A 72,089-nucleotide genomic window follows, 5' to 3' on the forward strand; every position below is an offset into this window, starting at 1 on the left:
GGTTGTTGTGGATCAACTTCTAATGGTGTGCTCCCACTAGGTTGTGAGTAGCTCCTGTTGTCTCTAGGAGTTTTAGGAATTTCTTTCTTGTCCTCTACTAGTCTACCTGGGGCGCCTCCTTCTTGATCCATCATTTCATAAAGAGTCAAGTTCTTTTCATCCTCACCTATGTGAAGGAATTCACTTTCAATGAAATCAACATCACGTGACTTCAATTCAGTCACACTTCCATCAGGTTGTTCACCTATCAACACATAGCCTTTGGAATGCTCAGAATATCTTATAAAGATACACTTCTTTCCTCTAGGCCCTAACTTTCTATATCTATGTGAGGGAATTCACTTTCAATGAAATCAACATCACGTGACTCCAATTCAGTCACACTTCTATCAGGTTGTTCACCTATCAACACATAGCCTTTGGAATGCTCAGAATATCTTATAAAGATACACTTCTTTCCTCTAGGCCCTAACTTCCTATATCTATGAGAAGTATTGTGAACATAACTCACTGAACCCCATGGTTGCAAGTTATTCAAGTCAGGTTTCTTGCCAGTCCATAGTTCATAAGGGGTGGAAGATACTGATTTAGAGCTTATAACATATAGATTCATAATATGAAATCATATTTTGTAAAAATAAATTATATAAGAGCAGTTTTGTTCTTAAAGTTTCGATGTTCTAAGCTTTGTGACACTATATCTCATAGCACACTTAGAGATTTGCTAGAAAACTTAAGATAGATATTAATACATGTAATATAAACAACATATATGAATTTCAAGGCACGAAATGCTCAGAATCAAAACTTGCCATTGAAGGTCATGTAAGGTGCATAGAAATTCATAACATACCACAGAAGCATTAAACACATTAAGAACTAATCATATATGCATATGACATCGAGAACAACTTATATAAGCTCTGATACCAATGTAAGAAATAGAAACTAGCAGCGGAATATAACTAATCGGTTTTTCAGCATACCTCTCTTGGCCTAAACCGATAATCACACAGGAGTTTTGAGATTGTTCTACGCTGTCTAGAGCCAACCTCCACGCAGACCAGCTGTTCAAACACGTTCTAAATTCCAATTTGTATAATCCACAAACCAAAACGTTTTTCCGACGGTGTTGCACACTACTAGAGTGATGCAAACATAACCCACGACTTAAGAGCTTCACAACACTCTGCAAACACTATAAGAAAATGTAGAATTCATTCTTCTGTCCAATGGGTATCATTCTTGGTGTTTATATACACACCACTTCATTAAGATTGAGTGGGATAGTGGACTTAATGGGATAGTGTAACAGTCTAATACCATTACTCCATAACTCCTAGATGTTACAATCTGAGGCAAATAGAGGGACATGTTCACATTGGGTGACTGTCCATATTCTTTCAATTTCTAACAGTCTCGTTAAAGTAAAATTCTTGACTCTACCTCTGTTTAGGCTTAGTCCTCATAGCAGGGTTTCTTCCTCTCTTCTGGCTTTCATCCAGTTTGATACACAAGTCTACCTCATACTCATATTATTAGATGCTGGGGACAATTTCTAGTTCAATAACTTGATCGTGCAATAATAAACTCCTTAAGGAAATAGGTCCTGTAGATAAAGCATGCAGTTGCTGCCACTCATGTACCACACTTCGTTAGATTTGCACATTATTTAAACCATATTTTGGCATCATCTTGGTAATGGATAATGAAAACATTGGGTTTTTGTTTTTAGAGTGGACCGGCCGCTTTTGGGCAACAATTTTATATGCTATATGTAATGTATACATCAACATTTTGAAAGATGGCTACAATGAATTAATAATAATAATAATAATACATTTTTTTTTTTGTTGGTAATGTACACACATGATATGGGAGTCTTTTGGCTAAATATTGCTATATTTAAAATATATTTGCGTTATAGGTATTGTTCCAAGTTATTTAGGGGAATGAGGAGAGAGATTGAATTTCGGCAACATTGTTGCCGAAATTCAACAAAAAGTAGGAGAGAGAATGAGAAAAAGGAGGAAAGAGAAAATCTTAATTTCGGCAATAGTAAACCTTGAATTTCGGCAACAGTGTTGCCGAAATTCATCTGACCAATTTTCCTATGCTTGCCCGGATGTGTGAGTGTGAGAAGTGCAATAATGAGTGAGTGCCCAAAAAAAAAGAAGTAATTGTGGCAATGGTATTGCCAAAAATGGTAGGGAAAAAAAAGTGAATGCCAAAATCTGGGGAAGAATTAAAGAAAAATATAATGTGCTACGTACACAATATTTTTATAATATTTTCACAATAAATCACAGGTAATTAGTTATTATTAGTTCAAATTTAAATTTAATATTGAGATTACTATTTTAATCTAACAATAACAATAAGTAAAAACCTGATACTTAGAATTTGTTGTAAAAATTGTGTGCACTTAATTGAAAATAATTAAAAAAAAAATTTCCCAATTGTGGCAATGACATTGTCAAAATTGTGGGGAAAATTTTCCCCACAATTTCGGCAATACCATTGGCACAATTGAAAAAAAAAAAAAAAATTTTCCCAATTTCGGCAATGTCATTGCCACAATTGGGAAAAAAAGTTTTTTATTTATTTATTTTTATTTTCAATTAAGTGCACACAATTTTTACAACATTTTTACAACAAATTCTAAGTATCAGATTGTTGCTTATTGCTATTGTTAGATTAAAATAGTAATCTCAATGTTAAATTTAAATTTGAACTAATAATAACTAATTACCTGTGATTTATTGTGAAAATATTGTAAAAATATTGTGTACGTAGCACATTATATTTTTCTTTAATTCTTCCCCAGATTTTGGCATTCACTTTTTTTTTCCCTACCATTTTCGACAATACCATTGCCACAATTACTTTTTTTTTTTTTGGGCACTCACTCATTATTGCACTTTTCACACTCACACATCCGAGCAGGCATAGAAAAATTGGGCAGATGAATTTCGGCAACACTGTTGCCGAAATTCAAGGTTCATTGTTGCCGAAATTAAGATTTTCTTTTTCCTCATTTTTCTCATTCTCTCCCCTACTTTTTGTTGAATTTCGGCAACAGTGTTGCCGAAATTCAATCTCTCTCCTCATTCCTCTAAATAACTTAGAACAGTACCTATAACGCAAATATGTTTTAAATTTAGCAATATTTAGCCAAAAAACTCCATGATATGGTACATCTTAAATTCCTCTCATATTATTATATCTATATTATTATTTTAAGAGAAGAATGTATTAAGTGAACTATAAATCATTTGCAGGGCACTATAAGAGTACTATTGTTATAAATTGAATATTTTTTTTCTTATACTATTCCTAAATAATTTTATTTACTTTCCATTCATTTCCTTTCAAAAGATAAAATGTTTGATAATTTGCTTATTCTATCACATTATGTTCATTTCCTTTAACAACTCATTGAAGGATTATTTACACTATGTTTGGTTGCAGTTGGGTGAGGGAAAAGAAAAGAAAAGAATAAAGAAAAGTAAAAGGAAAGATTAAAGAAAAGGAAAAGAAAACATTTCTCTCATGTATGTTTGAAAATGGGGAAGGAAAAAAATAAATAAATAAAAATAATATGCTTATCCAACCTTTGTTTGGTTTGAAGGGGGAAGAGAAATGAAAAGAAAATTTTATACCATGACAAAATAGAGAAATGGATGAAAGAGTTAATGAGTAAAAATTGAATTTTCAGAGCCAACTAAAATTTTAAAAAGCAGCTAGAGTTTTTTATTACTGATTTCTCTCCAATTCTACCCAAATTGGGCGGATTGTAAAAGTTTTCCTAGTGGATTGATTTTTCTTCACTTTTTTGCTTTCTTTTCTTTTCTCTCATACAAACCAAATAGCAGGAACTCTATCTTTTCCTAATTTCTCTTCCTTTCCTTCTTTTTGCTGTTCCAAATGCAGCGTGTCATTATCAACTGACATGCAGGCTGCACATTGGTTTGTTTTCTAGTATTCATGGTGAACTATCAATTCTAGGACAACATCTTTTTCTTTTCTTTTCTTTTCTTTTTTTTTTTTTTTTTTTTTTTGGTGATGAACTGGAAATTTCATTTGAGAGAGAACAAACAAAACAGGCAAACAAGCTTCACCCGAATAACAGAAACAAAAGAAAGGGGCTGTTACCAATATTAAAAGAATAAAAAAAAAAAAAAATACAAACTAAAGAGAACTTTGCCAGAGAATGAGAAGCCCCATTGCACAACTTGAGCACCCAACACACATAAACCTTAGGTGAAGATGCCAACGGAGCTCGAGAGTCAGCACAAATAGATTTGATTCTCCAATGAGGGGCAAATTTCAAATCAGAAAGAAGATTGGAACAAAATTATATGTATCAGGTATATGTGACACCCCTCTCATATTGGGTAGACTTCACAAGCATGAGACCAACCTCTACATAAGAGAGACATTACATATACTCAATACAGATATCTTCTCAGTTTCCAAACTAGTAGCATTGTAATAGGCCTAAAACTCGACACAATAAATTCACCTTTCTTGGCATTACCTAGGATATATGCAATAGGCGCTGTAGACAATAAAAAAGATTGGTGAATATAGTTGTTGGATTGAGATCCTATTGCACCATACAATGAACATCTCATGTGAAATATAAAAGTTGATAGGGTAAATTTTTAACTTTTAATTTTTATCCTATTCATTTTTACATCTTATATAAATAAAGTAATTATATGGTGTAATAGCCCTAATTATTGTACCGAATCCAATTCATAGCTGTTTCCCAAGGGAGCCTAGTGATATTAAGTAATTAACCGGGATAAACATTCATGTTTTCTATGCACAAAAAAGAATAGATTTCCGTTTAGTTGAGCTGTTTGAATCATTCAACAAAAAAACAAAACAAATTGTTTGCATCAAAATATTTTGTTTTGTTATTTTTATAATGCCTTTTTGTCCTTTTTTGTTTAAAATAATAAATAAAAAACGGAAAACAAGAAGACATGTGGAACTGACCTCACTCATGACGAAAATGCATTTTTCTACTTTCCTTAACAGCTCTTAGCCTCTTAGCCAAGTACCATGTTCCTTCAGCTATCATGTCTCTCTAATCTACTGACAGCAATGCCTCCCTCGTCAGTTGTACATAGTATTGCCTTTTTTTTTCATTGGATTCTATTAATTCGTGCTCTTAGAAAATTAATGTATGCCCTTTTTTTTTTTTTTTTTTAGATCACATATTAACAAATTTATTTTTGAAAAAATTTTATTAGAAATTGAAATTTTTTTTAATTTTCGATAAACCTTTTTCAAAATTAATTTATTATTATGTGTCTTTAGGACACACATTAGTAAAATCATTCTTATTTTTTATATTCTCACTTCAAAAAATCAATAGTATATTTACAAAACCTAAGAAGCACAAGCATTGGTATGAATACAATATGGCAACATGAATTGTTTTAAAAAAATTATAATATAAAATGACTAATATAACACCCATATAATAGAGAAATTATAGAGTGTTTTGGTGGATAAGTGATGTGATCCACCATTCTATTAAAAAACTTTCACTTGCTTAAAATTGCTGAATCAGTAATTAATTTCTGTTTAAAAAATTTTTTTAACTAATAATTTTAAACAGGTAAAATTTTTTTAGTAGAATAGTATATCATACTTAAATCTTATAATTTCACCATATAATATTAATAAGACACAAATGGCTGATCTTCTACAATTTTACTAGGCCTCAACTGGGATTGGCTGGTTGTCCATTCCTTCCCAGTGGAATCCACATGTCAAATGCATAAGGAAACACCTAGGACTTGGAAAAGTAAACAAAAGCACCATTAATTGACATTGTTGTATAGTAAACTCACGCACAAAAATATCAATCAATGCGACGCCGTCCTTGATCTCATCAGTCACACCACCACCGAAGTTTCCTCCTATGGCCCTCTCACCATACCCAAATAGACATTTAACGTTGACTCAGCGTTCACATTGATATTGATCAAAACGTTTTGGTTTGGCCCTTCTTTTATCCCAAAATATCACTCAAAAAAGTCATTTTTTATTTATTTATAGAGAAACATCCTTTTGCTTAAGTGGCAACACAGTATTGGGTTCTGAAAACTTTGAGATATGGATTGGTGCCTTTCACAGTAGTTAGGCACAACCATGAAAAGAAAAAGATCATAATTTAAATATTAAACAGGCACTGTCTTATCTCTGTCAATACCTGTTTTTTGCAAGGATTATTTATATCAAAATACGCTACTAGTCTTTACCCACCTCAAACAGACCCAAATTTGTTCTGAAATCCGATGATGTATTCTTTGTTACTAAGTTTAAATAAAATATTATATATATAATCAATTAAATAAAAACTATTTGATTCTGCTATAGATTAAGACCAATATGGGAATTGTTTATTTTTTTTATTTGATAAAAAGACCAACATGGGAATGAAGGTGTGAGTGTGACTATATTTTAGGCCTTAGTATTTAATATTTACATGTAAATTGTCAGAGCAAAGTTTGGGTGCTTAAGGAATAGGTGCTTAGTTCCTTAAGGTCATACTTTATGTTCCCCAATTGAATTCAATTTATACAATTGTATTGACCAATACAGTAAAAATAGTGTTGTCTTCTTTATATAGGGTAATTAAATTCAATCATATAGTTGCTCAACTAGGTTGTTCATTAGTTAATGCAACCACATTGTTCAATTTGATTGAGGAACAGCACTGCATTTTTGGGTCACCTGAAATGCTCATGCAGTAGATGATTTCAAGAGCAAACTTGGCCTCCACTAGTGAACTTCCTAGCTGAAAATACTCAAGCTAGGCATGATATTTTGGATGGATCTGTGCTTGCGCATTGTTTGTTCACATACAATAAATACCAATAATGGCAAGTCATCTTCCCCAAGAGAAAGATATGTAATGAGAGACTGGAAAATGGAAGTGATTTAACGGCAGGCAAGATGAACAAGTAACAAAGCACTTGGCCGCAAGTTTTGTTTTTATTGGAGATGCTAGACTACGTCTACACGTAAGAAAGTACCATACGGAAACCACAGCAAATTAAATCAGAAAGAAATTATTGATGTCAACATACAAGCTATCACAGCAAAGTCCCTCGGGACACCTCATATCCAAACTTTATAAGCTATCAATAAAAGGTGCGAGAGTGAGACAGAAATTTACAGATGAAAACATATCCAAGCCATGAAAGGTGATTCAACTGAAGATATAATGACTTTATAAATAACTTAATTCCAATATAGGTTGAAAAGAATCATTACAGTCAAAAGCTGAACAGATTCATGGGCACAAATACCATAACAGTTAGTGAGAAAAATTTGCAAAGACAAATGTGAGATGCACAATTTGTTTCATAGAATACACTGTATGGTACAAAGTTAGTAAAACAATGAAGCACCAACCATGGCAACAATGCCTACAAATTTTAATAAACGCCTATCTCAAGTCAACATAAGATCATTGCCTCCCAGGTGAGGGCGAAGGCAAACACGAACCTCATGTTCTTCCGGCCCCACACGAAGTTTTGGCACTATAATCTCAAGCACAGATCCTGGCCCATCATAATAAGCTTCTATGTTAGCGTCTTCGGGAATCCGGGTTGAAAGTGAGATTTCTCTAACAAATTCCCCTGGAGGGCAGTGTTCAGAAGATGGATCTGTAAGCTTGAAAGTCCTATCATGTCTCTTGATAAATGGCATGCGAGATGTACTCACACAAGATACCTTTATGATACCACGAGTGAGAGTATTCCTCCAGGAAACTTTCACCTTCTGAAGATCCACAAAGGGCAAACTGACAATGATCAAATAGCCTTCTTCATCCTCATAGATTGTTTTTGCAGCTGTAACAGGCCCATATACATTCTTCATTACCCCACTAAAGTCATTCAACCAGAGTGGCTCATTAGGGTGAATTTCAATATCCGGAATTTTAACAGCCAAGTAGCAATCATCATCATTCACATTCACATGTGGGAAGAAGTCCTTCTTCCTCTTGCTGCTGGGTGATAGGTCCATCGCATCACCATTGCTATGATTAGACAGCTGAGTAGACAAATTCAGGCCAGAACCATTAAGCAATTTTTTTGAGTTGGAATTTGAGGCAGTCTTTATTGGAGGAGCTGGCCTCTCAAGCTCAAAGTCTGTGTTAGGCAGGTTTCTCCATGAACTAAAATCACTTGCTTCTGTAGGGATTGTGAAGTTCAAGTCCCTGCCCGTGAGTTCCATCCACCTCTTCCGCTCTTCCTCATCAAGACCCATAAGATTGGGCGCTGGAACAACCTCAATCCCATGCACACACTGGGGATTCGACAGACCCCTATAATGCTTCCGTTGCATCCTGTGAGATCGGACAAAACCCCTATCAACGCTGAATGGAAATGGACGCTCGCCTTGACGAGAATGTCCATTCATGTAACTCCTCAGCTGCATCTTGCCCAATGCATTCTCTGGCCTCTCCTTGAATACCCACATGTACATATTCTCCATGTCATGCTGAACCATGAAGACATCGAGCTTGAGATCAGATTTGTCAAACCCAGACACTCCATTGCTGTCCCGGACAATCTTGGCTTTCGATTTCTCATTTAATGAGGGTTTAAAGTAAAAGCTAAAGAAAAACCAAGCACCCCAAATACTATCAATCCGCTTGGCACATTTCCTTCCAGCCTTGGGGATATTAAGGAAAGTCTCAGTCTCATAGACTTGTGGAGCAAGCCCAACATCTAAAATATCACAGGGCTCCGAATTCCACGATGGCGGAGGCGGGCTGCGTTCGGCTGACAAGGGCAAATTGATGTCGGGTGGACGGGACAGTATGATTTGCCGATTCATCTCCAAATCTAAATCGTCGTGGGAGGAGGCGCTGGAATCCATGGACAAAATGGTGGATGGATGATGATTCTCCATTGAAAGGGCAGTGATGAGAGAATCTACCATTTCTCAGCTCATCATCTCCTTGGTTGTGGTGTCTGGTGGTGAAGTTGAAATTTTTGCCATCCCCAATACAAACAATTCAAGAAAAACAACCTTTTTATAAAGACCTTCAATCAAATCACTCAATCCCCAGTATATCTCCCCTCCATCAAAACCCTAGATTTATCAAATCAGATAACAAATTCCTCACAAACCCACATCAACAATAACATAATTATTCAATTACCCCAACTCAAAAAACAACAACAACAAGAACAAAATAAATTTTTTTTCTTAAGTATATAAGCAGTATCTAAACTAAAAACAAAAACCCAAAAAATACAAAGAAGAAAAAAAAGGTTGCAGTTTTCTCTTCAATCTCTACCTATGGAGAGAGAGAAGGAGACTCAGAAAACGCTAAAGAAAGACTATATCCAACCCTAGCCCAAGAATCTCCCGAAATCCTCCAAACACAGGTGGGAAACACTGAATCAAAACCATCAAATCCATCCAAAAAAAAAAAAAAAACACTTAAAAGACTACTTTTTTATTCTTTTACTTAACTACTACTACTACTACTACACACACACACACACTAAAACTATATATAAAAAAAAAAAAAAAGCTTAAATATCCAACCCAAGAAGAAGATTGGGGATCTTCAAAGAGTACCTTTTGGGATAAGCATCAGAGAATTGAGAGGAAGAAGAGGGAGCTCCAGAAGCGAACATGATAATTCTCATCTCCACCATATCATCATCATCATCTACAACGACCATTTCCTTTCTCTTTCTCTTTCCCTTTCCCTTTCCCTTTCTTTCCTTTTCTTTTCTCTCTTTTATTTTGGGGTTTTTTTTTTGTTTTTTTTTTTTTTCCGTCAAAAGAAACAGATGAAGAGAAGAGTGAGAGTGGAGAGAAAATAAAAGCTGTGACACAGCGTCTCGTTATAAAGACAACAACCTTGAACCTTCGTTTAGTAAAAGCCCGCACGAGATAGCACCACGTTTGATCTCTCACCGTTTGTTTACGGTGACGGTGCACTTTTTTGGGCTTATGTGTCTGAATGTGTGCGTGTGACTTCTCATTTCTGAGGTCAATACTTCTCAACAGAGAGCTGTGGTTTGTGATAGCTGTCTAGTCTAGTGCTTATCATCTCATGCTCCTACCAATAGAGAGATTTTTTTCCTTCTTTCCTTATCCCTTTTTCTTTTAAAATTGTTTTTTTTTTCAAACTTTTTAAAAAATATTATCTTTTTCTATAAGTACAAAACTACAAATACAAACACAAATACCTTAATTCAAGGTGAGATCGGCTTAAACACATGTCGAGGAAGCCAATAGCTATGCAGATGCTCTCTTTAAACTTGGAAATTCAAGTTCTGGTAATTCTGTTATTTTTATGATCCGCTACTTGTGGTGAAAAAGTTTCTATTCCTGAATAAGGAAGGAGTTTATTGTAATAGATTTGTGACTCTATAACTGTTTAATGTTGTCAATTTTTCTACCCAAAAAAATATAAAAAATGAGAGGAATATTGAATAATAGAAAAATATGCGTTGAGGGAAGCCAATAACTATGCAGATGCTCTTTCTAAACTTGAAAATTCTAGTTCTTGTAATTCTGTTATTTTTTATGATCCGCTAACTGTGGTGGAAAATTTTTTATTCCTAGATAAGGAGGGAGTTTATTGTAATAGACTTGTGACTTTGTAACTGTTTATTGTTGTGCGTTTTTCTACCAAAAAAATATAAAAAATGAGACGGTTATTAAATAATAGAAAAATACGTGTTGAGGGAAGCCAGTAGCTATATGGATGCTCTTTCTAAACCTAGAAATACTAGATCCTGTAATTTTGTTATTTTTGATGACTTGCTACCTGTGGTGGAAAAGTTTCTATTCCTAAATAAGGAGGGAGTTTATTGTAATAAACTTGTGACTCTATAGCTGTTTAATGTTGTGCCTTTTTCTACCAAAAAATATCTAAAAAATGAGACAGTTATTTTTAAAAAAAAAAAAAAAAAAACACGTTGAGGGAAGCCAATAGCTATGTGAATGCTCTTTCTAAACTTGGAAATTATAGTTCCTGTAATTCTGTTATTTTTTAGGATATGCTGCCTGTTGTGGAAAAGTTTTTATTCCTAGTTAAGGAGGGAATTTATTGTAATAGACTTGTGACTCTGTAGTTGTTTAATGTTGTGCCTTTTCTACAAATATATATATATATATATAATGAGACGATTATTAAATAAGAGAAAAACACACGTTAAGGGAAGTCAATAACTACGCAGATGCTCTTTTTAAACTTAGAAATTCTAATTCCTATAATTTTGTTATTTTTTATGATCCGCTACCTGGTGGAAAAGTTTCTATTCTAGATAAGGAGGGAGTTTGTTATAATAGACTTGTGACTTTGTAGTTATTTAATTTTGTGCCTTTTTTTCTATTAAAAAAAAAAACTAAAACTAAAATGGTTATTAAATAAAAGAAAAACAATATATTTTGTCATACAATTTTTATAGATATGATTAGCACAATACACAAATCTTTAGGTTTATTTCCAACATTTCACTCGGTCCAGTCATACCGGGTTATAAGAGAAAGCAAACCAATTTCGATTGGCCATCATAAAGTTATCAACTGTCAGATCCATTAAATTCTCAGTTAATGAATTGATGATGGGGGAAACAGTGATGAATGTGGGGGAGATCCTGATCTCCATGGTCTTTGGAGTCGCCACTACTAGATCTCAACCTTGGCAGTCAAATTTGAACATCTACAACCAAATCTTGACCTCATCTACATTGAAAAGAATTAGATCTTAACATAAACTACTGAAAGCTTTTGTGGTTGTCGAAGATGAAAGGGGGAAAAGATAATTGGGAAATTTTGATGGTTTTAAGCCCTTACCATCAATATCCAACAAAACCAAGTTAGGTTTGATAATACACAACCTGCCACTAATCAGTATCAATTAATACTAATTGATGCTTCTACTTGGCTCGGGTCAGATGAATGAATCGAGTCTGCTTGTTGGACACTCCTATATATGGTAGGATTTTAATTTATGATGTCCATTCTTTGATGATCATTCTTTATTATCAAATTAAGACATTAATTCATTTTTAATATAATCGTGATTTGAACTTAAGTTTCTTATGTGAGCGCAAGAAACCTTATCACTTGAGCTAACTATTACTAGAGCACAAAAAGTCACACGATGTTTAATAAATATAAAAGGTTATCGTTGAATTTTTCTTAATGAGAAATTCAATTTCTTTTTAAGAAAATGTGACGATCATATAAAAATTTTAATAGGTAAGAACTACAAATTTTAAAAAGTGGACATGTATTTTCAAATGTAAAAAAAAAAATATATATATATATATATAGAGGAAAAAATTGAAATTGAAATTAAAGGAAAAAATAACTCATAGTTGTACAAAAACCTTTGGTCAGTATGATGTTGAGCACGTAGTAACCAGAAAATATAGGCTAAATTGTAAAATACACCTCTAAAATTTGGGTATATTTGAATTTTATACCCTAAAATTTTAGAATTTTGATTTTACTCTATGAAGTTATATTCCGTTTGCATCAGTAGTCTTACCATCCATATTTTCCATTAATTGCCATATAAAATTGCCATATAAATATTATCTTTTTTACTGAATACAATTCTATAATGAAATGCGAACAATTGTTAATTTAAAACTAAACATGAGACAATAAAAAAAAAAAAAAACTGTACAAAAATAAAATAATATAAAATGTCTCCTAGTTTGACGCGTGATTTAAAGTTCCTTAAAAATAGATTTCAATTGACCTCATTTACTAACATTAATTAATAATTTAATAGGCAACCTTACGACGACGGTAACTCAATATCCACGCTCCATTACAATTGGTGATGATAGTTTCTTTGACTCGAACATTATGTTTGTCAAAGGCCTTGTAATTTAATGGCATAACGTAATCGAATTTTTATTAGAAAAATAGGGTTTGAATCCTCTCCCCCATAAATGTAACTATTAGATTATATTTAAAAAAAAAAAACATTATGTTTGTTTTTAACTTCGTATCATTTCTTTTTTATTAATTATAATTGCAACTCAAAATTGGACAAATTAAATTATAATATTGACATATGGATGAAAGCTCTATTTTATTCGTTCTTAAAAAAAAAAAAAAATCTATTTTTTTTGCTTAACTAATCGCAAACTCATGCAGTATACAAAAAAGTTTGAAAAAAGAAATTTATGTGGTAAATATGTAACTAAAATTTTTAATAATAAAAAGTTAAATTAAAATTTATATAAAGAACAAATAATTTAATTAAAATTTGTTTAAAGATCAAGCATAATTGAGTAATTTTACAGTTACAAACTATTTTACAATATTTTTACAAACTGTTGATGTGACCAACTTTTTATTGGATTTCATCTAGGCTCACTATTAACATGAAATCTCTATTTGTAGTTCTAAAAACAAAATTAAAAAATACTTATTAGATTGATAATGTGACCAAATTTGGGCATTCATAGGCTTATGTGGCAACATTAGAGGTGTAAAAAAAATTTAAAATCAATGATTTCAATTTGTAATTATATTATATATAGATTTTTTTTTTGAGAGATAGCTGACCACGACACCAATTGATTTTTGTTGTAGACGGTGATTGAATTTTAGATCTCTTATCCGACGACAAGAGACTTTATCTGTTGAGCTAATTGGAACTCACTTTATATAGATATATAATATAAATAAGCAAAATACAAGATTAACATACTTTCTTTTAATGATGCAATTGGTAATTTTTTAACTTTTCAAACTTTTTTTAGTTATCTTACAAAAATTTATACGTATAGATGTTCTAAAAGTCATAAAGTAATTATGTCATAGAGTTCTTAAAATCTCAATTGTTACATTGTTACATGATTGGTTAGATTTTGCAATATCATCAATTACTCAAATAAATGTGAAAACATTACTAGTATATAATTATCTAAAAAATGTTTGTGCTAATTAGGAAAAAATTTAAACCACACCTTTTAAATAATTAAAAAAAAAAAAAAACCAAACAACTCATTTGATGATGAAAGATTGAGATTTTAATAACTCATAGAGTCTTATTGTATCTAATTTAGAAGTAACGGTTTCAGATTTTAATAATTCATAATATATTAGGTTTTATAATAATTGTTCTTTATCACAAGTCAAAATATTAATGAATTTTATTTTTATGTAAGTGGGATTTGATCCCAATTTTTTTGTTTGATAACGAAAAAAACTTTTATCAATTAAGCTAACTAGATAACACAAAAAGAATTTATAGTAGTAAATCTAGTATGGTTATTTAGCTTGGAGGATCCATCTATTCTCTCCCTCTTTTCCCCTTATTATGACATAGAAGAATAAATTAGGACATTAAGCATGTTTATTACTTATAAACTATACTAATTTTGTTTTTAATAATTCGAAACGAAAGGTTATAATTTGTTGATTACTTGCTTACTCTTAAACAACAAATGCTGATTATTCAGATGCAAAACTGCAATTGAAAAACAATTTTGTAAAAGTCTAACACAAAAAACCTTTTTGAAGGGATTGAATATAGTTCTTATACTTAAACAGGGTAACATCCATTAATTCATTTCAAAACTAGTACTATAATTGAAAACCCAATCTCCATCGTGTGTGTATATGTGTTTGTTTCTAAAATAAAAAATAAAAAAAAATAAAAAACCCACTCATGCCTCAATTCAGGCCAAATAAAACTAAAAGAATATTAAAAATTATGGGGAAAAAAAGAAAAAGAAAAAAAAAGAACAAGATATGCCAATATTGCTTCCGTATAAAAGTTACACAAAGAAAGCTGATTCGTGCAGATCAAAAAGCCGAAGAAGATATAAAGCGAAGAGAGAGAGAGAGAGAGAGATCACAGCCGTTAATCGTAGCAGCGAGCGTTATCTACTACAGCCCTTATCACATTAGGGCAACCTTTGAGTGAGGCGGTGGCTTTTTAATACATGCAATGTTTCTTCCTATCACTTACTTTTAATAAATTTCATTAGGCATGTAATTATTGTCAAAGAAAGAATTATTAACTCATCCAAAGAATTGTTAAGATTCTACCATATAATATACATGTTGACCAATTCTACTCCTCTACCAATCTTTATATACTTTCTATATAAAAAAAAAAAAAAAATCAATCTTTATACTATTTGGATAATTTATTAATTTTAAATATACCCTTAAGATATTTGTTAATTTGACATTTTAAATAAAGTAAAATCATATGATCTGAATCGTAATTTTGATAATCTTATTTGTCCTTCCCATTTGTCTCACTTCTTTATCAAATAAGTGTCAGAACAATCTCATTAATGAGATGATAAAATACCTCCAACCTACCCCTTTCTTCTCATGTAGGTTTTTTTGGTGTTGAAGATGGAGTGAGACACTCACATTCATGATCTAACCTCATCTCATCTCACCTTATTGCCATCCTAAATGGTGGGTAAGAAGAGAGTTGGTTGAAATTTTTTGAATTTTGACTGCCTATGCATGCCTTTTATATTGAAATAGAAATAGCGACTAATCCAGCATTTAAAGATTTAGGGTTTTTAAATTGTGTCATACATGGATAATTTCGTAGTTAGTGATGGAAAGGCTAACGTTCTCACTTTATTCCAACGCATAAGATGGTAAAGTGTACTACTGAAAAAGTAGAGGCAACGTAATATGACCCCAAGTACATGAGAGTCATATGTATCCTGCCCTTTTTATAAGAAAATAATTTAAAATAAATAAATAAATAAATAAAAATCTGTTATGAAATAAGTTTCAAGAGTTTTCATTCCTGACGATTGCCTATTGGTTCAACAACTCATTAGTTTATTATCGTCTAGCATATTAATTAAAAAAAAAAAGATAAAATTATATATTTGATCCCTGAAATTCAGTCCATGCTTTATTTTAGTATGTAAAATTTAAGATTTTCATTATTATTCATAAAATTAAATCAAATCGTACCAGGTTAATTATTTTTTCTGTTTTGTTTCCATTATATTGATTAGGTGTATGGTTAACAGAGAGTTGATGTGACATATTTCTCTTTTAAAAACAAATATATTTTTGGTATATGAAATTTGGTCTAGGAGCATCTCCAGAAGATTAAGCAAATTTTTGTATTGTTTGAAAAATGAACAGTAACTTTTACTTTTTAGTCACCCATTTTTTTAAATATACTTTCTAACAAATTCTCTATCACATTATCTATCTCATTTAAATATTATTTCTTCATTCATTATTTATTCTTTTTTTAACGACTACACATCTTCCAACATTTTTTTATTCAATACCTAATTATTATAATAGAAAAAAAAACATTTGAAGAATGAATAGTAGCCCATCAGACTTGATGAGCTACTGTTCATGAGCCAAAAAAAATTCTGAGTATAGAGAGTCCATTGAAGACCTATTTTGTGGGTTTACTCTCTATAGTAGAGAAGATTTTGTGTTTAGCTCTTCTATTAGAGATGCTCTAAGTTATTTAGTTTTGAACATTTTAAAATTTCCTTCTTTTTTTTTTTTTTTTTTTTTTTTATAATTCAATAATTGGAGAGGGTAATATAAATTCTAAACGTCGTCTTTAAAAACACCGAAAATATCAATTAAATTACAAGACTCATGATTAATCTTAAAAGAAATTAAAATTTTACAAATTTGTTCCTCTATCCCATTCTTATTGTCCTACAAGGCTAAAGGAGTATCAACTTGGCCTTTAAATTTTCATAGGATAGAGAATGGATTTTGTGATCTCAGTGAATCTTTGAGAAAGAAAAAGAGATTGTTTTAAAAGATCAATTTTTTTTTTTTTTTTATGATCTGTTTCAATCTTTAATATTATATATATAAATAAAAAGTCATTTTAACGTTTGCAATTTGTTTTTCTTTAGTTGGAAATGGAAGATTATTATGGCTTACGATGACTCATGTTCATTGTTTTAGATTTTTTTTTCTTTATTTTTTCTTATAATTTTTATTGGTAATCTTTGAAGAATTGTATTTGTGCCAAGCTTTAGGGGAGCGTTTGACAAATATGTTTGGATTCATGGTCATTTTGTGTGTGCGTGTTTTTTTAACCGAAATATGGAAAGTTCTATCGTGGACGTTTAAAAGGTCATAGAACCCACAACATACACCATGAGTGACAAATATATGGCCACGTATGTTGCCTAGAAAAAGGTAAAAATAATTTTTATTTTAAAACAAAAAAGCTACGTCAACACTATTATTAGTCACTTTTTTTTATTTTTTATTTTTTATTTTATAAGATAGAAATTATATTCTAATATAATATAAGTGTATATGTGTATGAAACTTTTTCGTAGACATTTAAACTCTGCTTCTTACTTCCGACACTTCATAAGCACTTATACTTGTTGAGTGATTATCGTATCAAATGTATACGATAATACTATTATTAGTTACTTCAATAAGTATATAACATCCAGGATATTTATAATTTAAATAATATTGTTTGTTCTCTATTATGAAGATAATCATGATTTAAATCTTCTCTGTCATTATTTTTAATATATATATATATATATATTTATATAAATAAAACAAGGAGTGGACGAGAGAACTCATTTGGTACGTTTTATATGTTCAAGGACTAAAAATAAAAATTTAAATTTCAGGAACTTAAATAGAATATGAATCAAATTTCAAGGACCAAATGTAATTTTTATTTTTTATTTTAGAAAGCCACATCTGCCGTAGAACTTAAGAACAAATCTTAAGAACTTTTTTATTTAAAAAAAAAAAAAACCCAAAAGTATATTTTGACATTAAAAAAACACATGAAAAGATGGCAACATTATCATCTCATATGACTAATCTCAATACAAAAACTATATGTTTAATTTAATAACCTTTGGAGATTCCCATTCCATTCTCTCTGTCTAACAAAAAAAGCATTACCAGTTTAAAATTATTGTGATTGGGGTTCCCTTTTTTGCTTAAAGAAGAAAGTATTCTCCACCAGGCCTCTCTCCCTTTTTAATGGTGGCTATGGCTATCAGTCCTATCACACTGAGACTCAGCTGAGGAACGCAAATCACTAGTTATTCCTAAACCCACATCTCTCTCTCTCTCTCTCTCTCACCCTCCAATGAAAAGTGGGATTGCTTTTGTAGTTTTGTGATACATATTGAGTCTTGAACTCTTTTGTTGTGTTCATGTAAAAAAAGATCTGAGGTTTCCTTTTTTAAAACAAAAGAGCAACTAGAACTGAGCCACCTAAGGAAGGTTTGGTTCATTTTTATTATCATCAAATATATATTACTTATTAATTATTATAAGCAAGTACACATAATTAGTTTTGTCTCATATACGCACTTTATGGACCATTTCCATTATATATTTTTCTGATGAAAAAGGAGGTGTAAAAGAAAATGCTTATACGATACAGTTACCTTACCTCATATGCTTAGCTCATGTCCAGTTTTTCAAGTGTAAAATTTTGTTGCACGTTTTTATTGTTATTTATAAATGTCAAATTTAAAGTTCTTATTCTTCATCCTTTTGGAGAATATGTAACCAAATAGAGATTTATTTTTGACAAAGTTCTGGTAAAGTAAACATAGGAGGTGTCCATATACAAGGAAACTCTATTATTGTTATTAGTCATACAATTAAATATAATGACCTAATAAGTCAAACCCCAAAACATTTATCCTAAAATGAAATGAGTACTAGTACTAAATTTTCAAAGACTCATAGAAAAAAGGTGTATAAAATTCCCCTTTGAAAACTGTGATGAGCTTAAAAGTTAAGTCACCTAAAAAAACATAAAATTACTGTAAATACACTGTTTTATCAACGTGTGGCCACTGTCTCGTAAGACAATAATTGACAAAGTGGAGTGCACTCTACTTATTAGGCTCCACACTTACGTGGCACTTGCTCATAGTTTATTAAGAGAAAAGTGAAGAAAAGTAACAATACAAGGATTTGTCACTCATCCATTTAAAAAACATATGGGACATGTGTATGAGTTTTATTAATTTAACAATTGATGGGGGTTGAAACATTGAAACTGGAACTAATAACCAATATTTTAGTCCATCCACTTATGTAACAAATGGAAGTATAATGGACTTGTTTATACCTTATTAAAAGTACAAATTATGATAATTTTTTATTAATTTCTTTTCAGTCACATTATGCCTCAGATAACACCTCTGCCTTTAGTTCGGGTGTTTCTGTCTTTGAAACCTACCTAGTAGTTTCATGTTTTCATATACGTACGAAGAAAAATGGAAATGGGGTCACATGGTCCCAAAATTATTAAAATGCAGGCCTGCCTATCACTTTGTTTGATAAATTGACAAGTGCATCACTGAAGTAATGAATGAGAGAAGAATGGGAAGCAACCTCCCTCAGTAAATAATTAACTCTCCATTGAAAAATAATGAAATTATTTTATTCCCTCTATATAGGCTTTATTCATGTCAATAGTTTGCTCATTAATTTGTCGTTAGTAAAGATCCACTAGCCTTAATCTTTATGTCAACTGGCATTTTTTGATAATTTTAACTAGGACTTGAATTTCTCTCCCAAACCTTTCTAGATGTATCAAAAATGGGTTTGAGTAATAGTTCAATGATAATAACATTTTTTATGGTGTCCCATATAACCTCACCTCCCCTCCCCTCTTCCATTACCTACTTATCAAAAAAATTATTAAAAAAAATTAAGAACTACTTAACCTTTAATTGAGCTGCGCCTTTTTCATGATTTGTATAAGGTCTCATAATTTCTTCTAAGTAAATCAATATCTTTTAATAAAAAACTAAATGCATCATTCTTTGATGACTGTTTTATTTGACACAATAGCACCTAATTAAACATTTAATAGCAGTTCATTACAATAAATTGCAGATTGATCATATACAATGACAATTGCAATAAACAATAATTAAACCAATCAACAATTAGTTACAATAAGTTTCATATTCAGAAATTTTAGAAATTTAATAAATTTCACAAATTTACAAATTATAAACAAGTACTACAATAACAATAGGTGGTTGAAAGAAAACTCTAGCATACAAGGCTTATTTATTGACGTAGAAGAATTTTTACAGAGAGTTTTTTCGCAACATCTTTTTTAGTGATATAAAATAATAACTAAGTATTTTTTAGTCATTATGAAACTTATTCTTTAAAAGAAAAAGCATTTAGCTATTTTCACATTAACTCTTATAAGTTAAAATTCTAAAAATAGAGCAATCATTTTCCTATTACAAGTAGAATACTAAGAAAATAAATTGAAAACGCAATAGATAAAAGAGGAAGACAAATATATTAGTTAAATTAAGAATGAATTAATCCTAGTAATACTAATTGATAGATTTCTTCATTTTTAGAAGGAAACATTCCACTAAAAGTATACCTCATTGATAGATTTCTTCATTTTTAGAAAGGAAACATTCCACTAAAAGTATACCTAACTACATATTTCCATTTGCATGATTTTTTTTTTTTTTTTTGAGGAACCCATTTGCATGATTAACAACAACAAAAAAGTTAGTTTATTTAAAAAAAAAAGCTAAATTATTTGCTAAAAAGTTGAGGCAAAAGGAAAAAAAGCCAATTTTTTTTTCAACAATTTCCAAACGGACACGTAGTAATCAACCAGCAAAACAATTAAAACGCACCCACCTCATTGTCATCATACCATATTTAACAACCAATCATGGTCATTTATATATCAACTAAAACCTTAAATGTTATCATTTTTCTTCTCCATAAATACCTCCCCAAGGCCAAACACACCTCATCTATCCAAGGTTTGATTTTCTTAACCGGCCAACCATGGACAAGTATATTGGAGACCATGATGGCTTCGGCGGAAAAGGGAGAACGATGACTTATTATGATTGGAGTAAAATCAATTTTATTTAAAACTATCATATTAAAGAGTATTGCTAAGAACATAACATTAATCATAACTGTAAACATCACTTATTATGATTAGAGTAATATAACTTTTACTTGAGTATATCATCGACGTCACTTTTATTATGCAGTAATCATAATAGATCATAACAACAGCTTTGAAAATTGATATTTCTCAGACGATTTGCATCCCAAATTAATTACTTTGGGTAAACCTTAACAGGAGAAGGGAGGTCCTTCCTCCCCAGTCCCCATAGCTAAACAACAAAGAACCAAACCTTCAATAATAGGACTGCAATCTGCATACCGGACGGGGCTCTACGTGTAGTTAAATCATATGAATTGGGCTGAAATTCTAAGTCTGATTGATGCTTGGGTTAGGTCGGATTGAACTCAATAATTAAAAGGATCCCATAAAGAAATAAAGAAGAAATAATGCAACTGTTGAGAATATATATATATAACCCAATCCAATGTGCACCCCCCTCATAATTGGTTTATTATAATTTGTGTTTTCACACCAAAAAAGCGAAAAACAGATCCTATATATTAAAGTCATGGCTGTAAATTCTTCACCAAAAAAGAAAAAGAAAAGAATTTATGGCCAGTAACAGCAATGAAGGTGGCACTGTCACTATAGGACAACTTTAGGATTAATTAAAAAAAGCAAAACCAGAGAGGCCGTGTGACCATTGTGGAAATGGAGTAATGGGGTTGGTGGAATTGGTTCGAGCATCATCAATAATAGCTGCGTTATTGTACTTGTGGATGACTCTAGTCTTATGTGAAGACTTAGAAAAAGTAAAATAGATAGGGGTTGCCATTGGGCCGTGAGAGTTGTGCTTGTGAATAATTTAGATCTCTTTTAATCTTTATAGATAAGAATATCTCAATAATTGAACCCAAAACCCTGTGTATAGATATTGACAGATATTGGTGGCATTTGGGATCCTACTCGTATCACAGATCAAAACTGTGTCCAAAGCCTTTTATTTTTTAACATGGAAAAGCAACATCTTAAGTTGGTGGGAATCAAATCTTCCATATCACTCATATTGCATTTCATTGGCCTTTGGGTTGTAGAAAGAGCTTAGTCTGACAATAATATATATATATATTTAAATATTTTTCTACTGATCATTTGATGTACTCATGTACCAACTAGCAAAGTCTGAAAGTTCATATATACACGAGGATTTAACGGCCGGCCTTGTTGAATTGATCAATAGATTAAATATAAAATTAACCAATGAAAGTGAAATTTAGATAAGGGCTAAATATCTATAGCCACCTTAAATTTTGAGAGTAATTGCAATTTGGACCTTAAATTTTAGAAATTTATAATCAACGTACACTCTAATTAGATTGATTTTGCCAAAAAGTAATTCTAATATGGGTTGTACTGTATGGTTCATCAACTGTGCAGAAATGCCCAAGAATGGGTTCTACTGTACTTGTACATGACCAAGCCAGTGAAGCTATGACCCAACAAAATCCTGAGCCCAGCAATAATTCACACAATTAATTTAGCTTTGTCATCATGCTCATGCACATAATTTAGCTTTGTCATCATGCTCACGCACATAAAGTCAGCAGTCACCGACTACCACTACAACCGGTCTAAGGGTTAGTTTGATTCAGCTCTTTCAAATAATTTTTTTTTAAAAAGTGGTGGTTTTAAAATGTGGAGTATGAAATTGAGTTTGTTTAGGTTTAAATGTAAAATTGACTCTCTAAATTTAATTATTTTTCATTTCAGTATTTTAAGTTTAAGTTTTATCATTTCAGTCTTCTATGTTTTATTTATTCCCAATTAATTCATTCGTTAGTATTCTATTAGTTGCTGTTGTTAATTTACAAAAATGACGCAATTTGGACTTTATCTTTATTANTTTGTCATCATGCTCACGCACATAAAGTCAGCAGTCACCGACTACCACTACAACCGGTCTAAGGGTTAGTTTGATTCAGCTCTTTCAAATAATTTTTTTTTTAAAAGTGGTGGTTTTAAAATGTGGAGTATGAAATTGAGTTTGTTTAGGTTTAAATGTAAAATTGACTCTCTAAATTTAATTATTTTTCATTTCAGTATTTTAAGTTTAAGTTTTATCATTTCAGTCTTCTATGTTTTATTTATTCCCAATTAATTCATTCGTTAGTATTCTATTAGTTGCTGTTGTTAATTTACAAAAATGACGCAATTTGGACTTTATCTTTTATTTCTTAATTTTAGAAAAATTGTTAAAAAAATAAAAACAAAATTAATCTCCTCCCCCCCCCCCCCCCCTTTCTGAGAAACCAGAATGAGAGAGAGAGTGAGAGATCAAGAAGGGGAAAGAGAGATGGGCCGGAGATTGACAATATTATATATCTCTATTTTACACGTGGAACAACTTCATTACAAAACAAACAAAAATTAGAGAGGACAATGATGCTAGAGACAAACTATAGACCAACCCAAAGAAACAAGTTACAACAAGATATCAATGCTGCTAGTACAATTTGATGCAGATAAAGCACTATTAGAAGGTAAAGTGCCGTATCCACAACAAATGTCAACAATTACGCAACCTAGCAGTAAAATAACCACAAACTACGGATCTGCTTTGCAATTGCATCTTTAACTGGTTCGATGAAGCAAAAGACAAAAAGGGTCACCCTTGCAGGAAAAATATGTAATTCACTTCTAGGTCTAAGGAATCTCAACGTTGAAATACAAAATCCCTTCTCGGTTTCTCGCATGCCCTAAATTTCACAACTGGGTAAATGGCTTTTTTTCTCTGACTCTGAAATATTTTTTTTACTATGGTTATATGCGATTGCAATTGGAAGAGTCGTTTTCATGCATAAATTATTATTTTTATTATCATTATTAAACGGGAACTGATTTGTTATAATAAAGTATTGAAGGTGTCCCTCAAATCTGTTCGAAGTTATGCATTTCAAAATTTTGTTTTTTTCAATGAACGTGCATTTCAAGTATTTCTCTCCTGAAAAATAATAGCAATATTTGTTTGCTACGTACCTTAGCTTGGTTGATATGAGGGGTTGCAGTTTGAATTGGTCCATGTTAGCTTGGTTGATATGAGGGGTTGCAGTTTGAATTGGTCCATGTTTCAGCGAGTCACAAAATGGAATATGATCTGGGTATCTTAGTCCCAAAAAGAAGACGAAAACGTTACTCTTTGTTGGCCTTTCTTATATTTAGACTTGACTTCTGGATTGAATATGGCCCTTAGACCTTGAACCTCTTTGATAAAATCAATTTAGGGGCACTTGGAAAACTCAAACAATTGGAATATAATTTTCCTGCCAATATCAAGCTAGTCAACAAGTATAACTAGGATTAGATATACCTTAACTTTATACCAAAAGAATATAACCTAAAGGTCATTTACCACGTCTAATAATTCGACATGTCCGTGTCACCCACGTCTATTAATCAAAATGAAGCCTTTACTTTGGTCGCACATAGAAATGTACAAAAGAAAAATTATAAAAGATGTATAGCATGAGCCATAGTCACCTAGATTTCATCGCCTAGATAATGTCCTAATACCCTAGCAATTCTGAGCAGCCATGCCATACTTTCTTCCCTAATGGATGGCAATAAACACCCCCAATTTAGTCCATTTTTTATTGGTCTTCTTGGGGTCATTACTGGAGCAATTGTGGTTGTAATCTACCATTTTTTCGCTGTTTGCTGCTGCAACCAAAGGCGTGAACCAAGTCCATCAAATAGGCCTCAAACCAATCAAGAAGATAGGCCTAGTAGCACAAGCAATTCATTGGCGCAATTGATTCCAATCTTTAAGTACTCCCAAGAGAGTGGAGAAGAAACGTGTGCTGTGTGCTTGTCCGAGTTCAAGGAAGGCGAGGAGGTTCGGGTGTTGCCCGAATGTCTGCATTTGTATCATGTAACTTGCATCGATGGGTGGCTTAAATCCCACTCAAATTGCCCGCTTTGTCGAGCTGATACTATTCCTTCACTGCATGCGGTCTTGTCTACTAGTCCAGGTGAAACTCTGCGGTCAGAGCTCCATAGATTGCCGAATTTGTAAGCATAAACTTCAAATGATTTATAGATGGCTTTGCATTCCAACACTGCTACTCTTGTTTGCAGGATGAATGTGTTTAAAAGCTTGGACCAATGTCGTAGCTAGATTGTGCATGTGAAATATAGATGAAAAAAATGTTCGGTCAATTGCATTAGCAATTTAGCATAGATTAAATCATCATATGCTGTGTAGAATATTTGTTCTTATCAATTAAGATAGATACTTCTTTTTGATAATAATTAAGGTAGATGCTTCAATCCTAATAGTTTTGTTATGCTCATTGTCATCCAAAGAATATCATTAAAAACTTAATGCATGTAAAGATTTAGCAATCCTGGTTTAATTTACAATCTTGGTAGTGAAGTACTAAAAGCTAAACCCAATATATCGAATTTAAGATGATTACAGCAACAATTTGAATCTAGTTTGTCTACGACATATAGAGAAAAAAAAATTTTAAAAATAGATATTTATGATAATAAAAAGAGAGAACATTCATTTAAAGCAACTAATGAAACTTCTATTATATAGAATATATAGCATATGATAGTATATAATTTGCGTTGGCTTTTGACATATGGTAGTATTGCTTGACTAATTAAATATTGAAAGGTTATGATTTACATTCCAAAAGAATAAGTAGCATATTAATTAAAATCAAGGATAAATTACATGTACAGCGAAATTAGACTTATTCAGTTATTATATATATATATATATATATTTTTTTTTTTGAGAAGAGAGTTATTATATCTAATTTTACAGAAATGATACTTTGCCCTACAAATGCTCAAAATGATTGACACACTGCACCCCATTATTTTTTGAATTATTTTCGGGGTGAAGTATTAATTGTTTTGATCATTTGAGAGGTTGAAATTGGGGTGAAGTATCAATTATTTTGATCCTTTGGGGAGTGTCTTTTCTTGAAAAATTGGGTATAGCAAGTCTAATTTCTCTACAACTTGAGGGTGTCAATGTAATTTACCTATTAATTAATAGAGCAAGCTTGATGATACCAAAAATTGTCAATTGGGTCACTTGTCTAATCCAGAGCTTTTAACGATCATTTAAGATCTGTAAGAAAAAATAGAGTTGATCAAAGAAATCATTGACTTGTGCCCTGCAGGAGAGTCTCTGATGCTTAAGTTAGTATTAGCCCTATATATTTTGTATATAAATAGTATTTTTTAAGATTTTTCTCATACCTTAACAAGTGAGGCAATTTTATATTTTTATAAGTGATTTAGGTAGCTATCGTACATAATTATAGGTGATTATTACCCTAAATATAACAGTCATTGGCTTGATGGGAGTTTAAGACATTTAGGTAATAATCACTAATAAATTTCCTTAAATTCTAACAATTCTTTTATGATTTAAGAGTCTAAATTCTGCCATATCAGCTTTCTACTAATAATACTCTTAAAATAATATAATAATGTTAAATAATTAAGATTATTGTTAGTGGAATGTTTCTACTAATAATACTCTTAAAATAATATAATAATGTTAAATAATTAAGATTATTGTTTGTGGAATATTGACATGACAAAATCTAGACCATTAAATTATTAAAGAATTGGTAAGATTTAAAGAAATCTATTTGATAGAATTTCCTAGGAAATCTAGAGGATCTGAATCCATGATCATCATTGAATATATTGAATGTGTTTGAGTGGTTACTTATCAGTTATCTTTCTTTGATGGCTTACTGGTGACTTAATATCATCTATTAAGGTGGACAACCAATTGATTTTCCTGGACTCATCAAAGCTGTTTATTGATTTCACGTAAATAATCGTTCAATCACATTTATTAATCACCAAATCTAAAAATAATAATAATAAAAGAAGTAAAATCAATACACAAATTTTGGTGATAAATTGGAAATCTAATGAAGAGCCTTAGAAAATTCACTAGAAGAGACAATAATAATCAATCAAAACATTCAAAACTTATGTAACTTAAACACAATCTCATCCTTTACATCGAGGTGGCCCGGAAACTAGAGAATTCTTTTGCATGAGACTTCTTTATGAATAAATCACGTTCGCAACGTCAAAACTCTAGACAGTAACAATAGCGACCCACTATCGAAAAAATTAACTCTGTGGGTGTAAAAATAAATAGTCTAAGCTTAAGGGTGAATGGTAATGTAACAAATTTTATTTTTAGGAACCACTGAAAGGTAATAGCCTGATGGTAGAAGTCCCTTAAACCATCACCCTTGCAAGTCTAAGGGTTGTGGTTTGAGTCATGGTGCTTCAGTTTAAAATGTTGTGCCCACATGGATAGACCCAAGTAGCTTTGGTGGTCCCACACCATAAAATTCGGGTTTAAATGGGCCAAGGCAAAGATACTGTGCCGTATGAGCCATTTTTTTGTTTATCAAAAAAAAAAAAAAAAAAGGTTTTATGCTTAGGAAGAAAGTTGTATAATCACAAATAAGGACTTATCTATTTTGGCTCAAAGAGAAAGGCTTTTAATGGGCTTATATAAGTAGGTTTAGGTTTTGGTATAAGTTTTTTTTTTTTTTTTTATGGAATGGTTTTGTTATAAGTTAATTAAAGACTTTCGAAACTTTTGAATAAGGTTTTCACAATCTCGATCGAGTGAGTTTTGCACGAATTTTCTTCATGCTTAATTGTTCCATTTGAGCGATTCTTGATTTTGCTCGACTAGAATTATTGGTCTTCAAGTTCTTTAATCTTGACAAACATTTGCACATCATAAAAACTCAATTATAATAGATTACAACCCTCTTAAATCTTGACACATGGTTTGTCTTTGTCACATGAAATTTGCCAATCTCTAAAAACCTCACAAAGATGCTGATATGATCCACAAACAAAATTCTGCAGAAGGGCCTTGTACATGTATATATAATTTTAAGCCCCAACCCAGCTAGCCTCGGATGATATATAAATTCTTCACAGCCCTGGCCCATCCTGATTCTGGGCTTCTCCTCTGGTCCACACTCCATACACACTCATAACCTTAGAAAGAAAATAAAATGCTTTTGTAGTGTAGCAATCATGATGTAGGTTTTGTCTTCTAACCTCATTTCCCGTCAAGTGTCAATTATTGCTGCTCAAAATTCCAAAGCAAACCCCACACCCACCGTTCACGAGGCACTAATCTAGTAATCTTCTCCATAAAGCTGCTTTAAATACAAAACAAAAAAACAGTAAAAAGCAAAAACACAAAAAAAAAACAGAACCAGAGTCTAACCACTCTCTCTCCTCTCCACCATGGAGACCGCGCCCACAGTTCTTCTAAGCTTTGAACCACCCCCCTTCCCTGCATCGCCAAGCAGCGTGGACTTATCCCCTCTCGAATTCGTTCTCGCTCTTATTGCCGTGGTCACCATCCCAGCCTTAGTCTACGTCTTCTTCTTCGCCGTGAAGTGCCCTCCGAACCCTTTTCGAGGACGAAGATACCGGAGCTCCTCGAGCGAGACCGATGGAATTAGTAACTTAGATGGGGTTGCAGATGTTGTTAAGGTTGAGAAAGAAAGCAGCCACGCTAGTAAAGATGTTTTTGGCAGTGAGTGTCCTGTGTGTTTGATGGTGTTCGTAGAGGGTGAAGAAGTGAAGCAACTGAGTGTGTGCAAGCACTCTTTCCATGTTCCTTGTATTGACTTGTGGCTCAATTCTCATTCTAACTGTCCCGTTTGTCGTGCTTCTGTCTCTGTTAAGCAAGGTTCGTCGGATGCATCTGATTTGGTTTGAGTTTCACACTACTATATTACTATATATATCTAGCTAGATTCTTTAGCTTCCTCTTATTTTTGTTTCTTTTTGCTTTTTCTTGATTAATTTCTTAGGGGTCGGGAAGAGATCAATGTTTTGTTATGAATTCTGTTTGCTTTTCAATACCTTCATCACCGACAAGTTGTAGTTATAGTATTGTTGTTTGGAGGAGAAAAAGATGAGGGAATCCAAGGTAGACAAATCGGGTTAGTGATGTCAAACATTGTGTTTCGATATCCTTGTCATTTTTGTTTTCAACAATTTTTAAAATCTAAAAATTGTTGTTCATGTCTTGATTAGCAAATTTAATATCTTGTTTGTTTACTATAGTGTGACATCTTTCTGGGTATAGCTAAAGCATTGCTTCTTGAGAGATCCAAAATTGGATTGAAAATTGAATAAAATTGTGACTACATTCATAGTTTGAGATGAAAAAAAAAATAGGTTGAACATGGAATTCAGCCCTTAATTAGAACTGGTAGCCCCCACTGTTTGGTGACTATGAGTTTTTTTTTTTTTTTTTTTTTTTTTTTTTTTTTTTTTTTTTTTTTTTATCACAGTACTAACTACTAAGACAGTATGATTACTTTGCTGAGCTAGATGGAACTTTAATTAATTCGTTTGAATTTTTTGCTCCAATATCTTGTTTAGGTAGACCAACAAAACCCATTAACCTCAGGCTAAGAGACATCGAATGACAGCTTACCAAATTCGTTAAATAAGGTTTAAGAAAGTGTTTTATCAAGAAAAATTAAAGAAGCATAATCTTTTTTATAAAAAAAAACTTCAAGCAAGACAAGAAATAACAAAAGGGAAAATTATTCTTTTTTCACCCTTATCTTTCATCCTAATCACACTTATCCCTCCAAACTATCAAAACGTACTATTGATCTCCTAATTTGAGAGTTTCTTTACAATGTGCCCCCTACCATCAAATTTGGGGTTAAGTCCGAAAGCAAAATAGCACCCATGCAAATCAACGACAACTAGTAACTTGCAAAGCTGGCATATCAATGAACTCTCTCCTACACAACCATAATCACCATCTTCCTCACTGCCATTGACCAAAACTCATTCTCACTAGTACCATTAGTGTTGCTTGCTGCAAAAGCAAAACCCTCCATTCTAACCATCGAACTTTATAGAGACCCCAAAGTACCCTTTGCTCCCGTTTTAATTTTCCCCAATGCCATCTTTGTCACTCTTATTGTTACCTCATCTTTGGCATGAAGTTCGTCGTCAACTCTAACATGATGTTGAAGAGGAGGTAATTTTCTTTTACATGCTTAGAGTTTATTTTGCCCTGCAGCTTCGGTTTTTTTTTTTTTTTTTGTTTGATGGAAAATGTAGAATTTTTCCCAAGAAACATATGCTAATCTGAACATATTTTCCCTAGAATGTTTGTGAAATTTAGTTTATGTCAAATTATTTCATTTATTGTTGAACGTTGGATTTCATTTATTTATTTTAAGAATCTTGGAAATTGGAATTGAGGGAAGAGATTGAAGGGGTTGGCAAAATTTGTTGTAGGTTTGGGATGGCATTTCTTGACGCTTGTTTGGTTAATGAGAGAACCAAAAAATAAAAAGAGAAAGAAAGAAAAAGTCTCTTTCTTTGATGTTGGACTCAACTATCAATTTATTTCCTTTGTCTTTGGATTCTCTTAGATATCAAATAAGTTTATTGAGCGGTTTTGCAATCTGGGATGATGTAATTTTTAGTTTGGATTGAGTGGGTTAGTATATATAATCTACTTTGATTGTGAAACGTGTGAGTGAAAGTGTTGTTGGGTTTGCTTCCTTGACTGGGTCTGTCTGTTTTTTACTTCTTTTGCCTTTTGGGTCAACGTTAGTGTAATATGCAGTCTGTTGTCATCAATTGTTACTTTTAGATTGGTGATAAGAAAAGAGACCTAAGGGGTATTTTAGTAATTTCAAATGATAGGAAATTACCAAAATACCACTTTATTGTTTAGATACCACGTGATTTTCAAGTACCTACATTTTTCGTTAGACTTAACACTAAATCAAACTGTAGAGGGAACACTGAAACAAAGATACAACCTTGGAAGATCAATATTTCTGTATTTCGATAGTTTGAGAGGTTAATTGAGATTAAAGATAAATGTGAAAAAGTGTAATTTTACCAAACCAAAAAAGAAAAAAAGAAAAAGAAAAGAAGAAGCAAGTAATAAATTAAGATGGGAATACCACAAACGCTTAGAAAATAAAATCCTGGAGGTCGTTACTCGTTAGATGAGATTCAAGGGGAGCAAGCATGGCCTTTATTAAAAATAAAAAATAAAAGCAAAAACATGCGGAGGGTTATATGATATATCCATTGCTATTTTTGTTGTTGTTAGTTAGTTTTCCTCTTCTTCTAAGTCACAACTAAGTTATCTTCATCCTCACCAACCGAGTAATTGAGTTTGTTTCGTTTTAGACTGGAGATTAGAGATTTCAGTTTGCGCTCGAGTATCATTGTCTCACAAATAGAGAATCAAATACACAAAACTTTTTATTTCAATGTGGGAGACTATGAAAATCACTTCTCCCATTTAAATTTTTTCACGTCTAAATTCTAATTCTAAAAACACCCATAAGGCCATAACCTTTTTTTTTTTAAATAAGAAAGCGGATATTAAAAGAATTGTATAAAACTGAGAAAGAGAACGTTGATTGACTTTTAGGCTTTCTAAGATTTTTTTTTTTGGATTTAAAAAATAATTATAAAGGCTACATCACACTTAATCTCACTATTTGGCGCATTAGGCTTTTTCAAGTACAGACAATACCTATTTTGACCCAAAAAAAGATTAATGATTATAATGACACATTTGAAAGGTTATGAATCATTTTAAAAAATGGGACAAAGGATAATATCCATACAATGCATGAATTTATAATAAATTTATGTAAAAGAAAAAGTATATCATAAAAATAATATCGAAACTATCATAAGCTACTTGAAATTGTAAATTAATTATCATAATACATACATATATTAAGTCACTTGATGTAAGAACAATATGTAGTGTGCTATTTTTAATATATTAAAATATAAAATTATGATAGATGATTAAAATAATTAAAATAAATATTAAATTTGATTTCAAATTTATGCTGCGTTTGTTTCGATGTAAAGAAAATATTTTACCATGTCTGTTTTGTTGTAAAATCTTGTTAAACGTAAAACATTTTACAGCCAAACTGAAAATTAAGGCAACAAGAAGTAAAATGTTTTACACTCAAAACAAGTGTAAAGCATTTTACATCTCACGCTCAGTTGCTTCTTCTTATCACCATATCAATTTTAAATTTTTTATAATAATATTTGTAACATGTCTTAATAAGATAAAAATAATTTTGAATTTCTTCAAATTTAATAATTTGAATTTTAGATAAATTTTTTGAAACCAATTTTAGATAATTTAAATTATCCTACTAACCACACCTTTTCGAATTCAATTTTTATAATGAACTTGTTTGAGTTGTTTCTCAAAAAAAGAAAAAAAAAGAAGAAGAAGAAGTTTATAATGAAATTTAACTTTCCCCCCAATTAAAACTCAACACGTGCATGAAAGCTTTATAGACCCAAGGGGGGTGATTTAGTCATGTACTTAAAGCACTTGGTTATTTGAATCGAAACACTTCTGGCGGATCATTGATCTTTGAGAATAGTTCTCTCTGTAACGTTTCTGCTTCTAGGGTTCTTTCTCTTTCTTGATAACAAACAAGTTGATCTTCACTTCAGGTACCTCACGCTTTTTCTCTATGTTCCTTTTCTTTATTATATTATAAAACATTATATTCATGGATGTTTGTCTTATGTTTGGTTGTCCCTTTCGAAGGTTTTAATTCCTCAAATTTCAGAATTTCCTAGTACAGAGTTGTCTCTGCTCTGTTTTTTTGTCTCTGTTCGATATTTGGTCTTTTGTTTTGGTTCGAAAACTTGCCAATAGGGTAGTGAAAAAAATTTGATCTTTTTTTGCTTTTCATGGGTTTGGGTCTGGAAAAGCTTGAGGCTGAGGAGATATTCGCGTGGTGGACAAATGGGTTCCTTTTAAATTTTCATTTTTTTTAAAAAAAGTTTAGAGTTTGGCAATGGTTTCTTGATGTTTACAAATGAAGATCAGCCATTATTGTAGGACTTGTGCTGTTTTGCACGTTAAAGAAAGTGGGTGTTGAAAATGTGACTTGTTTGGAATTTCTCTTCTAAACTAAAAAGAGTTTGTTAAGGGCCTCAGTAAATGTAAACCAACGTACCCAATGTGACTTTTTTCACGCTACATGGTCAATACAACCAAATGATTGAATTTAATTGGCGTGCCTAAGATGCAACACCTAAGGAATTGTATGTAAGTTTTGCCCATAGTGGAAAATTTGAGTAGAATAATAGCATGGTGAAGGGAAGGGAAAGACTAATTCATTGGACAAATTTGGTCCCAATGTAAATGTCACATTGGGTACATTGGTTTAACAATGCCTTACATAAACTCTTTTAGTTTTGAAGAGAATATCCAAAGAAGTCACATTTTTCCTGCTCACTTTAATGTGCAGAAGTTTGTTGTTTCCTATACATCTAAATGTAGGCCCTAAACCTAAGTAGAGACGAGTGGTCTTTCCTCCATGTAAGGCTAGAGACAACTTTGGAGGTTTATATCTTAGCATTATTTGCTCTATAGTCTATATTGACTTTCAGATTGTTTTTGGAAGGTTTGGTGGCAAATAGATTTTTTGAAATGAATTGAATTCAATGTGGATCATTTGAAAATTGTGATTTTGCATATTTCTAAGTGACCTTTTCCTTTATGGGTTGTTAACATATTAAAGAAGCTCTGAGGCTTAAATTTTTTATAACTAAAAGTTTTGTTTTTTGACAGTTTAAGTTTTGAGACTTGTTATGAGATGCACCAGGAATAAATGACGTGGCATTTGCCGGTGAAAGTAATATTGGCCTATTCTGAGTAATATTAGCTTACCTTTGTAAAAACCAAACAAAAAGCTGTAGAAGGCTAGTATAGATGATTTTCATTCCTATAATCTGTATTTGCTTTAGGATATAATTATAAATTCTTTACTAATTATTATTATTATTATTTTTTTTGAATTTTTGAATTTCGTATAATCTTTGTCAGCTTTTAGTTTTTTTTAGCTTACAGCATACTGCCTAGGAAATTAAGAATATTATGTGAGGGAATTATCTTCTAGATTTGATGGACTACAGGTACTTGAGATATATTTTTGGTGGTTCGAATCAGAAAATGTCCAGTGGAGGGGTTCCAGGTGGGGCTCCAACGAAGATTATTAATGTTGGAGCTTCTTGCAAAAATAACCATGGAATGAACCATACGGCTTCCCATCAGGAGAATGCCTGCAATAATGCAGTTGTTGAAAGGTGATTAAAAGTTTCTTATGTGTCATGCTTTTCATTTTTCTTGGTACCAATATGTTAGCAGCTGAACAGAAGTTACTGTGTTACAGTATTTTTATGGGAAGCAATAATTGGCACTTTTAGACTGTAGAGAGATGGTTCTTTAGGCTTCTCAATTTTGATTGTGTTCTTTCTTTTTACCAAATAAATAAATAAATAAATAGAGCAGCAAAGAAGAAAAGGGAATCAAGAATTATTGGTGGAGGACTGCGCCAGTTCAGTGTTATAGGTGTGTACAACCTAAATTGATTTACTACAAGCTGTCTTTCTTAAATTTGTGCTTTAGCATATTTTCTCAGTTCAATCACGAAATCTACCAACCGTAGGGATGTTGAAGCCTGAATGGTTTGTTCATGGTTTAATGATTGTCAATAGTATGACTGGTAATTCTTTGCCATGGAAACAATTTGTTTTTGTTCTTTTTCTCAGTTTGTCAGAAGTTGCAGAGCAAGGTTAGGACTACATATAATCAGGTATATTTTATGTTTTAATTGAAAATGTGGAACATGCTATGTCATTCCCTTTGGTGGTCTACGATTGTGGAACATGCTATGTTGTTTTCTTAAAATCGTTGGGTAATGCATCATGGAAAATAATCTGTCACTTTATTTCTTAAGTACACAAGGCTTAATTTCAGGTTTATCTATAGATCATGCAATTGGCCTTATAGGGCCCAAGCAAAAAGAAAAAAGAAAATGTCCTTTTGGGGAAACATATCTTCCACTTCTCTAAATAAGCACCCCCCCAATATGAGTCCAACAATGTTTGTTCATACATTTTCACCGGGACTAGTAGAAGAGTCTTTGCCTTTTCTGATTGATTACCTCGTGTACTTTTAATTTTTAAATTTGGTGGATTGGTTGATGAGGTCCAGGTTGCAGATGAAATAATTGCAGATTTTGCTGGAACACAAAGTGATACAGTAGTGCCTTTGGAGGTTCAGTTCAACCAATAATTAAACATTTTCTTTTTGCTTCAAGCTACTTTATTATGTTGTGAAATGACATTTTGGTTAATCAGTCTGATGAGAAGAATATAAGACGACGGGTATATGATGCACTAAATGTTCTTATGGCGATGGATATCATTGCCAGAGACAAAAAGGAAATCTGGTGGAAGGGACTCCCAGAAACAAATATGAAGGATTTGGAAGAGCTTAAGGTTGGTAAGCAACCTCATTTTTTATTTACTTAAATTACACTACAAAATTTATGGGACCTCTCTCTCTCTCTCTCTCTCTCTCTCTCACACACACACACACACTTGCACATGAGCACACTAATGAATCCCAGAATTTAAATAATCTGACCGTGTTAATTTTGTTGCTGTTTCTATGCAGGCATTGCGTGTTGAGATGATGAATAGGATTGGAAAAAAAGTAGCCTACATGAAAGATATAGAAGAACAGGTAATGTTATGTTGATGCTTTATAAATTTGTCATTTGATGATTATATTAGATTTTTAAAACTAAAAAAAAATTATTTGAAGAATAATCATTTTACTGTTACCTAGGTGCAGTCTGCAACTCCACACCAGTGTTTTATGTATTCTTTTAAGTGAGATTGGTATCTGTATTGAACATTCTCAATTCTACATATCAGTTAATAGTTTTAACAGTCCTCTTCGTCTTCTTATGCAGCTTAAATCTATCATGTGATTTTCATTGTCATCTCTGATTAATTTATTGAGTATTTGTGATAATACAAGATCATTAATATGCTTAATGCTGTCAACAGTGCGTCTAATTAATGCTAAATAAGTAGAAATATTGTAGCTCTCAAAGTTACAGCTTATTCTTTGTATTTGAAGTTTTTAAAACCATGGTATAAGACCCTAATTTTTATGCTAATCATGTGCATGATATTGGCAATGATCATTTTGGGTGTTGAGATTTCTTTCTCCAAAAGGTATATGGGTAAGTAGGTCTATGTGTCAAACTGGGAGCATTTAATTGATGTCCTTAGTTTGTTTCTTGTGCATTTTAATCTTATACAAACATTATAAGAAAATCCGTCACTGGAGTAACCTTTTAGAATTTCCTCTGCTTATAAGTTCTTGGGGGAGGGTGAGGTCATGGGTTCTAGACCTATTACTACATTTGTAACTTACCAATGAAAAAATGTATAGAAATAATTATTAAATTCCAAAAGCTAAGTATTTTGTGGAATGATGGCATGTAAATAGGGCTTCAGTTTTTAGCAAATAGATACTCCTTTTACTTTACTTAAAAGATATAATGAAGTTGAAACTAGACAATAGTATACTCCACATGATTCATAAACTATTCCTACATTCATGTCATGTTGTACGACCTATTTTCCATATTTCAGAAATTTCAATTAGTTAGGATTATATACACCAATATTTTTGAATCAACAGGATATATTCATGGCATTTGGATGAGACTGGTAGGCTCAAGGGTTTAATACTTACTGCATATACAAACAAAGAAAAGTTAGAATGAGGACAGTTTATACTTATTTATTACTCTGCTTTCCATGTTCTCAATTCTTTTAATGAAATGATTTTTATTTTTATTTTTAAATTCTTGTAAGTGAAATTATTATACCTTTGTGTGTGTGTGTGTGTGTGTTCTCAACCGTTTTGTGGGAAAAAAAAAAAAGATTGTAGGTCTCCAGAATTTGATGGCACGCAATCGTCAGTTACTTGAGTGTGGAAGTGCCTCTCCAGAAGGAAGATTTTCTTTGCCTTTTCTACTGGTTCAAGTATATATTTTCGTTCAATCTATATGTTTGTTTTGTTTTAATGAATAAGTTTCTTTGTTTTGCATTAGTTGAAATTTGAAACATTATTGCTGTTCTGTTCTGCATTTCCACCTTATTCTATTTCTGAAACTATTTATCTTGTTTATGGTTAGGATGAACTGGAAACTTATGCTTACATTGTTAATGCAATCTTCTTCAGCGCTTAGAAATCCCTTATGTTTTCTGCTAAAAACATACAATCTTTTTTTATATTGTAATGAAATTTTTTAAATATAAGCCCCTATTCTCTGCCCCGTTAATAATTTCTTTTGCTAAGTAGCCCCTTCAATAACTACTGAAGATAACCGAAAGTTTTATTCTACATGAACAAAAAAATCAAAATTTTCTGAAAACCTTTTATCTTGTTAAAATGCAAGTAGGAAAAGTTACGTTAGTGGTTTGGAATTATGAAATACATTCTAGTTGTCAGTTTCTGTTTATGTGGGCAGTGCATTACCTAATTGTAACCTCTCTTTCTCTCTCTAGACAACCCCTCATGCTACGGTTGAGATTGAGATTTCTGAAGACATGCAATTGGTGCACTTTGACTTTAATAGGTACAAGTAATTTGCCTTATTATGAAGAGAATTTAATGTTGTCCTTGGTAATGAATCTCATACCACTCTGTTTCATTTGATAGTTCACCCTTCTCCTTGCATGATGATGCTTACGTTCTAAAGATGATGCGGTACAACCAACAGCCTGAATGTAGAGATGTTTCTCCAAGTTCTTTTGTTCAGTCTTCTTCAAGCTCAGGCACTTCTCAAGGCACCAAACCCTTTCATTGGAACTCTGAAACACACTCTGAGATGAACATATATTGGAAAGCATAAGTAGGTTTGTTGTAATGTAAGAAGGGAAAAGATATAGGAAAAGCACACGTTTAAATGCATCTCAGCTGATGTTTATGCGTCAATATATTTTGTTGTTTAAAATGGATATCAGCAGCAGTTGCATGTTTGCTTTTGATTTTTAGGCTGAAGAGAGCCTTGTAAATGACAATGTGCTAACATGTAACATGCTTTTGGGCAATACAATTGGAGTTTATCGCATCATTAGCTTCTAACGCTGTATCACAAAAGATGACCGGCAAACTGTTTGTTGTGTTATGCATGGGATTTGAACACGCACAGTATCATATGATCAACTATATCTCTTTATTTATTTATTATTATGGTTTTTTGAAATTAGGGGTGGGACATGGGAGGTGATTTTTTAAATGAATAAAAAAAAAAAATAGGTAGGAGGTTTTTGAAGTTTTCATAATAACATCCTACCTACTGAGCGTTGAGCCATAGCTAACTTAGCCTCACTAGGACACCAATGGCACTAAGCTAGTGTTTTACAAATAATCCATAGATGATTCCCTTTGCAAGAGTAAAACCCAGGACTTAGTGCCTGTTAAACTCTTTGGAGTGAACCTGGTGACCATTGAACCACTGCCCGTGGTGGTAGTGGTGGGTATGGTAGGTGATTATTGATTGGTAAGGGTGTCCTCACTCCTTAGCATTCATCTATTGTGAAAATAGTTGTCCTTAGCATTGCTCTGTATTGGTAAATATGAATAATAACATCCTACCTACTGAGCGTTGAGCCATAGCTAACTTAGCCTCACTAGGACACCAATGGCACTAAGCTAGTGTTTTACAAATAATCCATAGATGATTCCCTTTGCAAGAGTAAAACCCAGGACTTAGTGCCTGTTAAACTCTTTGGAGTGAACCTGGTGACCATTGAACCACTGCCCGTGGTGGTAGTGGTGGGTATGGTAGGTGATTATTGATTGGTAAGGGTGTCCTCACTCCTTAGCATTCATCTATTGTGAAAATAGTTGTCCTTAGCATTGCTCTGTATTGGTAAATATGTTGCAGAAAAAAATGACTTGAAGGATACCACTCGCCTGATTAGCTTTCTTCTAGATGTGATCATAGTTAATAGGTGTTCAGCTTACCTTAGGGTTTGAGAGGATTATATGAAGGTATAGCTTATATAGGTCGTGGACCAGATTATATGCACTACAAACTCAATGATGAGTGAGTTTTCTTGCGGATGGTGATGTTATAACTCTGGGCTTTGCGATGACTTAAGGTCTAACAAGTATTGCTCTGGATGGGCATTGGTAGCGGTCTTCACTGATTTTTATTTATTTTTTAGTTGTTGAAAAAGATATTCATTACTGAGCACCAAAAAGAAAGATTACCAAAAAAAAAAGATTACAATAACAAAAAATATGTCCATTTAAGAATTACTTATTTTCGATAGTTTATTTACGTAATGTAAAGAGACAAAAAGTCAAAAATTAAATTACTTAAACAAAAAGTAATATAAAACTTACAAACAATATATGAAATAAGTAAAAAAATCATCTCATAACTTTCAAAACTAACAGAGTAAGAGTATTGTCAAAGGTTAGAGGAACCTCAAATAAGTTAATCATTCTTATCTCACTTTAAGGATAACTCATGTGTAGAGTGTAGTATTGTTCGAGTGTCTACTGATTGCTTAGGTTGTTCCCTTGATCATTGAATATAGAGTCATTTTTGTATCATAACAAAATGCATAACATTAACCACAATTTACCTATGTGGCGAGTTATAATTGGCAGAAGAGTGTTCCTACATAAACTCACCATTACTCCTTCACCAACTAAAACTCGCCAGACCGAGTTATGACCATTATTATACTCTTTGGTTTGACACAAGAATTTTTCTTGAATATATGTAAAAACGGTATCAAAAGAAACAAGGAACTGATTTGAACAATCTGCCCTTTTTCTTTTTGCTTTTCCCAAAATTTGTTGTGGGGAGAAAATTGCTAGTAGAGTAGAATGGAGGAAACTCTGACATGGTGAACAGAGTGTTTGCGAAAATCTAAATGTCAGAGTGTATCTATATAATTAATATTAATATATATATTTTTAATGATTGTCAGTGTTTGTTGGAGCGGAATTTGGTGCATCGATAAGATGGCTCCTGGATGGAAGACGTACGGAATATTAACGAACTTAAGTTCTTTTGTCTTCATCAAAGAGCAGTCTACTACTATTCATGTCCGAAATTTCTGCCTTTGTTATTTATTTTGAGTTCTCTACTTTTTTGTTTTGTTTTCTTATTTCCCCTTAATAAAAGTCTAAATTTTAACTTTGAATGAGAAGAGAAAGTAATACTGTTAAATAATAAAGTTATTCTGTTAACAAATCTCTTTGCAATTAATAAAAAATTAATTCTCTTAAGAAAATAGAACAAAATTTAACAAAAGAATTAATATAATAAAAAAAAATTATTGAAGGGAATAATGACAAACTTTGTATGAAATAAATAAATATTCAAAAACAAAATAAAATATGGTCAAATACAAAACTATATATATCTAAGGATTGAGCTAATACGAGATACTATTAGAATTTTTTTATATTCAATTTTATTCCTAAACACAAATATCATTTTCCATCTTTGATTGCTATTTATATCATTGGCAACCTAAAAGAATAAATCTAGAGATAACTAATTGCAAAATTAATTTCATAATTTATTGACTTGTGCGACTATGAATGATTGACATTTTTCACTCACTACTAACTTGTATTATCTAACATTTTTTGTTGACCACTCACAATCGCATGAATCAACAAGTTGTGAAATTGGATGTGAGAATAGTTGTGTTTATAGTATTATTGTATTTAAACACTCCATTATACATATAGTTGTTATAATATATAGGAACATGTTAACAAATGCCCTTAGGGTAATTATTAATAAACCATAATAGGAAAGTTTTGATACCACTTTCATAAGAAATATAAAAAATTGTCAACAACATTTATTGTTTTATCATTCTCCCAACATTTATTATTTTGTCAAGATAGTTTTGACAAGCCATTAGAAGGAAACATACATGTTATTAGTTCAAGATAGTTTTTGTAATGGGTAATTCTTGTTGTACATAGTGCATGAAACAATTGAAATTGTGACTTCAAGTCACAATTTCAAACTTGATATCATTTTAGTTATTTCATGTAGTGTGGGTACGTCCACACAATGTGCAACAATTACTACTCTTTTTTAATTTATTTAAGAGAAGTGACTAGTGCACATACATAAGTGTACACATATATAGTACACACAACTACATTTTACAAGAAAACTCAAGACTTTAAGTCATGATTTCAAAGTTCGAAATCATGACTTAAAGTACGCGCACACACATTATGTGCAACACTCACTATTCTTTTGTAATATAATATATCAAAGAGAAATGATTAATGCACACAGTTAAGTGTATGCATAGTACATACAACTGCATTTTACAAGAGAATTCATGACTTAAAGTAACTAGTTCTCTTATAAATTGCACCACCACCATGCTCTGTGTACACTAGAATATGTGTAATAGGCACTAACCTTTATCCAATAAAAAAAAAAGGTGGGAGAAAAGGAAATACCGAAAGAGATTTGTAAGGGGAGAGTGTTAGGACGCACTTGAAAGGAGCGTGATAAGGTGGCACACATCCATATTAATTCGCCATGCAAAATAAAGACCTAAAAGAGTGGGGGGAGGGAACAGAGAGGACCGGGGAAAAGGCTTACTCGGTCGGGACACATCGACTGTTTTCACAAAAATACAGTACACCACACCAAGCCACCAAGAACTAACTTTTCTTAATTATTAAACAAATTCCTTGCCTCAATTTTTCATTCATTACTTTAAGTACTGCAAAATCATTATTAAAACCTTGGTATTGCCTATCTAATATCATTAAATAAACAATAGGGCTGGTCTGCACTTTAATTTCTCTCTATCTCTCTCTATCAATGAGACAGACAGACAGTCATACATTTTAACTTTTTCTTCATGCTAAGAGAGAAAACCACTTACTATAATCTCTTTCTTTCTTTCTTTCTTTTTCCAAAGCACAGTACCCATGTACCCAACAGAGTATCGAAAGAAGCTTATGAGTTAAGAAACATCAACTTCTCTAAACCCTAAAAAGCAATAAAACAAAAAGAGTCTTAGTGAGTAGGAACAAACAAGAACTAAAATTATATATAAATATATCAAAAGGACCCTCCTTTATTTTTGCCTCATTCCCACCTTCCCTTCCTTTCTCTTTCTCTTTCTTTTTATCTCTCTCTCTCTCTCTCTTTGATGTGATTCTCCACTATTATCTCCAAAAACTTATCAACCTTTTACAAAAGAGAGAAAGAGCAAGAGCCATGGTTTTTTCTTCACTCCCAGCTTATCTTGATCCAAACAACTGGCAACAGGTAAGGGTTTTCTTCAATTTGTTCCGATGGTTTCTTTGCCAAAAAAGCCAAAATTCAAAAGACAAATATTCCTGTTACTTTTCTTATATCTTCTTGAATATACCAGATATTAGATTAATTAATTAAGTTTATTTTTTGTTCACTTTCTTTTTCTTTTTTTTTGGTTTTACAGCAACAAAATCATCCAACTGGGACTAGTAACGCAGCAAGTTCCCATCTTCTTCCACCTCCACCACCACCGCCGCCACACCCACAACCCCATATGGGTGGCGGCGGCGCGGGCTCGATCAGGCCTGGATCCATGGCCGATCGAGCCCGGATGGCCAACATACCGATGCCAGAGACTGCATTAAAATGCCCAAGATGTGACTCCACAAACACTAAATTTTGCTATTTCAACAACTACAGCCTCACTCAGCCTCGTCACTTTTGCAAGACTTGCAGAAGGTATTGGACAAGAGGGGGTGCTCTCAGAAATGTCCCAGTAGGAGGAGGCTGCAGAAGGAATAAAAGAAGCAAAGGGAGTAGTAGCTCAAAGTCCCCAGCAAGCAGTGCTGATCGCCAATCAGCTAGTGCTGGTTCAGCTAGCTCAATTCCTTCTCATAGTGGAGCTGGAGATATGATAGGCTTGTCCTCACAAGTCCCACAGCTGAGGTTCATGGCTCCTTTGCATCAATTTACTGACTTTCCTTCGAGTGAGATGGGCTTGAACTATGGCTTGAATTATGGTCATCCTATGTCAACACCAATGGGACTAGCTGGGGACTTGAATTTTCACTTAGGAAATGCTTTAGGAGGAAGTGGTGGTGGTGGTGGTGGTGGTAGTAGTCATGGGTCTTTGTTATCAGCTGGGGGAGTAGAGCAGTGGCGATTGCAGCAAACACAGCAATTCCCCTTCTTGGGTGGCTTAGATCCTTCACCGGGGTTTTTCGAAAGTGGTGTTGATGCTGCATCGGGTTTTGTAGGAGCAAGTCAAGGCCGGGCCAAGCAGTCTAATTCAGTGGCAGCTCAGATGGCTTCAGTGAAAATGGAAGATAATCAGGAGCTGAATTTGTCAAGGCAGTTCTTGGGAATCCCAGCTGGGAATGAGCAGTATTGGACTGGTAATACTAGTGCATGGACTGATCTTTCTGGTTTTAGCTCTTCTTCCGCAGCTACTAGCAATCCCCTATAGGATTTTGCTACCTGCTTGTGGTTTAAGAAGCTCGCCAAGAAGCTTTGTGTTTTTTTTAGTGTGACTGCAATCAAAGAAAAGTTAACCATATAGACATAATTCTGTCCATCTATCCATAGAATGAAACTTTAAGCCCCTCGTCCAAGTTCTAGAAATTTGAGGATAAACCAAGAACCTTGTCTCAAGATCAAATGAAAACCCTAGAAATGGTAGTTTTTCTTTCTTTCTTTCTTTCTTTCTTTTTTTCGGTTCTTCCCAATTAGGTTTTCTTTTTTCGTTTTCTTTATCTTTCTTATTTAGCTTTAGGTTGCCATGTATGATCATGTTTACCATATGAGTGTATGAGTTCATGGATTTTAAACCAATCAGACATATTGATCGATCAAAAGCATTGTGCTATATTATTTGACTGAAGTTCTATGCTGACACAAACAACATCTTCCTTTAGTGGCACTGATTGTTGCATTATGTTCCAATTTGATTACATAGCATATCAGAAGCAAAATTTTCAAGTCTTCAACTATTCAGTATTTCTAGAAACTTCGGCTAATAAGTGTAAATTTCTCCTATAACTTGATCAATTTATGGATGGTGTCATTCATAACTAAGATCCATTTGGTAGAAAATATTTAATGCTTTGTGTTTTTAGAATCTTCTTTTTTTCAATATCGAACACACTTCAAAGTTTCATGTTCTTATAAGGTACTAAAAGAATGTTGTTATTAGAATCTTATTGAAGGTTCTAGCAAAATGAAAAAGGCCAATTAACTTCTGTTATTCATCCAAAAAAGAAAGGAGTATTAATAATAATAATAACTTCAGTCACTGCCCGCACAAAAGTGTCATTTTGTTCTCTTCACGTTGAGTGTTGCAGTGTAAAATTTTGGAAGTTAAGGCAAGAGTCAGCGGCAGAATTTGGTATAAGTCCTTTTGTTGATTTTGATTCCATTTTAAAGTTCAAAAGTTAGTCCTCAGAGGAATAATTAACTTACAACAAAATGGTTAAAGGTCAGACTTTGGCAGTCCTTAGCCAGTGTACCTAATTAAATCCTTAAATTTAATGTCTTGGATGTATTGACCAAAGTGTGATATCCTAAATTATGTGGATTCGATGGAATTGGATTGTTTGAGCGTGTGTTGAATTCCACATTAAATGTTTATTAGGTAGATTTTCGGTTTATAAGTGATTATGAGAAGATTCAACTATAACTTGACTAGTCTTTTTGAAGTATAACCATAGATTTCCTCAGAATCTTACAAGGTATCACAGACGTGTGATACCCCAAAATTGATTGGTTATTGAGCATATATTGGTTAATCTAGTCTTTATTAATAACTAAAAAGAGACTTAATTGTGATTAGATTAGTCATTTTGTTCTTTAGTGCAAATGTGACTAACTCTTTTCCTTAGGTCATTATATATTGTAAGCTCATGGTTCTTCAATGGATTGGTTAATACAACTATGGTTCTTTGATGCATTGGTCAATATAACTATGTTGAATTTAGATTGAGCATCTAAGATGCAGCATTTTAAGTAACCATACCTACCCTTTGCGCTTAATAGTAAATACTCCATAAATGTGAATGTCTTCCATTCCTTTGGAAGTTGCTTCATCCTTTGGGGGTAAAGAAAATTATGTTTCATTACACTGAGGCTTAAAAATAATAATAATAATTCATTTTTAACTGATAAAAATGGATAGAAGTATCAAAACAATTTAAATGATGTAGGACTTCTACTAGCTAGCAGTTAATGCCTACCTATATGTGGATGAATATTTCGTCAAAATTTTGCTTCTGTTTCAACAACCAACACGGCGGTTTTGAAGTTTGGTGTTGCTTATTTTGATGATTACTTCAACAATCAATTTACCTGAGGTAATTGATCAGGATGTTCTAGAAACTTAGACTAGTAAAAAGTTACTTAGTAATTCCTCCTGCATCAATCAGCCGTCATCTCTTTTGTTGGGTAAGTAATAAATCAACTTTTTATCTCAAATGCAGTGAATTAACATTGAGCTAATGCTCCCTCTCATGTTTTAAAATGGCTTATAAATAAAAGTTTATTTTTGGATATATATAACATGATTTGAATATATGGTCTCTATTTTATGATAATTGTTTTTTTTATTATCAGACCAAAAAACCAATTAATTTTTTTATGTTAGTGAGATTTGAATCCCAAATATTTTATTTTTTTATGACAAAATACTTAACCAATTGAGTTATTAATTATCAAATGCCTTATAGCTGAATTGGCATTTTCCTATGCTCAAAGTGCTTGAAGATCTAGAAGGAAAAAAGTTCAACTGCGGAATTAACAGTATGTTGTAATTATCTCTAAAAAAAATTAAATTATTAATTGTAATGCACCAACTTAGATGAAATGTTATGTGTCAATATTTGTGTGTAAAATACTAGATACTAAATATCATAGGAACCTCAAACTTTGTCAGAATGATGGTTTTCTTTTATCTTGTAAAGCGACACTAACTACAACGAATCATTTCATAAAATTTGAATATGAAAAATATCTGTTACACACACCCAATTACACATATTATACCCACTATCACACGTATGTGGAATAGACATTGCCCTTTGGACATAGTGTTTTTTTAGTTTTTCCTTCGTTTTCTGTGTTCTCTGTCATTCCAATGCAGATTCAAAAAAAAAGAAAAAAAAATCTCAGGTTTCCACCGAGAGTAGTGACTTCCAACTGATCTCCAAGAAATCAATTGTTTAAGTCTTGCATGGTCTATATAAAATCATTATTATTTTGCATGACAGAAAGCATCGTTATTGTTTTCTCTAAGACAACAGATTCAAAATATAATAATTGTAATTGTAATCATTAAATCCCACTTATAGGTTAGGTAAGAGTGAGTGAATGGGGAATGATTTTGTAATAATATGGGAATGTACTTATTGTTGGGTGAGACGGAGACTCTGACTGAGACTGAGACTGTGTTGTCATCACTCTCTCTAAGCGTTAATTTCGTGGTTTCCATTGCAAGACAAAGGGTCTCAAAAGACGCCAAAATGCCACTCAATACCATGACCAAAAAATAATTCATTAAATAAATAAATAAAATAAAGGGAAAAAAAAAAAATCTTCTAGCTCCCTGGGTCTTAGAAAACTGTTAAGACAGAATTCTCGAAGTTTGTTGCTGAAGAATAACGTTAAGAGGAGACTGACTGCCACCGAAAACAGAGTCAAAAATTTCTAGCTACAACTCTGGAAAGAATGTCTGACCCTTTCGCAATCTTCACGCCCGTGAGCGCGTGTTCCTGTCACGGTTCACAAGAAGACAATGTACTTTTTGTCAGTATAAACAACCTGACACTGGCGCTACCTCCTAGTGATTCGTTCACACACTTCACGCGCTTCGGAGCAGGATGGAGCTTTGAAAATCTTTTGCGGTGGCCAGGGGGTCTTCACTGTTCAGTTACAATTTAGTGTTGTCGAATTATAATTGACAACTTGACACTTTTACATGTACCTATTATTTTTCTTTTAGCTACACTCAAGCATGCGAGAGAGTTACAATAAAAGTTATGCCTCATTTTGTGTGGTACTAGATTTTTTATTTATATTTTTTTGGGGTATAATTTGCATTCATTTGCTTGTATTTCTGACACTAAAAGTGAGGGTGGTCCAAACAGAAAGGACCTCACATACGTACGGTTCAAAGGTTACGGTTCAGTAGGGCCAGACTAATACGTACTCGACTCTTCTCTACAATATTTTAATAATTTTGTGTGCATAAAATCACATTGAGATTTTTATGAAAGAAGACGAAGTCTTTGGAAATGATGGTCTTAGCTGACTATAGGCCTTTTACTTCAGGCTTCAGAGTTCACAATTTTTTGAATTGTCAATAGATTGAGACATGATAGTGAAAGAGAGAGAGAGAAAAGGGAGAAAATGGAACTCAAAATTAACGTGATGGGTATGATGGTTTAATTATATAAAAGAAAATTCTTTGGAGTGACATATTTATTATATCACCTCTATGTTATCAATTTATCATGAACACAATGTAAAGTTGTATATACAGTTGTTAAGCCTAGATTAACCTTAGACTAGTCCTAGGGAATAATACATGTACTATAAGTAAGATTATGATTATTTTATTTGTTCTACAAGTGCATTGGTTTTTCAAATTCCTTGAAACATAATATCTTTAACATCCCGTAATAAATTTAATGTGGAGGTTTGATGATACATTGAGTTTGGATTCAAAACTAGGTTGAACTGGATGTGTAAAAGATTTTACTTGATGTGGAATGAAACGCATGAGATAGATGTTGGTGACAATAGATGACCATGGTTGGTGATGGTCAATGACAATGGCTAACATTGTTTGCCGAAAATTTGTCCACTGATAAATGCTTCTACACACTGATAACAGGAAGTGACTGCATTAGTTATGGAGAATGTTATTGATGGCTATTCGACATGTGGTTTGAGAAGTGCATTTATGAATGTGAGGCACATGAGTGTGTTGGCGAATTTTGAGGTGTATGATGCTAGCATGTGTGGTGCTTAGGCTTGGAAATTTAAATTCTAAATGTTTCGATTTGAAATATGAATATGTACTAATTGAGTTACAAAACTCTCAATGTATAATCACATTATTTAGTTTAATATCAATACTAGTCCGAAGAAAGGTAGTAAAATAATGCAGCTTGTTGGCAGCCTTATTGATGTGGCAACTCTTGAAAGAGTTTTAAGTCTTCATGATTAGTGTGTGCATATATATATATATATATATATCTTCAATTGCTATATGAATCATGTGATATAATGAACACAATGTAAATTACATTATAGTAGATAACCTTAGGTTAATTCTAGGGTTGTAATACTTGCACTATAAATAGAATCAAGCTTACTTGCTTTACAATATATAGGCTTACACTAATTAGTTTAGGCATCTTGAAATACAAGATTTCTAACAACTCCAACCAAAGTTAACACCAATATTTTTAGCACATAATATAAATTCTGAATCAAGGATCAAAGGGTGCAGCAACACAAGATGTGATTAGTTTGTTAAATTTTTTGAAGTACTAAGAAGTTTTTTTTTAGTTTGGCTTTCCCTCTAAATGCTTCATAGTTCAAATCACTGGGAAATTTTGCAAAATATCCTCCGAAAAGTCTTAAAAAAATGAAAAGTTGTCTTAGAAAAAAGAAATTTTCTTTAGCGGTATGGGAAACATAGAGTTGGACCAATCCTCAAAACGATATAATAAAGGTAAAAGAAAATCCCATCTCAGTCTTTAGGAAACTTCCCTGATCTAGCCGTAATAATAATGTGATTACAATAATGGATTATATATATATATATATATATTCCAACTGGGGCGGGTCATCTTGAAAGAAAGGAATCTGTTTGGAGATTAGCTTTTGCTAGAACCAAGGCTGCTTACCAAGAACGAATAAAGCACATTCAAAACCCTCATGAAAAAGTCTCTCTCTCTCTCTCTCAAACAGCTACAAAGATAACAATCTTCGTGGTTGGTTGGTCGGTGATCGGTCGTCTTCGCTGTTCAGTAATCAAAGGGTTACCTTATATATAGTGTGTGATCCCGAAATTATCGATTTTGAAATGCGGGTATTTGTGTGTGTATATATATATATATACACACACACAAAAAAAAAGATATAGTAATAGCTAGACCATGTAAAAGAAGCCTCGTACGAAGAGAGTAGTAGAAGGAATTAGAGGCTCAGAAATCCAAGCCAAATCTGTTCTCTCTCTCTCTCTCTCTCCCTCTCTCTATTTGTGTTCAACATGACTTCCATGTTGATGCCCACATGGATATGTGTGTGTGAGATGTCCTTAATTCCTCACTGTCTCTCTCTCTCTCTCTTACATACACACTCACACATATTGATATAGCAGCTTTCACTTTTGTAACGTCCTTGTTATAACACATTCTTTCTCTCTCTACATGATCTCTATGAACAGTTGGATGAAGGAAAGAAAGAAAGTGAGAGACTGAGATTCCAAGCTCTTCTGAGTCCTCACGTTCTCCCACATGTACTCAATCATACACGTCCCAGATTTTAGATTCCCTAGTCATGTCATTATACGAAAATTTTCAAAGACCCTACTGGACCCACATTGATATATATATCCCAACCTAGTTTCCTTAATGGACCAAAATTTCAATCCGATGTCGTTTCTTTCGAAGCTTTCCTTAACCCTGTTAAAAATGTGTCATCAAGAATAAGAAATAATCCAGAGGGCCCCTCTTAGGTTAGCTGGCCCTACAATATTAGATGAACCAAACAATTATTTGACAGCTTTTTAGGTGAGCTTAGCATCCTATGAAATATGAATTCACTTTTTTCCAACTATGTCCAAAGATCTATGTCATTGAGTACTATTTCTACATCAGGATCTTATGTGATTAATCTAATGGCATTTGTATTCTTAGCAGTGTGACTAATAAATTAACTAAAAGCCTTAATTGATGCAGATCGATATCCTAAGTGGCACTCAGATATGTGGTCATTCAACAATATTCTGGCACGAATATAAATGCATTATATTTTAAGATTAATTTAAATTTAATTAAGTCCTGCTAAGGCATTATTACATTATGGATGCTTTGCCATTAGTTAATGACTCTCACATGCACGTGTATAAATTTTAAATGTATTCATGTTGTACAATTAGAATAATTTGGTGTTAGTAAAGTTATTTTAGTTATTCCTAACTAAAGGCAGTAAGGCTAAATACACACTAGCAAAGAAGGAAAAAGAAAAAGAAAAGAAAAAACTAGAATAAGAAAATGCAAGCTACTGTATCGAAAAATGAAAAAGAAAATATGCAAGCTACAGACACTATCATCCAAATCCTCCATTTCCTACGTAAAACTTTATTCTCAATAAATTTTTAACAATTTTATAATAGGACCAAGGATTTTTTTGGTGAGTAATGAGAGGGAATAAAAGTACGTATCAACAAGAATAAATAAGCTTACCACACTTAAAGGAATCTATGGTTACAGAATAATAGATAAGAACACTTACCACTTTAAGAAATCTACCTAAGAATCAGAGTTTAACAAGAGAAGAAATCTTCTTAAAACCTAAAGGCCAAAAATAATACTCAATATTCTCTGATTTCCATCTATATATATGAGATTGGACTTATACATAGAATCAACTTGGAATAACAAATACAACTAGTTAACAAGACCCGTTAATAAGAGTTAGGAATTGAAAAGGAAACTTTAGAAAACAAGTAGACACAACTAGAATCAAAAGAATACAAATCTTGCTATTTTTGGAGTGCATTCTATCCACTCAGAAAGTCTGCAGTAAAATGATCATAACGTCCGCGAAAAAACTTCAAATTGAACACAGTTTGATGGGTTGAAACTAGAGACACAAAACCTTTCAATGATATATAACTTGCTACAGGCTAATTTTTCGGGATAATTCTAGAATTTAGTTTGAAACTAACCCAAAAATGCCAAAACAAATTTTGTTAAGACTTTATCAATTTGATGTTCAATTTTACCTAAAGTTTTTAACACTTTTACAAAATCATTCTATGTCTAACACTATCCCTAAATAATTGAAAAGCCCTTCCTTTGTCATAACTTTTGTGCTGAGCATTCGAGCATTTCGTTGCTGTACCCACAAAATAGTATGAGAAGTAGCCTTGGCCAGCTTGTAGGGGTTGTTTTGAAATTTTCACCTTTTAGCTTGTGATTATGACACAATGCATGACATCACTGTAATTTTTTATATATACCAGCTATCAACCATACATTATTGCGTTGCTTGCTAAATCCTTTCAGTAAATGAGCATTCAAAGATCATACGATTACAACTTTTTTTTTTGGGGCCAAAGAAACACCAAAGATTACCATTGTATCCCTTCTTGTCTGTCTTGTTTAAGGAGTTTAGTCTTCCCTACAATCCAACATATATATAAGAGGACACTATAAGAAAAAAAATATTTATTATAATGAAAAAAAATCGTTGCAATAATATCAGAGTCATTATAATAGTTGATGCAATGTGTTACAATAAAATTTGTGATAATATATTTGTACAAAAAAAAAAAATCCATTGCAAAAAATTATAAATATTTTAATGAAACTTTTGATATAATAATATATATGTTGTTGCAATAAACAACTTATTGCTTCTAGTGTACCTTGTAGCAACAGGTTATTACTACACAAATCTTATTGTAATGGATTACAAATAATCGAAAATAATAATTTGATCAAATTATTGCAACGAAACTTTTGTTGTAATAGATAATTATTTTATATTTGTCATTACAATAAATTGTAAAATAATTAATATTAGGTTATTCTTCTTCTTCTTCTTCCTAAAAAAAGCAAAAAGGTTATTGCAATAATATCTTCATTGTAGCTTCATGTTTGACATCGTAATAGATTGTAAAATAATTTATATCGAGTTATTGCAATGATAACTTCATTTCAATGAGCTATCATTTCAAAATTTTCATTGCAATAAATTGCAAAAATAATTGGCATTAAGTTATTACAACAATTTCTTTATTTTAAGTTATTGTAACAAATTTTCCTAATGCAATATGGTATTAAATCCTCTATTACAACAAAAAATTATAAGTTATTGTAACTAATTATTATTGATGTAATAATTTATCAATTTTGAGTTACTATTACAACAATTTTTAACTTGTAGATGCGATCAATATGGAATTGCCTAAATAATTTAACTAACATGTTGTTAGGAATAAGACATTAATGATTATGTTATTTGGTTCAATAGTTTATCATCTGATATCGAATCAATTAAATCAATTGTAATGTGTTTTCTTTTTTCCTCTTTTTAATAAAACTAATTGCCAACTTCTCAAAAAAGTTAGTGTAATAATATTTGAGATGTTATATTTCTTTCGGTCACAACATGTTTGACAAACCATTTGTCAACACATATCCACCATCTTACCCTATGGTACCATCTATCTCTATGGAAAAATATATCATGCATCAGATACATGAGTCCTTCATCTCACATAAGGGTCCACCCTCATATGAAAGGAAGGACTCGTGCACCTGATGCATGATATACCTTCTCCATCTCAACATTACCATTCCATGCTTCACCATCCCACCTCTACGTTGAACCATCTTGTACTGCTCACCTCCATGTCGCCATCTCATCCTGGCCACCATGGGAGCTTCATCTGGGTGGTGGTCTTACTGCTTATTTTGGTGCGCTACTTGTATGGGTAATTTTTTGCCCATGCAAACCGTGGTTGCACACCACCTTTAGCCGTGAAACTTTATGAGGATATATATGTCATATCCAATTGCCCAACATCTCCAATGTTTGATTGTTTTTATTTTTTTACTATAAATAAAATTCCACTATACAAAACGATGGTTAAATAACAAAAACTACCCTTTGTGGATGCAACATCTTATAGCGTTTCATTTATTTATAAATTTTATAACTTTATAAATTTGATAGTCATGTACAACTATAAGAAAAAAAAAATGTTTATTACAATATGAAAAATCGTTGCAATAATATTAGATTCATTGCAATAGTTGATGTGAGGTGTTGCAATAAAATTTGAAGTAATAGGTTTGTGCAACAAAAAATTTTGTTGCAATAAACATTAAATATTTTTAATGATAACTTTGCAATGATATAAATGTTGTTGTAATAAATAATTTATTAATTTGAATATCTTGTAGCAATAGACTATTACTTGACAAATCTTATTACAATAGATTGTAAATAATTGACAAAAATAATTCGGTTAAGTTATTGCAATGATATATTCATTGTAATAGATAATTGTTTGATGTATGTCATTACAATAGGTTGTAAAATAATTGATATTAAATTATTACAATGATATCTTCATTGTAGTTTCATGTTTGTCATTCCAATAGATTGTAAAATAATTGATATTAAGTTATTACAATGATATCTTCATTGCAATAAGTTATCAATTTGAAATTTATGTTGTAATAGATTGCAAAAATAATTGGTATCAAGTAATCAAGTTATTACAACGATTTTTTCATTTTAAATTATTGCAAAAAAATTTCCTAATGCAATATAGTATTAAAGTCTCCATTGCAACTGATAATTATAAGTTATTGCAAGTAATTATAAGTTATTTTGGTGTAGTGATTGCTGATAAAAATCAAACTAGTTTACCTTATTCAATTTGTTAGGTTTTAGAGGGGAAAATTCTATGATAATGTAATTTAAATAGAGTTTGTAACATGTCCTCAAGTGTTCAAGATCTAATTGTGGTAAAGCAGCTCAAGAAGTTCAACCACTTGATCAAGCCTAGATTGTTCAAATTTTAGAATTTTACATTTCCTCGAATGATGTACAATCAATTGACATATGGTGTTTGGCAGTTTCTCAATTGATCGTGATTCACATAATTAGTCTATAGTTATTGGTTTTAATTAAGGATAGTGCCTTTGTTTTTAAACCCAACACATGTTTACTAAATAAAGACTTATATTCACGTTTACATGGTTGAGAGAGGCAAAATCCCTAAACAAAGAGAAAAATATATACATGTACATCAAATATGTGTGATTAAAGAGTTTGAAACCACATCCTACTAAAGTTCATTGCGATATCAAATCTTTGAGGAAGTGCTTTAGAGTCAATTAGAGGTTCAGCCGTTAACACAATCGCGTTGTTCATGAAAGGGTTCATGTATGAGAAGTTCCGAAATTTGAAAGCTATTGCAGGTCACAACAATGAGTTCTCATAATGATTTTTCCTTGAGGAGACGTGCTCCATCGATTTTTCACTTTGTCACCAAGTGTTTATTTGGCTAAAAGCTTAGCTTTTATTTTATTTTATTTTTTTTGGATAGTTTTAAAATAATAATAATAATAATAATAATAATAATAATAACTAGCTTTTAAAAAAAATTTTAAATTTTAAGTGGGGTAATATCAATATATCATCCTCTAATATTCCAATAAAAAGTGGCTGTCTCTCTCAAAAAAAAAAAAAAAAAATAGTGGTTAGGCCATGAATAGTTCTTACTGGTTTGTAGTTAATTAAATATATCAACTTTAGCTTGGAGCATATCGAATAACAATCATAAATTATTAGCAAGTAAGATTTTCATGTTTTAACAAAATCTTATAGTTAGCATCCTTGAAAGACAGCCTAACTAATTCAAGCCACGTTAGTAGACCCTTAATTATCGGCTGTCCTCTCGATGTTTATTTTTCACCTTCTATTTAGAGAAGTAATTTTATTAGGGAAAAGAATGAACAGTTATGCTTGAAAGGGCAAAGCTCTAGTACTCAATCTTATATAAGCTCTACTAGCTTTATTTATACGAGGAGTCTACATAATTCTCTTTTAAAGAATACATGCATGATAGAAGTAACTAACCTATGACATAAGGTGAAGAGGTTAAAAAATATAAGAAGGTCAAAATGCTTCCATTATTATTATTATTATATACATCCTAAAAGAAATATTCATTGTAGGGACTTAATTTGGATTGAACCCAGAATAGGGATGGGTTTCTAACCCAACAAGCTCAAACAATAAATTTGTAGAAAGTAGATGCAAGAACTAGTTCTATTAGGTAAGAAAAAATATCATAGTAACTGAGTCAAGAACATTCAATATCGACCAACCGGGAAAATACTATCCTCGGCCTGATTTTCAGGGATTTCTGGGAGTTCTCTTTTACATCTTAGGGTTACGATATTTTAGTCTTTCTTTTCCTCTTTTTTGTTTTCGACCCCCTTTTCTTCAGGCCCCCTTCCCCCGTTATATATCATCACCTACTTCTCCTTTTCACCACACACGTGTAAATTAAATTCTAGGAACTCCTTCTTGTCCCATCCAATACCTCCTAGAACCTTCAATCAGCAAGCATAAGGCTGCTTGATTACTGTTCAGGTATCACCTCCCCATTAATGCGACCAGAGAGTTAGCTGGGAAGCATTTAATATGGAGGTAGCAGCTTTAGAAGATATTTGTTATTTCTCTCTGCTCCTCTCTTATTCTATATTCATTTTTCAGTTCTAATACAACGTTGCGGAGTATCCTAAATAGTAAGATAGTTACATCTACCTCGGATCATTGTATCTGAGATGGATTTTATCCTCGGACGCGTTTTGGGCCATCGTTTATGATTTTCATCTCTTTTTCTTGTACTATTCCCACCATGTCTTTGTTTAGCCATCCTCGGATAGATGAACGTCCTCGGACTGGGCCACTGGGCCATAAGCCCATTTTCTACGATTCCAATATCACCTTTTTGGATAACCGGCCCCACAATAGCCCCTCAAAATCTCGCTTTTTATCACCTTGGAAAAAGGAAGATTTTGATATCTTGCCTCCACCTCTTTCGTGGATTTTCCTAATTTCTAGAACGCCTTTCTACCTGCCTAAGGCACGCTCCTGACGTTTCGGCGTCAGGAGCACGCCATCATTAAATTATGACGGCTTTTTTGTCCCCCACGTTCAATAGCAAGATGCAAATCTAACGGTGAAGGATTTTATTAAGTTTACGAGTGGGATTTTTCCCGCTTACAATTTCTGCGCTACTATAAATAGCTTTTCAAATTAACTCTCTTTTCAGTGACAATAATCACACAATCTTAGTGCATATTCACTGAACCTGTCACTCTTCCTTATCTCTCCTTGCATCCATAAATATTAAAAATTGTCTGAGGATTTCTTTTTTAAACCTGTAAGTCTCCTTAACCCTTCTGAGCTTTCATTCCATCTTATTAACTTTTCTTCACAATTTCTTTTTAGAAAATGGGTAGGTTTAAGTATTTGGTTGAATCCGATGAGGATATGGAGGAATTTAGGGCTAAGTATAGGATTCTCCCAACAATAGGAATGAGATATGTGGCTCCAGGAGCATGGGCGGATGATAGAAAAATAGGAGAGGTGGTCATCCGCATGATTGCGTTCATAGAGGGAGGGATGACCATTCCCATGAGTAATCTCACTAGGAACTACCTTAGATTTTTTCAGTTATCCCCCACACAGTGTGCCCTAAATATGTTCCCTTCTAAAGTTGCTACCTCCATATTAAATGTTTCACAGCTAACTCTCTGGCTGCATTAATGGGAGGTGATAACTGAATAGTAATCAAGCAACCTTATGGCTGCTGATTCAAGGTTCTGGGAGTGTTGATGGGACAGGAAGGAGTTCCTAGAATTTAATTTACACGTGTATGGTGAAAAGGATATCAGGGTTGTGATATATAACGGAGAAGGGGCCTAAGAAAAGGGGTCGAAAAACAAAGAAAGAGGAAAAGAAGACTAAAATATGTAACCCTAAGATAAAAAGAGAATCCAAGAAACTCCTAAAAAGGCCGAGGATATATTTTCCCGGTTGGTCGAATTGAATTTCTTGACTAGTTACTATGATATTTTTCCACGTAATAGAACTAGTTCTTGCACCACCTCTACAAATTTATTGTTTGACTTGTTGGGTTAGAAACTCATCCCTATTCTAGGTCAATCAAATTGAGTCCCTACAATTGGCGCCGTCAGTGGGAAGAACTTGATCTATTTATAGGAAAGGTAAATGCAGCGGTTGTGATGGAAGGAGGACCATTGCAGCAGGCAATAGTGCGCCCACAGCAAATGGATGTCAATCCACACCAGGCAGAATCCAGGAGGTCTCAGCAAGTTAATCTGTTGGTAATCCTTGAACAAAGAGCAGATCGTGAGGAAGTGTGCGAACAACCCACACTGATAGAAGTCATTCTCGAGGGAAAAGCCATATTTCCCATGTAAAGAACGATAGAGACATGCAACGTGAGATTAACAAATTGAAGAGAGAATTGCGACATGAGCGGCAAAGGCGTATGTCTCACAACTCCAGGCAATCCTCTGAGGAGTCAGATAACACCAGTTATAGACAAAGGTCAAGAACTCCACCCAGTGAATCTTTTTCCTATGATGAGGAGTACCACCATAGACGAAAATATAAGAGTCCGCCTCTCAAAAGTTTAGGGAATGACGCCCTGAACAGAGCGTTGAGTCAAGTATCTAAATTGCCTTTCACGCGAAGTATTGAGGATGCAAATCTTCCTCGATGGTTCCATCACCCACATTCACCATTTATAATGGTCGAACAGATCCAGTGGAACATGTTAGCCATTTCAGTCAAAGAATGGCCGTTCATGCAAAGGACAAGGCCTTGATGTGTAAGGTCTTCCCATCGAGCCTGGGTCCAGTGGCGATGAGATGGTTCAATGGTCTGAGAGCGAACTCCATCGATTTCTTTGAGAAGCTCACTCAAACTTTTGGAGCCCGCTTTATCACCTGCAGGAGGGTTCCTCAGCCCTTGGGATCGTTATTATCCTTGTTCATGCAGGAGGAGGAGACCTTGAAGGCATATTCTGATAGATACTGGGAAATGTTCAATGAAATAGATGGAGACTATAATGTTGTGGCTATTAATACCTTTAAGGCTGGCCTTCCGGTCGAGCATGATTTGAGGAAATCTCTGACCGGTAAACCTGTTACCAACGTGCGTCAGCTTATGGATCGGATTGATAAGTATAGAAGGGTAGAGGAGGATCAGACACAGGGTAGAGGAAAGGCCAAAGTAATCCTTTAGGAGATGAGGGACTTCAGGTCAGACCGGTACAATAATAATCGACCTCGGAAGGATTTTGGGGGGCAACCAGGATCTGCCAACTCCCAAGTGGTTAATGCCATGTTCCGAGAACTGGTGCAATAGGTTCTGGAGAAGATAAAAAATGAGTCATTCTTCAAATGGCCTAATAAGATGGCAGGGAATTCTGCGAAACATAATCAAAGCCTTTACTACCAATATCATCAAAATCATGGACATACTACTAAAGATTGTAAAAATTTGTGAGACCATTTGGATCAACTGGTCCGAGAAGGGATTTTGACCCATCTTTTGCATCATTCTAGTGGCCAAGGAAGCCAGGCAAGTTCGACACTTTGGGGAGATGCTGCTTCAAGACCCCCCTTAGGCACGATAAACGTCATATTCGCTGCCCCAGGAAGAATCTGGTCTTGCCCCTCTAGGATAATGTTTGTGTCTTATTGCTTCGATAAGGGCTCCAGTTCAATGTCAAAGAAGGTCAAAATGGGCACTCCATTGGTTTTGGGTTTTTCAAATGAAGATAAGGCGGGAGCCATTCAACCGTATGATGACGCCTTGGTGGTTACACTCAGGATTGGGGAGTACGATGTGAGAAGAGTTATGGTTAACGAAGGAAGCGCAGCCGAGGTTATGTACCCTGATCTTTATAAGGGGCTAAATTTGAAACCCCAGGATCTAACATCCTACAATTCCCTTTTGGTGAGCTTTAAAGGTAGATCAGTCATTCCGATGGGTCTGATAAGGTTACTCGTCCAGACTAGCTCAGAGGTAGTGGAGGTGGCTTCCTTGTAATGGATACCTTCTCTCCATATACGTTTATATTGGGCAGGCCCTAGCTGCATACCTTGGGAGCTGTTTCTTCCACACTTCATTAGAAGGTGAAATATTCGTTGAAAGGCCAGGTGTTAGAAATATTTGGAAACCAATCTATGGCTAGGCAGTGCTTGATAACGGCTATTCAACATCGACCTGAGAAGGATACTTCGGCCACTATCGAGAATGGTTTATAGCAATCAAAGACCCCGGCGACCCTCTTTAGCAAACCTGCCGATGAAGCGGAATGTGAAAGTTTAGAAAGGGTGATTGTTGAGGATGATCCGGAAAAGTTCTTTCAGGTTGGGGCACAGTTGCCTCTGTTGGAGAAGGAGCAATTGGTTGAGATCCTTAGAAGAAATATTGACGTGTTTGCATGGAATGCTTATGAAGCCCCAGGGGTGGATCCAAACTTCATTTGCCATCATTTAAATGTTAACCCTTCTATTTCTCCGAAGAAACAACCACATCAACGCCCATCCAGAGTGCATGCCGAAGCTATCAAGGATGAGGTAACAAAGCTTAAGCAGGCAAGAGCTATCAATGAGGTGTTTTATCCCTAGTGGTTAGCCAATACGGTTGTAGTGAAAAAGAAAAATGGCAAGTGGTGTTTATGTGTAGACTTCACCAATCTTAATAGGGCTTGCCCAAAGGATCCTTTCCCCATGCCTCGTATTGATCAGTTGATGGATGCGACGGTAGGCCATCCTCGGATGAGCTTCCTAGATGCCTTTCAAGACTATCATCAAATCCCACTGGCATTGGACGGTCAAGAAAAAACAGCTTTTCTCACTCCCACTGGAAACTATCACTACAAAGCAATGCCCTTTGGCTTGAAGAATGCGGGGTCTACTTATCAACGGATGATAACGAAAATGTTTGAGCCACAGTTGGGCAGGAGCGTTGCGGTCTATATTGATGATATGGTTGTGAAGAGTAAGATGGCGTCCCAGCATGTGATAGACCTTACAAGTGTTTTTGAGATCTTGAGGAAGCATAAGCTGCGACTAAATGCATCCAAATGTTCATTTGGAGTAGGGTCAGGGAAGTTTTTGGGCTACATGGTGACTCACCGAGGAATTGAAGTGAACCCCGATCAAATTAAAGTCATAAATAGCTTGCAACCACCTTGGAATCCCAAGGAGGTTCAAAGATTGACTGGGATGACTGTTGCTTTAAATATATTCATATCTAGGTTAGCGGATAGGTGCAGACCTTTTTTCCTTTTACTCTATAAATGGAAAAGATTTGAATGGACCGAGGAGTGTGCCTTGGCATTTTAACAGCTTCAAGAGTATCTATCTCGGCCACCCATTATGTCTAGTCCCGAGGTGGATGAGGTCATTTTTTCCTACTTGGCGATAGCCACTTATGCGATAAGCTTTGTTCTGATACAAGTAGATAATGGCGTACAACAGCCAGTCTACTACGTGAGCAAGTCGCTTCACAAGGCCGAAGTGCGTTATTTGCCATTAGAAAATGCCATTTTGGCAGTGGTGCATGCTACAAGGAAACTTTCCCATTATTTCCAGGCACACACTATGGTTGTCCTAACTCAATATCCGCTCAAATCAGTACTTCGGAGTGCAGACTACACTGGCAGGATTGCCAAGTGGGGCATAATTTTAGGAGCTTTTGATATTAAGTATATGCCTCGCACCTTTTTGAAGGGTTAGATTCTCGCCGACCTAGTGGCCGAATTTGCTGAAGGCCCTGAGGAAGTAGAAGCGACTCAACGTGGCATGGATGAAAAATTGGTTGGCCTTATCTCAGTGCAATATGCTTCACCCTGGAACGTGTATGTGGATGGAGCAACAAACTAGCGGGGGTCAAGAGTGGGGCTGGTTCTGGTATCTCTTGAGAAAGTCATTATTGAGAAGTCTTTAAGGTTGGGATTCTTAGCTAATAACAACGAGACAGAGTATGAAGCGTTATTAATAGGGATGGCGATGGTCAAGAAGTTGGGTGGAAAAACAGTGGAGATGTTCTCGGATTCAAGACTAGTCGTGGGCCAGGTTAAAGGGGAATTAGAAGCTCTAAACACAAGAATGCAGGAATACTTGGACCGGGTTAGGTGTATGCAAGTAGATTTTGAGTTTTTTGAATTATCCCATGTCCCTAGAAGTGAAAATGCCCATGCATATTCTTTAGCTACCCCTGCTACCTCCTCGGCACAGAACTTACCCTGAGTGATAATGGTTGAAGACTTAAACACAGCTACCCCAATAACGAGGGACTTGCTTCAGGTTCATCAAATCAATTTGACGCATAGTTGGATGGATCCTATAATGTTATTCCTTTAAAAGGATATACTGCCTCAGGATAAATCAGAAGCTGAAAAGATATGAAGGAAAGCTCCTTGGTTTTGGTTGTCTGAGGACAAAAAGTTGTACAAACGTTCTTTTTCTGGGCCATAGCTGCTTTGTGTACATCCCAAAGCATCAGAGGTACTCCTAGAAGAACTGCATGAAAGGATTTGTAGGAGTCACATTGGAGGAAGATCTTTATCTCATTGGGCAATTACTCAGGGGTATTGGTGGCCGGGCATGCAAAAAGAAGCACAGGAGTATGTTAAGAAATGTGATCAATGTTAAAGATTCGCACCAAACATCCATCAGCCAAGGGCAGCTCTAATCCTCTTTCTAGTTCTTGGCCTTTTGCTCAGTGGGGCTTAGATATTGTTGGCCCTTTCCTTAAAGTAGTAGGAAATAAAAAATATTTGCTGGTTGGCACAGACTATTTTTCGAAATGGGTCGAAGATGAGCCTCTGGCCAATATCAGGGATGTGGATGTTAAGAGGTTTGTCTGGAAAAATATCATTACTAGATTCGGGGTTCCTTAAGCTCTCATCTCGGATAATGGTCTTCAATTTGATAGCAAGGCTTTTAGGAAGTACTGTTCCGATCTGGGGATAAAGAATAGATACTCCACTCTAGCCTATCCACAGGGAAACGGGCAGGTCGAGGCTGTCAACAAGGTCATAGTGAGTGGGCTTAAAAAAAGGTTGGATGTTGCAAAGAGAAAATGGGCGGAGGAGCTACCACATGTCCTTTGGACATATCGAACAACGCCTCGACGGTCAACAGGGGAAACCCCATTTTCAATGATGTATGGGGCTGAGGCTGTAATTTCTCTTGAAACGAGTTTTCCTACACTGAGGACTAGTGCATTCACCTCGGATGGCAATGATGACCTGTTGAAGAAGAGTCTAGACTTGATAAACGAACGACGAGAGAATGCAATGGTTCAATTGGCCTACTACCAACATAAGCTAAAGCAAGGTTATGATGCAAATGTAAAGCTGAGGCCGTTAGCCCTAGGAGATTTGGTATTGAAAAAAGTCTTGGGAACTACTAAAAATCCAACTTGGGAAAATTAGGGCCTAATTGGGAAAGACCGTATCGTATCACATCTGTAGTAGGAATAGGTGCGTACTACTTGGAGGATTTAGACGAAAAAACTGTACTCCATCCCTGGAATGTAAGCAACCTAAAGAGGTATTACTATTAATAAGAACAGTCCTGTTTTACATCCCTTTACAGTTATCCCGATTCTGTAACTTGTGTTTCTCAATCTATTGAAATATTAAACAGAAACTAAGTTATGTTAGGTTCCTCGAACCATAAACTGTTTATCCCTTTGACATCTGTTGAAGTGTCGAACAGAAGCTAAGTTAGGATAGATTGTTCAGACAACAAACTTAGAAAAAATCAATGCCCCTTAAATTGGGACTGTACAACTAAAATTGTATATCAAGGCAAACTCCATGAGCATTACTTAAAGCATTTTAAGGTGCTCAGTACCTCCCTGGTTTAAACATTTAGAATACTTTCTCAAATTTGGACACTTCTTAATGGATTAAAAACAAGCCTTTGTAGTGCTGTGGAGTTCACTGTTATATTCTACTCTGGTTTCCAATTAGCATACATAAAGTTAAGTTTTCCCTTATATTATCAGATTTTATTCTTTTGTAACATTTGATCATGTAAAAACAAAGAATATTCGTGCAGAAAATTGTACAAGTGTTAAATAAAGCATGACGTCTCATATAAATTTAGAAAGGGAAATTATACATCACATTAAAAATATCCTTTAAAAAAAACAAAAAAAAAACAAAAAAAGAACTGAAAAGTAAAGGGAATTTAACTATGTTAACTATGGTTTTAACTTTATTTGGAGCTTGTGTTGGGGAGCTTTGCCAGTCGCCTCAGGAAGAACTTGTTTCTCTTTTTCCTTTGGAACTTCTCCAGCAAGTAAGATGGTTGAAGCCAAAGCCTACTCAAATCTTTGAGAGGGTGCTCCATCTTTTGGCACCTCTGCTGCTTTGTCCGAAGAAGTATCTTTTGGAACTTCAGGCGCTTTAGACCGCTCCTGCTGATTGAGGGGGAGAGGATTCTAAATTTGGGCTTCTTCGGCAGAATCAGCAACTGTGGAGGATGCCTCCTGTTGTTGAGAAGAAGGGCTTGAGACTCGTATAGCTAGAGGGAAATAAACGTTTTCTGGTCTCCTCAGCTCGGAAGAAGATTCAACCCCAGCTCAGTTAAGAGCTTCTTCCCAAGTCTGAGCACAGTATGCTCGACATACGGCGGGCACCTCAGCTCGGAGGATATCCTCTGTCTCAGCAACGCCGACGTCATATCCATGCTTTTCGGCCTTGTCTCTCTCTTTTTTAGCCTCTGCCTTTGCTTTCTCCGCCTCAGCCTTGGCTTTTTTAGCTTGGTATTTAAGTTTCTGGGCTTTCTCCAGTTGTTTCTTCAAGGTTAGTACTTGTTCCTTGGAGGTTGCCAGCTGGTCATTAGCCTCGCGCAGACGTTTCCTCTGTTCCTCTGCTTGCCTTTGGGTGTTCTCCAAAGCTGAGTCAGCACTCTTCCGAGCATGTTCTTCCTCAGCTAACTTTTTCTTCAGCTGAACATTGCTTTGTTCAACAATGGTGAGCGTCTGCACAGCTGTTGCTTGCCTCTTCCTCTCATCATCTAATTGTTGGTAATAGGAATTGGTTATCTCTTCCAGCCTGAAAGTGGCTTGAACAACCTAGAAGAAAAAGAGTTAGAGATGCAACAAATAAAATTGTTTGCATGACATTTATAATTAAAGAAACAAAACAGGAAGGGTATCATACCATGCCCAAGTATCTTTTGGCATTCAGTAAAACCTCGTTCCTCCTTAAGCCTCTTAGCTCAGTCATATCCTTTGGAAGTAGGAGGGTTTTCTCTAAGGCCGAGGTGACGTGGCACCCAACGTCGCCGTTGAAGTCCCTAATTGATGCATCTTCCCTTAGGGGCTCACCACCGAGCATGGGTGCAGGGAGCCAAGCCTCGGGTTTCGAGGATTAAGTGGTTGTCTTTTCCACGGCTCGTTAAGGCCCATGGCTAACCTTTTGCTGCTTCGCAGCTCATTGAGCCTCGTCTTCACGAGTAGTACGATGTCTCCCAGTCTCCACCACTTCCTTATCCTTTGGTTCTCTCCTCCTTTTTGGATCACTGGGTTCAGGCCTGGATTGCTAGGATGGTTGAGGAGGAGGAAGAGGAGACTTGGGAGGAGGGGGAAGTTTGGGCTGAGCGGACCTCCCCGACGCACCTTTGCCGAGCTGATCTTCAATGAACTCCATCAAACTCCGTTGGGGTTTTCTTTGGAAACCTATTTCGTCAAAAGTGTCCTCGAGAGATGGAGGCTGGTTAAATACTTCAAATTCGTCTACAGAATCCAACAATTCTACAATTCTCCCTGAATTTTCTTCACCTTCTTCTCTCTTTTCCCTTTCTTCTTCCTTCCTCTCTTCCTGAGAAATAGGGTGCGAAGAGGATGCTCCTATTGAGGGAGTGGCAACAGGGAGTGGCTAAGTGAAAGGTGTGCCTTCAGGAATCGAAACGCCCTCAGGAACAATAAATCCTTCAAAAGCTACACTGATGCGATGAAGCCGAGAATCTTTGGCCCTTATCACGCACTTGGGGTTTGAAATGCTGTGGAAATGGGTTTATACCCAAAGATTACGTGTGCTGCTCTCAGTTGACCGTCAGACTCATTCACATACACCTCAGATCGTAATATTTTATCTAAACTCTCCCTATTGACTAGTACGAACTGAGGTCTGGTAGCGTGTATGTCTGCAAAATCATTACAACAAAAGGAAGACTTTGTCAAAAATAAAAATACTTGGAATTAAAAAAATATAAATAAACAAAAATAATGAAAATACAATCTAAACTATACAAACTTATGGCTAAAAACCCCACCTGGTGTTCCCTCCTTAGTTGAACAGGATAGGCCATCATGCCATTCTTGGGGAAAATTAAAAAAATCATATTTTAACCTTATTTGATATAGGGAGACATTGGATTAACCTTATTTCGGGTGCCTAGATTTAGGGTAGTACCCCTGACCCTTCAGATGGTTTAAATTGTACATCCAATTTATATCATGATGGGTTAAGTTTAGATTGAACTTCTCGTTCAACACCTCTATACTCCCTAACACCCTTATTTGTTATCTCTCTCTGCTCCTCTCTTATTCTATATTCATTTTTCAGTTATAATACAACTTTGCGAAGTATCCTGAATAGTAAGATAGTTACATCTACCTCAGATCATTGTATCCAAGATGAATTTTATCCTCGGACACGTTTTGGGCTATTATATATGATTTTCATCTCTTCTCCTTGTACTATTCCCACCATGTCTTTATTTAGCCATCCTCGAATAGATGAACGTCTTCGAACTGGGCCATTGGGTCATAACCCATTTTCTACGATTCTTTTGGATAACCGGCCCCACATTCGTAATATAAAAAAAGCTAATTATATTATTTATATATATTTGTTAATGTTTATGTTTATGTTATTGTGTATGTATATGCTTATTAGTATTTACGTGGTTTATTTGTTTACAAATTTTTCCAAATAACTTTATAAATTAAACCATAATATTTAAAGCTCTGGAAAAAAAAAAAATCCACTTATTAATAATCCGTATTTTTGAAAAAAAATATATATTTTTAATGATAAGATTTCTCACTTCACTAATAAGCTTTTGGTTTAAAAAAAAAATATTGCACTATTATACTGCAAACATTTGTTCGGTCAATGCCCTATTTTAAATGCTCAAATTCGTCTCTAACTTTAGAAGCTATATAATTTTTTTTTTTTAATGATTCTTAAGAATGATATACAGTTATCAAAGGATCCCTGATTTAAGTGTGTAAAGCTTCTGAGAGACACTTAGAACAAAATCATGGCTATTTAATTTATTCTATTTATACTCTTATTGGTTTTGTCAGCTGTTTCTGACTATTTAACAATATTCTTCTTACAAGGCTTTGGTTTATTGCACTCAGGGTTAGAGTGAGAACAATTCCCAAATACAAACTCTTTCACCTCTTGGAAGCATTTAAGGTATTTAAATCCTTCAAACGGCAAGAATCATTAACAAGAGTAAATATTCCAGTAAACAAAATGCAAACCAAAATTTCAAAAGAAATCTATAAAATAATAATAATATAGTGATAATTGCATTAGAAGAATTGTAGGTATCAGAAGTGTTCCGAGGATGAAAAGCATAATGTCAATTGTTATGTACCCAATATATTTGACAGTAGGAGTTTGGTTACCGAGTTCAATAATAATTGTCCATCCAATGAATCCAATAATATAAGTTAAGGTTTGACAAGTAACAAGTAGGTAAAACCATAGAGTTTGCGGATTTGAATACCATCATGTACCTTGGTAAAGTACAACTTGATTAGTTAATACACACCATAAGCAAGGAGCCTATAACGAAGACTATCAATTCTAAACATAGTCGTTTTTCTCCCAAATAAGTCAATTGATAACTCGCCAATGCCCAACACCACAAGGTTTAAAGTATTCTTAAAGAAAAAGTATTATAGCAGAAGTTGGAATGTATGGATAACAAAATTTAAACACAATTGTCTGTGTGCATGCCATATATTTTCAATGATTTATATATTAATATAGTGGTGACATTGATTTACTTTTTTTAACAAAGAAATAACTTTAGGTGATTTTTTTTTCAATGATCAATATATTAACAATATATTTACGCTTAATTTATTAATAAGTTTCTATAACAGTTATGAAAATACAATATTAAATAAAAGCTATAGCAAAACCCGGGATATTTTATTTGTGATTATGTTGGAGAATAAAATTATAATGATATCATTATTTTAATTTAGTTTTCCATTTAAAAATCTATTTTTCTTATACTATATATTTAGAAAAAAATATATATGATACTTGAAAAAACTAAAAATCTTATTATTTTATTTAGATTTGTTTATGTTTATGTTAATGGGTATGTTTATTCTCATATTATGTTTACCTGATTATATTGTTTGGATAAAATTTTCCTCCAAACTAGTTCGGAGGAATATCCTAATCTAATATGTAGTGACTCATAAATCATCGATTGAAATTTTTTTAATCATGTTACATGACTCACCACATGATGAACATTTTTCATATTCTTTTGTTTTAAGTCAATATATGTGTGCATTGGGGAGGGGAGAGTAAATAATTTTATAAATCAAACCATAAGATAAATAAAAAATTCATGTATATGACTTTAGAGATTTAACAAAAGCACGTGGAAAAAAAATGTTCAGAATTTTAGAGGTTTAACAAAAGAGCACCATTTATCCATAAGTGAGATTAAAAATATTACGTATACAATTAAAGGAAAACTATAATCATCATCAACTTCTACCATTTATTTGACAAATCTTTTTCATGTTAAACGAATCTAACCTACAATTCTACTTTATGGAAAAATCTAAATGAACGGCATGATTAATAATAATAAAAAAAGTGTGAATAAGAGATAATGAGTTTTTTTCTTTTTGAGAAGGAATTAGCGATAATGGTTAAGGGAAAGAGTCAGACCTATCAATTGGACCCACAAAAAGTATTAAGTATGATTACAATCAAAATAAATTGCTTTATGAGCAAATAATCCCTTATAACCTGAATTGCCCTTTTTTTTTTTTTTTTTTAAATTATTTAATTAATTGCTTATTTATTTAGTTGGAATTCCCAAGAGGGAATAGAGTAATTATCTCTATTCTTGTCTTCCTCATTTTTCAGAATTATATAATAATGGTTTTGACGCGTTGTTGTCCTATGCTTGGTTAAAAGGACACATGATATCATTGCATGCATTCTCCAATTTTGTATAATATATAATATAATTAGATAGTTAAGCTCACTATTATAGATCTATATAAATGTGTGTGTTTGTGTGTATAATTAACTCGAGTAGACAAATGCTCTTTAAAGAAATTCAAAACCTAAATTTAAAATCTAGAGTGCAAATGCAAATTTAACAAAGATTATTCAATATGTTACAACAAGAAGTTTAGGGACACAATTTTACCACAACTTGGTAGGGTAGTCGATTATAAGTAGTAGATATTATTGTCTATATGGGTCAACTGAAATCCAGCATTTTAGAGCCGAACTTCTCTAAGCATTTGTCTTTGTTTTTTCCTTCTCAAATTACAATATGCATAGTTAGAAGTGAATTTAATTTAGACTAAAAACATCAACCGTCCATTATAGTGTGGATTCCATGCTAACATGGCCGAAGTAGCTTGTTTCACCAAAACCCTAATTTTTTTTTTCCTATTTTCATTTTGTTTATTCAACTTAAAATAAGAAAAATAATTCAAACTTTTCAACTACATATTATTTAATACATGATAAAAAAGGTATACATTTCTAACATTACTCTCTTTAATTTAGACACATTAAAAATATTGATACATAAAACATTATGGACCTATTTGGTAACAGTTTTTAAGTATTGTTGTTCAAAATAATGTAAAAACTATGGTTTAAAAAGTGTTGTGAAAACACGTATTTAAAGTACTTATAATGCAAAAAAAAAAAAAAATGTTTGGTATCATGTTTCAAACAACATAATTTATAATGTGAATAAACTTAATTATGAGTTTGGTTACTTTGGTGTGTGTGTGTGTGTGTGTGTGTTTTTTTTCTAAATGATGACATGTAGTCTAATTAATAGGACCTACAGGTTTTAAAATATTTACAAAAGTGTTGTTGAACAATGTTATTTAAAAACTAAAAGCTATTAAGAAGAGTTCTCTAAATTCAGTGTTTAAACAACCTAAAAATGAAAAACGTAACTCAAACACTCCTAAATAAAATCCTTTACTAAACACGTTTTTTTTTTCATATTTTTTTCTCAATTTTTAATATTTAAATATTAAAAACTATTATTTGAAATCTTTTACCAAACAGGCCCAAACTTTTTTCAAAAATCGTTAAGAATGAGTTTTGTTCCAATTCAACACTCAAGGCCAAGGGCCCAGTATGATATAATTCTTAACAAGAGAACTACAACGATGTGACACATGATGATTGCTAATTGAAAATCCCAACCTACCTTTGCCTTTTGGCTAATCATGATTAGTGTCTATCCTTGGGATTATCAAATTCCGTTTTGAGTGGCAAAAAAAGCCAGGTGAGATCACCAAAAGTTGTTAATGGTAATACCTTTTTATACTTGGTATGTGGCGAGCACCATTGGCTGGCGTGATAGACTAGACCTCTTCGAGTACTAGCAAGGGCAAAGCTTTTCTCTAATGCTCTAGTGCATTACGTGGTTCGCAATATAGACGTGTGGTCAACTTTGAACGCATGTCAAAATCATATTGGAGCCAGTGTACTAAAGTATTATGACCCAAGCCAAATGCAAGAAGAAAAAGAAGTGTTTCTATCCCTGCACCATTAAATGGAGAGGAAGAAGAAGAGGATGCAGAGTACAGGGCTGCATATTTGGGTAGAGTTGCATGAAATCCTTGAGAGAAGTCACAATTCTCTCACCTGGTTTTGTTACCAAAAAGGTGTCTTGTGTTGATGAGTGCCTAATATATCATGTATGGGCCGTATTACTTTGTTAGTGATGGACTTGGAAACAGTCTAACGTTCCGTCTCACATTTTTATATAGTTGTGGGAAAGAGTAGTACAATATACTAATATAAAACATAAAAGATTGGAAGGATAAAACCATGATTGCATATTAGATCTGTTTACATTCTTGTATATAATATTCCCATTAAAAAAAATTATCTGACTCAGTTTCATGAGACAGATCACTATGATTTCCTTATTTATTTATTGTCCACTAGAAAAACTTGGCAAAATATCTGATAAAGATTAGATTAGATTAGATAGAAAAATTCACATGTATAGCTAATATATTTTTTTTATTATTATTATTATAGAAAAAATGCACATGTATACATGTGGCAAAATATCTGATAAAGATTAGATTAGATTAGATAGAAAAATTCACATGTATAGCTAATATATTTTTTTTATTATTATTATTATAGAAAAAATGCACATGTATACATGTGCACATGTATACATGTGCACATGTATACACATGTATAGCTAATATCCTCTGATTGCAGATTTGCAGATAACTGGCTTTCACTTTTTTCTTTTTTCTTTTTGGACCCGGCTTCTGTACATGTACATGTCCGGATTCGAACACGTGTCCATCATCCAACGTGTCCAGTGGAAACTTCCACTGGACACAAGCTGCTCCCTTTCTTTTTTAATATAAGAAAATAAATCTAACAAAAACATCAAAATGTATATGCGTGATACCTACTTCAAGATTTTTGCTGCATTCTGACTCAATTACTTTTTAGTTTTATATACTTGTGTTTATGTCAAAATTATGATAGAGATTAGAAAATGCTATCCTCCACTGTTGACTTTGTTTTTGTGTGTGTGTGTGAGAGAGAGAGAGAGAGAGAGAGAGAGAGAGAGAGAGAGAGTGCAGGAGGGGAAATCTAGATTTAGTTATGAATTGCTTTCAGCTTTCTGAGTGCTACCTTCGAGAAGTTGCACTTAAAAATGCAGATGACAAATGCAGCACTCATTGAGTTGCTAAGGATTGTATTGTCTGCCCAACCTGGAGGATGGTACATGGAAACTAAATGCTAAAAGAATATTAAGAACACAAACAATGAACAAAAGTATCAGAAGCAACTGCAGGAACCTTTCTTTAGAACATTTTTAAGATGGCAACTTATTCCTCTTATCATAACAAACAAAACCCAACTTGCAATGATAATTCATAATTAGGCACAGAAAGAGAATAAATAGTATCCAGATATATCAATCAATGCAAAGGAAATAAGAAACATAGCATACAATAGTGTGCACAAAGCAGAGAACATGCAGCTATCAGCTAAAAAATTCTCACGCTTGCAACATGATGAGTGAAACGTGTACACATACTCAGCGCCGATCAGATGCCACAGATTCAGCAGAGAAGAGATACTTCACACGTGAAAGAACTGAATCATGTGAAGGGTCATAAGGATGATCCTTTGAAGGAATCTCCAAAATAGCTGGTATTGGCTTATTGTAGCTATCAACCAGGAACCTTATCATGTTTGCTACCTGATAAGTGATGCGCAGAAATGGTAAGTTTGTAATGGAAATCTTAGGCCGCATAATAAATTTGGAAGAATATACACAATACAGCATATCACTAGTACAGTAGCCAGGCAACCACCTACACCCCTAAGCTATTGCCTAACTGATCAGGAGCCCTTAGACCTTAGCCCCTTATCTATGCCTGCATATATATTTAGACAACTACGCAATTGGACAAGAATATCATACACTCGGAGATTTTAAAAGTCTGTTATTGCTAGCATTAACTTTTTTTTTTGGCAACAATTCTAAACATTCAATATAAAATAACTGGTTTTGTCAATTCTTTGTCCACTTACATCCTCAAGAGGGGAAGGAGAACATATGATATCAAAGTTAGGGGGGAAAAAACTTACATATTGGCTGATTAGGACAATAGCAACATCCTCCTTTGTGGTGAAATCTTTGAATGCATCTTCAATTGCTTTGACCGTTGTTTCTTGACAAAACACAATCAGAAAATAATTTCAATTGACTTTGCTTTATAAATTGATAAGAGCGAAGCTTTCTTAGATTCTATTAATCTTCAACATTTTCATCAAAGGAACAGGATGTAGACTGTGTAGTATATATGGGGTAGAGGATCAGTTCCATTGACCAAAAATCACTTAATAAAAATACAAGATCATCCATCTAACTTCGACGAATCAGAAAATTATCATTCATTGCTTTTGCAATCTAAGAAACTCATACAAACATACACTGGAAGAAATCTGAACAGCCTTCAAGAAATCTCTATTTGTGGGCATATCATAAATGAAAAGTCAC

The 72,089-nt window shown here is 33.5% G+C and overlaps 6 protein-coding genes across 10 annotated transcripts in view; 4 read left to right on the top strand and 2 right to left on the bottom strand.

Annotated features, from left to right (window-relative positions):
* Positions 1-7,230: 7,230 nt before the first annotated feature.
* LOC112017272 (uncharacterized) lies at positions 7,231-10,047 on the bottom strand. The gene is made up of 2 exons (XM_024049738.2): positions 9,625-10,047; positions 7,231-9,129 (listed from the first exon to the last, which is right to left on the bottom strand). The coding sequence occupies exon 2, from the start codon at positions 8,974-8,976 to the stop codon at positions 7,480-7,482; it is 1,497 nt and encodes a 498-aa protein (XP_023905506.1). The 5' UTR covers positions 8,977-9,129; positions 9,625-10,047; the 3' UTR covers positions 7,231-7,479.
* A 10,855-nt stretch (positions 10,048-20,902) lies between these two features.
* LOC136062717 (RING-H2 finger protein ATL51-like) lies at positions 20,903-25,214 on the top strand. The gene is made up of 3 exons (XM_065762149.1): positions 20,903-20,953; positions 22,714-22,749; positions 24,474-25,214. The coding sequence occupies exons 1-3, from the start codon at positions 20,903-20,905 to the stop codon at positions 24,984-24,986; spliced, it is 600 nt and encodes a 199-aa protein (XP_065618221.1). The 3' UTR covers positions 24,987-25,214.
* A 2,890-nt stretch (positions 25,215-28,104) lies between these two features.
* On the top strand, positions 28,105-30,437 carry LOC112030761 (RING-H2 finger protein ATL33). The gene is made up of 3 exons (XM_024063426.2): positions 28,105-28,688; positions 28,813-28,931; positions 30,269-30,437. The coding sequence occupies exons 1-2, from the start codon at positions 28,238-28,240 to the stop codon at positions 28,884-28,886; spliced, it is 525 nt and encodes a 174-aa protein (XP_023919194.1). The 5' UTR covers positions 28,105-28,237; the 3' UTR covers positions 28,887-28,931; positions 30,269-30,437.
* Positions 30,438-32,261: 1,824 nt separating this feature from the next.
* On the top strand, positions 32,262-37,989 carry LOC112030759 (transcription factor-like protein DPA). 2 transcript variants are annotated; one of them, XM_024063424.2, is made up of 10 exons: positions 32,262-32,491; positions 33,965-34,135; positions 34,336-34,400; positions 34,601-34,644; positions 35,046-35,108; positions 35,192-35,332; positions 35,511-35,579; positions 36,797-36,898; positions 37,424-37,494; positions 37,578-37,989. In XM_024063424.2, exons 2-10 carry the CDS (start codon positions 34,002-34,004, stop codon positions 37,768-37,770), a joined length of 882 nt encoding a protein of 293 aa, XP_023919192.2. In that variant the 5' UTR covers positions 32,262-32,491; positions 33,965-34,001; the 3' UTR covers positions 37,771-37,989. The 2 variants fall into 2 exon arrangements, with proteins under 2 accessions (XP_023919192.2, XP_023919191.2); XM_024063423.2 differs by lacking the exon at positions 32,262-32,491 and having other exon boundaries at positions 33,954-34,135.
* A 4,026-nt stretch (positions 37,990-42,015) lies between these two features.
* On the top strand, positions 42,016-43,763 carry LOC112030762 (dof zinc finger protein DOF2.4). Its single transcript, XM_024063427.2, has 2 exons — positions 42,016-42,201; positions 42,374-43,763. The coding sequence occupies exons 1-2, from the start codon at positions 42,151-42,153 to the stop codon at positions 43,373-43,375; spliced, it is 1,053 nt and encodes a 350-aa protein (XP_023919195.2). The 5' UTR covers positions 42,016-42,150; the 3' UTR covers positions 43,376-43,763.
* A 27,093-nt stretch (positions 43,764-70,856) lies between these two features.
* LOC112005405 (V-type proton ATPase subunit F) overlaps positions 70,857-72,089 on the bottom strand; it is a 9,082-nt gene continuing 7,849 nt past the window's right edge. For all 4 annotated transcript variants that reach the window (XM_024037653.2, XM_024037654.2, XM_024037655.2 and 1 more), the window contains 2 exons: positions 71,678-71,760; positions 70,857-71,285 (listed from right to left, as the gene is read on the bottom strand). In XM_024037653.2, the coding sequence (XP_023893421.1) occupies positions 71,121-71,285; positions 71,678-71,760 (248 nt within the window). In that variant the 3' untranslated portion in view covers positions 70,857-71,120. The remainder of the gene's footprint in view (positions 71,286-71,677; positions 71,761-72,089) is intronic.

Source organism: Quercus suber, unplaced genomic scaffold (assembly GCF_002906115.3).
Source record: "Quercus suber isolate HL8 unplaced genomic scaffold, Cork oak 2.0 scaffold_444, whole genome shotgun sequence".
NCBI classification, from domain to species: domain Eukaryota; kingdom Viridiplantae; phylum Streptophyta; class Magnoliopsida; order Fagales; family Fagaceae; genus Quercus; species Quercus suber.

Bases quoted from the DNA above. Each gene is read 5' to 3' on its own strand.
- LOC112017272 (XM_024049738.2), bottom strand. From the start codon at position 8,976: ATGGTAGATTCTCTCATCACTGCCCTTTCAATGGAGAATCATCATCCA.
- LOC136062717 (XM_065762149.1), top strand. From the start codon at position 20,903: ATGATTGGAGTAAAATCAATTTTATTTAAAACTATCATATTAAAGAGT. The intron at 20,954-22,713 runs GCTAAGAACATA...TTATCATTTCAG, and splicing joins CTATCATATTAAAGAGTATT to TCTTCTATGTTTTATTTATT. The intron at 22,750-24,473 runs GTTAGTATTCTA...TCGCCTAGATAA, and splicing joins TATTCCCAATTAATTCATTC to TGTCCTAATACCCTAGCAAT.
- LOC112030761 (XM_024063426.2), top strand. From the start codon at position 28,238: ATGGAGACCGCGCCCACAGTTCTTCTAAGCTTTGAACCACCCCCCTTC. The intron at 28,689-28,812 runs GTTCGTCGGATG...TTAATTTCTTAG, and splicing joins TTCTGTCTCTGTTAAGCAAG to GGGTCGGGAAGAGATCAATG.
- LOC112030759 (XM_024063423.2), top strand. From the start codon at position 33,954: ATGGACTACAGGTACTTGAGATATATTTTTGGTGGTTCGAATCAGAAA. The intron at 34,401-34,600 runs GTGTGTACAACC...TCTTTTTCTCAG, and splicing joins GCGCCAGTTCAGTGTTATAG to TTTGTCAGAAGTTGCAGAGC. The intron at 35,580-36,796 runs GTAATGTTATGT...AAAAAAAAAAAG, and splicing joins TGAAAGATATAGAAGAACAG to ATTGTAGGTCTCCAGAATTT.
- LOC112030762 (XM_024063427.2), top strand. From the start codon at position 42,151: ATGGTTTTTTCTTCACTCCCAGCTTATCTTGATCCAAACAACTGGCAA. The intron at 42,202-42,373 runs GTAAGGGTTTTC...TTGGTTTTACAG, and splicing joins ATCCAAACAACTGGCAACAG to CAACAAAATCATCCAACTGG.